Source organism: Lolium perenne, chromosome 4 (assembly GCF_019359855.2).
Source record: "Lolium perenne isolate Kyuss_39 chromosome 4, Kyuss_2.0, whole genome shotgun sequence".
In the NCBI taxonomy this organism is placed as follows: Eukaryota; Viridiplantae; Streptophyta; class Magnoliopsida; order Poales; family Poaceae; genus Lolium; species Lolium perenne.
Genome location: NC_067247.2, coordinates 32,030,290 through 32,102,378, shown reverse-complemented (window position 1 = coordinate 32,102,378; position 72,089 = coordinate 32,030,290). Strand labels below are relative to the sequence as shown.

The 72,089-nt window shown below is 45.4% G+C and overlaps 3 protein-coding genes across 4 annotated transcripts; 1 reads left to right on the top strand and 2 right to left on the bottom strand.

Moving 5' to 3' along the window:
- The first annotated feature begins 35,438 nt into the window (after positions 1 to 35,438).
- On the top strand, positions 35,439 to 37,980 carry LOC127292103 (dof zinc finger protein DOF5.1). 2 transcript variants are annotated; one of them, XM_051321460.2, is made up of 2 exons: positions 35,439 to 36,019; positions 36,316 to 37,980. In XM_051321460.2, exons 1-2 carry the CDS (start codon positions 35,957 to 35,959, stop codon positions 37,543 to 37,545), a joined length of 1,293 nt encoding a protein of 430 aa, XP_051177420.1. In that variant the 5' UTR covers positions 35,439 to 35,956; the 3' UTR covers positions 37,546 to 37,980. The 2 variants fall into 2 exon arrangements, with proteins under 2 accessions (XP_051177420.1, XP_051177419.1); XM_051321459.2 differs by having other exon boundaries at positions 35,441 to 36,019; positions 36,313 to 37,980.
- Positions 37,981 to 50,887: 12,907 nt separating this feature from the next.
- On the bottom strand, positions 50,888 to 51,820 carry LOC139830823 (uncharacterized). The gene is made up of 2 exons (XM_071819636.1): positions 51,551 to 51,820; positions 50,888 to 51,468 (listed from the first exon to the last, which is right to left on the bottom strand). The coding sequence occupies exons 1-2, from the start codon at positions 51,719 to 51,721 to the stop codon at positions 51,061 to 51,063; spliced, it is 579 nt and encodes a 192-aa protein (XP_071675737.1). The 5' UTR covers positions 51,722 to 51,820; the 3' UTR covers positions 50,888 to 51,060.
- LOC139838893 (uncharacterized) lies at positions 51,770 to 52,541 on the bottom strand. The gene is made up of 3 exons (XM_071828908.1): positions 52,396 to 52,541; positions 52,102 to 52,294; positions 51,770 to 52,009 (listed from the first exon to the last, which is right to left on the bottom strand). Exons 1-3 carry the CDS (start codon positions 52,539 to 52,541, stop codon positions 51,770 to 51,772), a joined length of 579 nt encoding a protein of 192 aa, XP_071685009.1.
- Positions 52,542 to 72,089: the final 19,548 nt, after the last annotated feature.

Sequence of the window (72,089 nt, the reverse complement as noted above, 5' to 3'; positions counted from 1 at the left end):
AAGTTAGCATAATCAACATACAAAGGACTCTCACACGAAGTTACTTTTATTGCAGCCAATTGTTCATTTGGAAAACTATCATTTACATGAATAGGATCATATGAAATATTTTCCAATCTAGACAAATTATCAGCAACATGATTTTCAACACCCTTCATATCTACAATATGTAGATCAAACTCTTGTAAAAGCAACACCCATCTAATAAGCCTAAGCTTAAAATCTTTCTTTTCCATAAGGTATCTAATAGCAGCATGATCAGTATGAATAGTAACTTTCGAATCAATAATATAAGGTCTAAACTTATCACAAGCAAAGACTACAGCTAGGAATTCTTTTTTCAGTAGTAGCGTTATTCTTTTGAGCAGCATCAAGTCTTACTAGCATAATGAATAACATTCAACTTCTTATCTACTCACTGTCCAAGAATAGCACCTACTGCAAAATCACTAGCATCACACATAATTTCAAAGGGTAAATTCCAATCAGGTGGTTGAACAATAGGATCAGTGGTTAAAGCATTCTTTAAAGTTTCAAAAGCTTCCTTAAATACAAAAGGTACATCCTTTTGGAGAAGATTAGTAAGAGGCTTTAAAATTTTAGAGAAATCCTTAATAAACCTCCTATAGAAACCAACATGACCAAGAATACTACGAATACCTTTAACATCCCTCAGGGCATTTTCTCAATTGCTTCCACTTTGGCTCTGTCGACATCAATGCCTCTTTCAGAAATTTTATGTCCAAGAACAATTCCTTCATTTACCATAAAGTGACATTTCTCTCAATTAAGAACAAGATTAGTTTCTTCACATCTCTGCAAGACTTTATCAAGATTGTGCAAACAGTTATCAAAAGAAGTCCCATAGATGGAGAAATCATCCATGAATACTTCCACATTTTCTTCACAAAACCATGAAAAATAGCATACATGCATCTTTGAAATGTAGCAGGAGCATTACACAAACCAAAAGTCATACGTCTATAAGCATAAGTTCCATAAGGACAAGTAAAAGTGGTTTTCTCTTGATCTTGCTTTTTTAAAGCAATTTGAGAAAACCCAGAATAACCATCAAGGAAACAAAAATGAGTTTTCTTAGACAACCTTTCTAACATTTGATCAATAAAAGGTAAAGGATATGTTGACTGCCAAAACCCACCGTCGGGCAGCGGCCTGTCAACACAGTGTAGAGCCGGGAAGAGCCTAGAGCTGCGGCTGGCTGAGACCCCTCCGAGCGACGGCCCGTAATGCTCTTCTGGTCACACGCGGCGATGCGAAGTGCAAGGGCGTGCCACCTGACCTATACCTGGTCAGGAAGGTGATGGGGATGCCTCGCTTAGTTCCTGCATGGCATACACGTAAACATTAAATAAGAGCCTCGATCGGCTCTCAGGTTATCCTGTGAATCGGCTCAAAGAGCCGATCCACCCATGATTCGTACGGGGTGCACGAATACTTGGTGATCCTGCTTGATCAAGATAAAGCTAATGAGATCTACGACGATTTAGGGTTTTCACCGCATAATCGGATCATCCTACTCCAGGTTGGGCCTCGCGGCCACGCACGGTGCTCGTAAGCCGATCCTAAACAAGGCCAAAAAACCAACATGGCGTTGATCCTCGGAACATCCTGTTTAGGACTTGCGAACGCCACCCTACGTGCCGCTGGATCCTCCCCCCCTTTGTAAGGCCTAACTATTGCAGATGTTAAACTAATCCTTGCAGAGCAAGGAGCAATCGTAACGGATCAGATCTACTAAATAAAGAACAAGCAGGGTGCCGCCCCCACACCTGAGATAGGTGTGAGGGCGGCTAGACATGCAAGGGTTGCACTACGTAAGCATGTTATACGGAGAACTATGCTAACCCTAACACATCTATGATAACTACGTTGCCCGCCATCAAAGACGCTTCAGTACGGGCAACGCATGAACAACGTGGAGCTTGTGCTGCCTAGATCGCAAGATGCGATCTAGGCAGCATGTCGCTTACCTGATTGAAACCCTCGAGACGAAGGAGTTGGCGATGCGCCGAGATTGGTTTGTTTTGGGGTGAACGTTGTGTTGTTGTTTATTCCATAAACCCTAGATACATATTTATAGTCCAGCGGACTTTCTAACGTGGGAATATCCCACCGTGCACGATACAAACTCTAATCTTGATCTAAAACATAATCTACTATAATTAAAGATACACGGGCAAACTAACCCAAGTTCCCCGTGCAAGGCCGCTTCAGAGATCTTCCACGTGTAGTCTTCCAAGCCCATCTCTCTTACGGCCCACCTCTGGATTTGTCCAAAATCTGGTGATAACACATGCCCCCCTGGTTTTGGAAATAATTTTTCCAAAATCATTATACTTTCCTTCGTCGGGTCATGTCGTGGCAGAGCAGAGCTGTTGCAGTATCCGTTATCATTATGCCCCGTCTTCTCAGCTTCTCTGAAAATTCGATAGCTCTGGCGTCATCTCCTTGGAAACTGTAATGACAATAAATTTCCACCAGGCTCCTCATTATTTAACTGTGCCGATCGATTAGCTTTCTTCATCCCCTTCCCCTGTTCCAGCCATCGGCAGCCAAAAAACCCTCTTCTCCCTCAGCTATGTCTTCCTCTTCCTCCTCCTTCTCAAACCTCTTCCCCCCATTCTCGCCGAAGAAGAACGAGGACAAGCCTCATTCCGAGGTGAACCCCCTCTCCTCCGATAATGAGAAGAAAGAAGGAGAAGTAGCGAAGGCCAAGACCTTCCCCTTCGCCAAGCTCCCGCCGAAGAAGCGCTCCCGCATGTGGGCGGACAGCGAGGATGAAGATGACGACGAAGAAGAAGAAGAGGAGGAGGAAGATGAATCTTCCTCTTCCGCCGGGTACCCGCCAACCAAGCGCTTCCGCTCCTGGGCGGACAGCGAGGACGATGATGATGACGAGGAGGAAGAGGCTCCAGCCACGGGCTGGGGCAGCAGCGACGAGGAGCTCCCTGGGAGCAGCGCCGACGACATCGACGGCGGTGACGACGAGGACAGCGACGACTAGTAGAATAGGACTAGTAGTAGCAGTGCGCTAGGCACTAGATCCCCCCTTTTGAGAGCCATCGGCTCTATCTTGTAAAGCCGCTCCTCTGAATTAATGAAATCGGTCTTTTGATTCACCCTTCAATTGCTCCAATTTCATTCCTTCTGCCTGTAATGTCAAGACCGATAGCAATGTATCGGATTTCTTTTCTTTTGGACGCCCATGAAGCCGGACTCTCATGTCGATTAGCTCGTAGGCCAAGAACTTCTCAATTTCAGGCTGCGATTTGGTATTCGACCATAACTTTTCGCAATCCCTTAGCCGATGACTACTCATCGGCTATTTTGAGAATCTAGTCCCTTTCCTCCTCTTGCAGCGACAGGACGGTCCAAAATCTGTAAAAGCCGATGGCCTCCTTTCCTGATTCCTCTCCATAGCTTCAGTAATCTTCTTTCACGACCAGAACTGCCTCCAGGGAGGATCACGATGCAGGATCAACCGATGCAACTCCAATCGGTTTCTTAAGAACCAAATATCCATGTAGTCCGTTGCCCCCCGAGCCTTCATCAAGGCGAGAACAGTAGTGAGCCAACCACATGTGCCACCATCGGCCTCCGAATTGTAATGCAGAATCAGCCGATTCTATCAAAATCGGCTTCCCAGAGAATTTTTAAGGCGAGCTGCCCCCCGAGCCTTAACCAAGGCAAGAATACCGGCAAGGATACACAAGTCGCTGATCAGCTTTCTTCTACTGAACGTCGATATTGATGTAAACCTTGAGCACATAGCCAGTAGGTCTTGGTCTTGTGTGACTATACTAGAGTCGATGGCTGCGCATCGGCTTCGCTTCTTGCGCAAATTTTTTTTTTTGTTTTTGTTTGGCCGATTTTTTCTCAATCGGCCCCCAAAGTTTCACTGCACACATGCTTACACATGTTTATTTGCACGTGTTCATCTAACTATATGCCCCCCGAGCCGACATCTGCCAAATGACTGTAGATATCGGCTTTCATGGTTAGACAGGGCACTGCACTTGCACGTCGGCCTCGCAAAGATTCATGCTGACTTTCATCTGCCGACGTGGCCACCGCCCAGTGGATCGTTGTTGAACACAAGCAGAATATGTGCAGAGGATAATTTTGGCCGATTGCTGGAATCGGCCTCCACATTGCTTGTTCGATGAAGGTTTTGTAATGTTCCTCCATAAACTTTTTGGGGCCGATCACAAGGATCAGCCTCGCCTGGTTTGCCCATTGGCTTAATCTTGCTACTCGGTCAGGCTGGATAAAACCAACCCAACCTCTGACTTGATGCGCCTGCTGTCGTCCACCTTGAGTGCATCGTATAATCGTGGAGCACTAAGCTCCGTCGGCAAGACGAGCACCATGTTTGTGCCAGCCGATGTTTCATCATCGGCTTTCTTTTGCTTGGGACGCCACTCCATTCTCCGTGGTCGACCCTCTTCATCCAGGGCTCGCTGAACCTTTGCGGCCAGATCAGGCCGTGCCTTCCTTAGCGTATGCAGGTATAACCTTTCGGCTTCCTCCAGGCCGCGCAACCGCTGAACCCTGCGTTTTTGTGAACGGCTGAGTCCGTCAGGGCACCACCTTGGACGGTGATACCTGTCTTCTTCTTCTGGCCCCTCGTCTTCGGAATCCTCAAGATCTGCCCAACGAGGTGACTCAGCGCGTTTGCTTGGTGGCGGGAGAGGCCCTAAGCGCTCGAACACAGACACGTTGGCTGCCTCCTTCTTCTTCTTGTTGCATTCTGGGCAATTGCCGATTGTGGGCAATCGGCTCATTCCTGAATCCCAGCAGTGTCTGAAGAAAGGGCAGTCCCAGTGTCTGGCGTTGTCATCTTGCTCCCTTGACTTGTCTGTGGCACGGCGCTCGTGCTCCTCCTCATCGCGATCCTGCCGACGATGTCTTCTGGCTTCTCTAGCCAGACGATCTCCTTCATCATCATAGTTGGACCGTCGGCGTTGGTCATACTGACTCACATATTTGTTGAGGAGGTGATCAGAGAGAGGTCGTTGATATCTTATGTTCTTCACTCCTCCCTCTGTGACGTAGCGCTTGCCGTCATGATGGAGCCGATCGCGTGGAGCGGCCTCCTCTGTGTCCTTGCTATGAGAGCAGCTGCCCTCATCTCCGTCTTTGCCAGAGTAGTTCCCAGGTCCTACCATGTTGATGCTGAACGTGGGACCTGGCTGGCAACCCTCAGGGTAGATGACTTCTACCATGTTAACGGCGGGGAAGGGCTGGGTGTCTACCTTCATGGCGTACTGGTTGAAAATTAAACGCCCCTTCTCTATCGCCGCTTGGATGTGCTGACGCCACACCTGCAGGTCGTTGGTGGCATGGGAAAGCGAGTTGTGGAATTTGCGACGGCTTTCCGTTTAGCTCTTGCGCCGTGGGGAACTTGAGACCTTCAGGAATCATCAACCGTTTCTCCTTGAGCAGGAGGTCGAAGATTTGTTCAGTCTTGGTCACGTCAAAATCAAATCCCCGGGCGGCCCCCGGTGGCTTTACCCATTTGCAGGACACGGGGGTTCCTCCCCGAGTCCACTCAGCCACTGCTACTTCTTGGTCTCCCGCAGGCACTTCACCTTCCTCTGTATCGACCATGACTACTGCACGCTTGAACTTGTCTTGGTACAGGTCTGGGTGGCGCTGTTCATATGCTGATAGTTTCTGAACCATGTGCGCCAGCGAGGGATAATCTGCTTGGGAGGCCATGTCCTTGAGCTGTGTTGCAAGGCCAGCTACTGCCAACTCGACTGCTTCCTTTTCAGTTATACGAACCGAATAACATCGGTTCCTAAGATTCCTGAAGCGCCGGATGTACTCTGTCACCGTTTCTCCGCGCTTCTGACGTAGTTGTGCTAGATCGGCAATGCTAGACTCGGAAGCTTCTGAATGGTATTGCGTATGGAATTGTTCTTCCAATTGCTTCCAAGACTGGATGGAGTTTGCTGGCAAAGAAGTGTACCATCCGAACGCCGATCCCGTGAGGGACTGTGAAAAGAGCCTCACGCGTAGCTGATCCGACACTGAAGCCGGTCCTAGTTGTGCCAAATATCGGCCGACGTGCTCGATGGAGCTGGAGCCATCTGATCCACTGAATTTGGAGAAGTCAGGGAGCCGATATTTAGGTGGCAGCGGGATCATCTCGTACTCGTCGGGGTACGGCTTGGAATAGCCGATTGCCCTTCTTTTCGGCACCATGCCGAACTGGTCTCTCAGTATGGTACTGATCTGATCCGCTGTGCTGGCTGCAGGAGATGCACTCTGAAGATTCGCCGGGGTGGCGTACTTAGCCAGCCATGTTTGCTTTTCCAGCTCTGAGCCAACTGCAGGAGCTGGGCTCGGGAGTTTCGTCGGGGTGGCGTACTTAGTTAGCCACGTCTGCTTCTCAAGCTCTGTTGTTGACGTTCCTCCTGTTTGCGCCAGAGTCCCTGACGTTGTGGCCTGGTTTGAGAGTGGCCAGTTGCCACAATCTGGCACATACGTGCACGCGTATCCTTGAGGGATCTCCTTAGGCGCCTCAGCCAAGAACTGGTAGTCACTGGGGTCACCACCGATCTTGTAGACGACGAATGCCGGTGTAGCCGGCACTTCAGCTGGTGCTGCCAACGCATATGGCAGCGGTGGACGGACCGAGTGGCAACTCTCCTTGATGCGTCCCGAGAGCTGGTCCTGCCGGCGAGTACTGGTGGCTCATGATCTCCTGGATCACGCGCAGAGCGAGACGCTCCAACACGTTGACCAAGTTTTCAGAGTGGCGGTGTAGCGAGTGAGCCACCAAGTAGTTGATCTCCTGCCGTAGGCCCCTGGTGCGTTCCTCCGACGGGGCCGAGAGATCTATCCCATCGAGTGCACCTTGTGGTGAGAATCCCTTCCATCTGATGCCATGGGTACGGGTTCTCTGAAAAGAGCCGATGAGGTCGGCTTCGAGGGTGACCTTGATCTCGTCGTATTTCTTCTTGAGCTCGGCAGGTAACTCCTCGTAGGTGACTGGCGTGCCGTCCGCCGCCATCTCAGATGTAGATGGCGATGTGGTTGATGTAGACGATAGTCCCACCGGGCGTGCCAGAATGTGTTGACTGCCAAAACCCACCGGCGGGCAGCGGCCTGTCAACACAGTGTAGAGCCGGGAAGAGCCTAGAGCTGCGGCTGGCTGAGACCCCTCCGAGCGACGGCCCGCAATGCTCTTCTGGTCACACGCGGCGATGCGAAGTGCAGGGCGTGCCACCTGACCTATACCTGGTCGGAAGGTGATGGGGATGCCTCGCTTAGTTCCTCGCATGGCATACACGTAAACATTAAATAAGAGCCTCGATCGGCTCTCAGGTTATCCTGTGAATCGGCTCAAAGAGCCGATCCACCCATGATTCGTACGGGGTGCACGAATACTTGGTGATCCTGCTTGATCAAGATAAAGCTAATGAGATCTACGACGATTTAGGGTTTTCACCGCATAATCGGATCATCCTACTCCAGGTTGGGCCTCGCGGCCACGCACGGTGCTCGTAAGCCGATCCTAAACAAGGCCAAAAAACCAACATGGCGTTGATCCTCGGAACATCCTGTTTAGGACTTGCGAACGCCACCCTACGTGCCGCTGGATCCTCCCCCCCTTTGTAAGGCCTAACTATTGCAGATGTTAAACTAATCCTTGCAGAGCAAGGAGCAATCGTAACGGATCAGATCTACTAAATAAAGAACAAGCAGGGTGCCGCCCCCACACCTGAGATAGGTGTGAGGGCGGCTAGACATGCAAGGGTTGCACTACGTAAGCATGTTATACGGAGAACTATGCTAACCCTAACACATCTATGATAACTACGTTGCCCGCCATCAAAGACGCTTCAGTACGGGCAACGCATGAACAACGTGGAGCTTGTGCTGCCTAGATCGCAAGATGCGATCTAGGCAGCATGTCGCTTACCTGATTGAAACCCTCGAGACGAAGGAGTTGGCGATGCGCCGAGATTGGTTTGTTTTGGGGTGAACGTTGTGTTGTTGTTTATTCCATAAACCCTAGATACATATTTATAGTCCAGCGGACTTTCTAACGTGGGAATATCCCACCGTGCACGATACAAACTCTAATCTTGATCTAAAACATAATCTACTATAATTAAAGATACACGGGCAAACTAACCCAAGTTCCCCGTGCAAGGCCGCTTCAGAGATCTTCCACGTGTAGTCTTCCAAGCCCATCTCTCTTACGGCCCACCTCTGGATTTGTCCAAAATCTGGTGATAACAGGATAATGATCTTTCTTAGTAACTTTATTAAATTTTCTAAAATCAATGCACATCCTATAACAAACTACTACTCTTCGAGGAATAAATTCATTTTTCTCATTAGGCACAACTGTAATTCCTCCTTTCTTTCGGACACAATGCACATGACTAACCCATCTACTATCAGCAATAGGATAAATAATACCAGCATCAAGGAGTTTCAATACCTCATTTCTTACCACATCCTTCATCTTCAGAATTAAATGGCATTGATGTTTAACAAACTGGCTTTGCATCTGGTTCCATATTAATAGCATGCTGATATATAGTAGGAGAAATCCCCTTCAAATCATCAAGAATATATCCCATAGCTCATTGGTGTTTCTTCAATACTCCCAATAATCTTCCCTCTAACTATCCTGAAAGAGTAGAACTAATAATAACAGGATATATTTTCTTATCATCAATATAAGCATATTTAAGATCATCAGGTAAAGGTTTTAAATCGAAAATAGGATCCTCCTTGGGTGGTAATGTGGTACCCAAGTCTTCCACAGGTAAATTGTGCTTAAGAATCTCCGGTTGACGAAGAAAAATCTCATCAATTTCATTTCTTTCCTCCAGAAAGACCTCACTTCCATGGTCCTCCATATAAGCTGCAAAGCATCGTTAGGAGCAAAGGCAATAGAGGCAAGTTGTTCAACTCTAAAATCTTCATTAGGAAATTTTGCTTTATAAGGAGCTTTAGCAAACTTAGAAAAATTAAACTCATAAGACTCTCCATAAAATCTAGTAAGAATTTTTTCCTTCTTACAGTCTATAATACCACCACAAGTATTCAAGGAAGGTCTACCCAAAATTATAGGACAAGTCTTACTAGCAGCTGAACCAAGTACTAGAAAATCAGCGGGATATTTAATCTTACCACATAAAACTTCCACATCTCTAACAATACCAATTGGAGAGATGGTCTCTCTATTAGCAAGCTGAATAACCACATCAATTTCTTCAAGTTCACAAGAACCAATTTCATGCATAATTTCCCTGTAAAGCTCATAAGGAACAACACTAGAACTTGCACCAATATCACATAAACCATAATAGCAATGATCACCTATTCCGACAGAAAGCACATGAACACTATTTTTCTTGGATTTACTAGGATGTGAAACAATATTAGAAGCATCTTCATAGAAAATAACATGTCCATCTTCTACATTTTCAGTAACCAGGACCTTTACTATTGCTACCGCAGGTTCAATAGTTATTTGTTCATCAGGTTCTATAGCTTTCTTTTTTTACTTTTATTAACCACACTAGTTATAATAGAATTTTCCTTTACCTTGGCAGGGAAAGGTACTTTCTCAATATAAGGTTCAGGCAAAACACGATCAACAGTACAAATTTCAATATTTCTAGCAGGAACACAATTAACAATATCTTTATAAGGTGCATGGTACTTGTTCCACTCCTTTTTGGGAACATCAAGATAAGAGGCAAAAGCCTTAAAACAATTTGCAAGAATTTGAGAATCAAGACCAGAAACAACACTAGTATTACAAAAGTCACCAGTTTGCATAAAAGATTCAATGCATTCATAATCATAATTTATACATGACTTTCTTCCTTTATCATTCTCCCATCCTTCAGTATTTTCCCTAATGCGGTCGAGAAGATCCCATTTAGCTTCTTCTTTCATACGTGTAAATGATCTGGAACAAGAAGCATCCAATAAATCCTTATCATGAAGAGAAAGCCTTGCATAGAAGTTAATAATAACAATATTACCGGGGAGCTCATGAATGGGGCATCTCAGCATTAGTGACTTCAATCTCCCCCACGCTTGGGAAATACTCTCTCCATCTTGAGGCCATAAATTATATATTTGATTCCGATCTTTATGAATCTCACTTGGAGGATAGAATTTAGAATAAAAGAGAGGTACAATCTCCTCCCATCCAATAGATCGACCATTCTTCAACATCTTATACCATTCCGCAGCTCTTCCCTCAAGTGATAAAGAGAATAACTTCCTCTTAACTTGGTCCATTGAGGTACCTGCACACTTGAACAACTCGCATAATTCATGTATAAAGAGTAAATGATCATCCTGATGGATAGTTCCATCTCCAAAATACCAGCTATTCATAACACGTTCAACAATTTTCATAGGTATTTCAAAAGGATCCAATTGAGCATGCGGTGGTTCATCTACTTCCAAATAGAGAGTCTAATGGAGACGTCTCCATAATGAAATATAGCAGTAACAAACAGAAATAAAAACAACACTTACAGTAAAAAGTTACCTTTACCAATTCCACTCTTCAATAGCGCTTCACTCCCCGGCAACGGTGCCAGAAAATAGTCTTGATGACCCACAAGTATAGGGGGTGTATCGTAGTACTTTCGATAAATAAGAGTGTCAAACCCAACGAGGAGCAGAAGGTGTTGACGAGTAGTTTCGATCAAGGATTCACTATAAACACTAGCAAACATGTTTTCGGGGGGTATTTGGTATTGCAGATAAATAAAGTACGATTAAAATAAAGATAGTAATAATAATTGCAGCAAGTGTCCCAATCCTTTTTAGAGCAAAGGACAAGCCGGTTGTTGTACTTATGATGACCAAACGTTCCTGAGGACACACGAGAATTTCATCATGCGCTTTCGCTTCACAAAGCTAAATAATCATCAATGGTTTGGTAAGTGTTGTATGGGTGAACCTACGCTAATGCACTACCCCATACTTGGACTAATGCATACTTATGATTATACCTCTTGCAAGAATCCGCAACTACAAGAAGGTAATTAAGATAAATCTAACCACAGGCTTAAATTTGAGATCCTACACTCCCTCGTGCACCGGTTTCCTAATAGGGGTTTGGGTTTCTGTCGCTCCCGCAACCCCACAATTAGTAGCAAAATACACAATGCATTCCCCTAGGCCCATAAAGGTGAAGTATCATGTAGTCGACGTTCACATGATACCACTAGAAGAACAACACCACAACTTAATTATCAAATCATTGCATATTACTCAACATAGTTCCACTACTGACAACATGACTTCTCCCATGTCCTCAAGAACTAAACGAACTACTCACAAGACATCATATGGATCATAATCAGAGGTGATATAATGATGAATAACAATCTGGACATAAACCTTAATTTAATGGTTTGACTCAATAGCATCTACAAGGAGTAATCAACACCGGGAAAGTTCCCCCTATGAACTAGACAAGTATCAAACCCAAGATGTTACAGCGGGATGGCGTGGAGACGGCAGTGATGATGGTACTGGTGGTGGAGATGATGGTGATGATGATCCTGATGAAGTCCAGCTCGATGGCGGTGACGATGGCGACGATTTCCCCCCTCCGGGAAGGAATTTCCCTAGCAGATTTCTCCCTGGCGGAGAGATTTTCTCTCTCTGGTTCTCTGCCCAGTAGCGGCAGAAAAATATTTCTCTATTCGCTCCCCCGATGTTAGGGTTCTCGGAGGGATGAAATACGCGAGGGGGCGATGCCAGAGGTGGGCCAGGGCGCCCAAACAATGCCTAGGCGCGGCCAGGGGGTGGCCCGAGCCTAGGGGTGGTTTGGGCCCCTCCTGGCCCATCTCTGCCTCCCCTTCAAGCTTCCTCCATCATCTAGCAAAATAGGAGTTTATCTATATTTTCTGGGAATTGTTGTTCTTCAGAGATATGGTGTCTTGACGGTCCTTTTTCCAGCAGAATTCTAGCTCCGGCGGTTAATTCTCTAATAATCATCAAACATGCAAAAATATATGGAATGACATAAGTATCAACTCTAAATATGAAATATATCAATGAATAATAGTAAATTATGATATAAAATAGTGATGCAAATTGGACGTATCAATCATGTTGATGTATTGAAGTTAACTTTGAGGGCTCACTTCATCTTCATCTTCAAGGCATACTTGAGATGATATTCTTCATCAATTTCTTCTTATTAAACCCTTGAAGCCAACATATGGTTCAAGCATTGCCTATGAACAACTCATACAAATATAACTCCAATGCAAATATTAGTCCATAGGGATTGCCATTAATTACCAAAACCACACATGGAGGCTCCATGCACTTTGAATGGTTAACATAAGATTTACGGCGCAAGAATCACTATACAACATTTGTTGTTAATAATATGTGAATACAAAACCAGTTGCAATGGAGCCTCCACCATTAACTCAAACCATGGTTCCATTTCCCACCACATAGTCATAGTCATAGTTGTAAAAGTAATACTTTGCTTTTGAATGCTAGAATGATACAAATACTACTTTGCAAGAAGATCTATCATTGCATGCTCACAGGTTCAAGGCAGACAAAAAAGATCAGATTCTAAAGTGGATTTCCAACCTTCACTAGTTGTACTTGTTCTTGTTCCTTTTGAACTTCTTGGCTTAGTTTTCAGTTTTTTAGGTTTTCTTTTGCTATAGCTCATAGCTCTCTTTTAGATTATCTTGTTTTGTATAAACTTTTTGTGGTGTTGCTAGCTTGGCTAGTTTTTTAATAAAGGGAGGCTGTGGGGCTTTTGCCCTACAGTAAATAGTCAAAAAATACTACTTTTTGCAAGTAATTTGATAAAAAAAAAATCAAATGGCATGGCAAGTGATGAACTCGCCTTCCTTAACTACAAGATTGTGCAATCAGAAGCTTTGAGATGATATAACTCCAAATTCGTAAATAGCATCATTGTTCGGTAAGGACAATATTGAAAGAATTGACAAAGATGCTATAATGTACAAGTATGAGATGAAATCGTTGTAATCGTGACCTAACCCCAATGATTTTGGACTAGTGAGTTGTAATGATTTCTTTAGCGTGTGTTGCACTTTTAGAGTGGTTTCACAAACCAATTTCTCATTAAGGTTTTTGTTAGCTTGATATTGCTTACGAGTTGTATAAAAAATCATAATAATATAAGAATCCAATTGATAACAATTGATAATATTAACATGTGAAGAATACTTGTTAGCTTTAGGTCCTATAAGGTATGGTTAATGATTATTTACTTCAAAAGAATAAATTTTGAAGAACTTATTTCTTAATGAATAATAAGCTTTTCCAATAAGAGCTATTTGCTTCTAGGGTTTACTATGATTTTCAATTGAGTTTCCTAAGTGGGTATTAGATGTATTGTATAAACAAGATGAGTTCATATTTATCAAGTACGTACGTGTATGGTTTAGCTAAAAATGAGCAAATAAGGTAAGTTACTACCCAAGCTAGGTTACTATTTTTTGACACAAATACAGTAAGGAAAGGCTCCCTACTGTGTCATTTTTCTATTAAATGGTGGATGGGGGTAATTCACAATGGAAAGTCACTTATTACATTCTCATAGGGTATCAATCCATTATTGCATCCCTTCCTTAAGACTAGGCTTAGCTCTATGCATAGTAAGTGTAAAAGTGGCTTTAAATTTGCCAATACATCTCTGAATATTTGGATGAATCCCATTAAAAATAGCATCATTTCTTTGATCCCAAATGCTCCAACATCCAATAATCATTATCTCCGTAAAGAAATCTAGGGACATCCTCTGTTTAGCATCATCCATCATTTGATAGAGGTCCATATCCACATTCCATTCTACACCAAGAGCCCACTAGAAGCTTTGACAGAAGGTACACTCAAAAAATAAGTGCATATTTGTTTCTGTTGCGGTCAGAAACCCACCGGCGAGCAGCGACGGGCAACACAGTAGAGCCGGGAGGCTCCCAGGACTGCGGCTGGCCCTGGTCCCTCCGAGCGACGGCCCGCAAAGACTCGGCACGCACGTCCGATGCTGGTGCAAGGGCGTGCCACCTGACCTATACCTGGTCAGGAAGGTGATGGATGTGCCTCGCTTAGTTTCCTGCATGGCATACATGTAAACATTAAATACGAGCCTCGATCGGCTCTCAGGTTGTCCTGTGAATCGGCTCGAAGAGCCGATCCACCCATGATCCGTACGGGGTGTACGAATATATGGTGGTCCTGCTTGATCAAAATAAAGCTAAAATGACCTACTACGATTTAGGGTTCTCACCACATAATCGGAACATCCTACTCGTGATTGAGCCTGGCGGCCACGCACGGTGATCGTAAACCGACCCTAGACAAGGCCTAAAAACCAACACGAGGTTGATCCCCGGAACATCCTGTCTAGGGCTAGCAGACTACACCCTGCGTGCCACTGGATCCTTCAACCCGTTTGTAAGGCCTAACTATGCAGATATTAAACTAATCCTTGAAAAACAAGGAGCAACCATAACGGATCGGATCTACTAAATAATGATCAAGCGGGGTGCCGCCCTTACACCTAAGATAGGTGTAAGGGCGGCTAGACGTCTCAGGGTTGCACGATGACAGCATATGATACGATGAACAATGCTAACCCTAACACATCTAAGATAACTACGTTGCTCGCCATCAAAAAGGCTTCAGTACGAGCAACGCATGGACAGCGAATAAACGTGTACTGCCTAGATCGCAAGATGCGATCTAGGCAGCATGATGCTTACCCGGAAGAAACCCTCGAGACAAGGGAGTTGGCGATGCGACGTGATTGTTGTTTATTTCATAAACCCTAGATACATATTTATAGTCCGTTGACTTTCTAACGTGGGAATAATCCCAACCGGGCACGAGCCAAACTCTATCTAACCGACACGTATCCTACTATATTACAGATACACGGGCAAACTAGCCCAAACTTTGCATATAAGGCCGATTCATGTATTTCTTCCATGTATATTCTTCAAGCCCATCTTGATCGCGGCCCACCTCTGACTCGGTCAAATTCTGGTGATAACACATGCCCCCCTGGTTTTGGAATTGATAATTCCAAAATCACTCCGCTCTTTCTTCGTCGGGTCATGTCGTGGCAGAACCGTCGCAGTATCCTTCATCATGACGCCTTGCCTTCTCAACTTCTCCGCGTGACTTGGCAGTTTTTTTTTTTTGGGCACCACCACCTCGGAAACTGCTGTGGCATTGAATCTCCACTATATCCCCTTTATTTAACCGCTCTGAACCGTTCGCCACTTCATCCCCTTGCTCTGTTCTGGCCATCGGCACCAAGAAAACCCCCAATCTCAGAGCAATGTCTTCCTCTTCCTCCATCTCCTCAGGCCTCTCTCTCCAATCTTCCTCCTCGAGCGAGCAGGAGTGGAACTTTGATCCCGTGCCAGATGGCCCACCCGAAGCACTCGTCGGGTCAGATGGTGACTTACCTCTGATCGATGGGGAGGACGACCTCGAGTTCCTCATCGAAGGGGAACTGAAGAGCGAGAGCGAAGATGACCTCCACTCCTGGGCGAACTCCACCTCCTCCGACGAGGGGGAGGAAGAAGAAAAAGCAGAGGAAGAAGAGGAAGAGGAGGAGGATGATTCCTCCTCCTCCGCTGGGTATCCGCCGGCGAAGCGCTTCCGCGCTTGGGCGGACAGCGAGGACGATGATGATGACGAGGAAGAAGAGGCTCCGGCCGAGGACTGGGGCAGCAGCGACGAGGAACACTCTGGAAGCAGCACCGACGGCAGCTACAATGGCGATGATGAGGACAGCGACGACCCCTAGAACAGGGGCCAATTAGTGTAGGACTAGTAGTAGCAGTGCACTAGGCATCGGATGATCCTTTTGAGAGCCATCGGCTCTTTCTTGTAAAGCCATTCCTTTGAATCAATAAGAATTGTTCTTCCAATTTGACTCTCAATTAATCCAATTTCAAGTCTTCCGTTTGCCGCACCAAGACCGATAGCAACGTATCGGACTTTTCGCCTCAGACGCCCATGAAGCCAGACTCAGATACCAACTAGACTGTCAGTCAAGCACATCTCAAATTCAGACTGTAATTTGATATCTGACCATAATACTTTGCAATCCTATAGCCGATGGCTGTTCATCGGCTGTTTTGAGAATCCAGTCTCCTTCATCTTCTTGCAGCAACAGGACGGTCCAGACCCCGGCTGTTTTGAGAATCCAGTCTCCTTCATCTTCTTGCAGCAACAGGACGGTCCAGACCCTGTAGATGATGACAGCTTCCCTTTCAGGCTCCTTTCCGCAGCTCTAGTAGTATTCTTCTGCAACAAATCACTGCTTTCGAAGAAGGTTATGATGCAGGGTCAGCCGATGACACTCCAATCGGCTTCCAAAAACAGAGTGTCTGCCAAATCAGCTGCCCCCCGAGCCTCAGTTAAGGTGAGAATAGTGGCGAGGACACTCAGTTCAGTCCAAGGGCCTTGAACTCAGGCAATTGAGACAGCCACCATGCAGAGGTCCTAGCCATTCCTACGAGCGTAGCTGAGAAGGTGGCCAACTTAGCCAGGCCGACGGTAGATACACCGGAGCCGATCACGTTTTCTTCCCTTGAAAGCCGATATTGCAGACGAAACACCAACGGCCTAATGAGCAAAAGGTTGGAGGTTGGCCTTGAGGCTGAACTGAAGACCGACTTGGTCGAAATCCATGTCTTGAACACGCAGCTGGTAGATCTTGTGTAATTGTACTAGAGTCGATGGCTGAGCATCGGCTGTATACCATGAGAAAAATTTAAATTTTTTTTTACTGGCCGATTTTTCTATCGGCCCCCAATATTTCACTGCACATGTATCGCACATGTTCATCTGATTAGGTGCCCCCCGAGCCGAATCTGTCAGGTAACTGCGGATATCGGCTCTGTAGTTAGCCAAGGCACTGTATTTGAACGTCGGCTCCGTTAGGACTAATGTTGACTCTCATCAGCCGACGTAAAACCGCTGCCCATTAGATCGACGTTGAACACAGGCAGAATGTGTGGTGAGGATAATTTTTTGGCCGATTGCTGGAATCGGCCTCCATGTTGATTGAATCGCTCAATGAAGGTTTTGCGATGTTCCTCCATAGATCTTTGGGGCCGATCCCAAGGATCGGCCTCGCCACGTTTGTCCATAGGTTTGTTCTTGCTATACGGTCAGGCCAGTGGATAAGACCAGCCTAACCCCATCCTTTGTCACGTCGATGCGCTCGCAGTCGTCCAAATTGATGCCTGAGAGTGGCTCTTGGCCTGTTGTCTCCCAAGCGTCCATGCCAGCCGTTGAAATCTCGGCTGATTCATCTGCATGGACGACCTCTACCTCATCTCCATCCCACTGTATTACGCATTGGTGCATCGTGGATGGAATGCAACAGTTGGCGTGGATCCAATCTCTTCCTAGCAGGACAGCATAGGTGCTCTTGCTATTGACAATAAAGAACGTCGTAGGGATGGTTTTCCTTCCTACACGGTCAGATCCACGTTCAGAACACCTTGTGCGTCAGACGCTTGGCCGTTGAAATCTCTCAATGTCACGTTGGTCTTGATCAGATCCGAGCTAGAGCGTCCCAACCGACGTAGCATGGAGTATGGCATAATGTTGACTGCCGCTCCGGTGTCTACCAGCATCTTGTTGACAGGCTGCCCATCGATATAACCTCGCAAGTACAGGGCCTTCAGATGTCTGTAACTTCTTTCTCGTGGCTTCTCAAAGATAACTGGCCGTGGGCCGCAGTCAAGTTGTGCCACAGGTGCTTCGTCTAATCCTGGAGCACTAAACTCCGTCGGAAGGATGAACACCATGTTTGTGCCAGCCGATGTTTCATCATCGGCTTTCTTTTGTCTGGGGCGCCACTCTTTCCTTTGTGGCCGACCTTCTTCGTCCAGGGTTCGCTGAATTTTAGCGGCCAGATCAGGCCGCGCCTTCCTCAACGTGTGCAGGTATAACCTTTCGGCTTCCTCCAAACCACGTATTCACTGAACCCTACGCTTTTGGGAACGGCTGAGTCCATCAGGGCACCACCTTGGCCGGTGGTACTTATCTTCTTCTTCTTCATCATCGTCTTCCAAATCCTCGAGATCTTCCACCCGAGGGGACTCAGCGTGCTTGTTCCGAGGCGGGAGAGGCCCTAGACGTTTGAACACGGACATGTTAGCTGCATCCTTCCTCTTCTGTCTACATTCTGGGCAGTTGCCGATTGTAGGCAATCGGCTCATTCCTGAATCCCAGCAGTGTCTGAAGAAGGGACAGTCCCAGTGCCTATCCTAATCGTCTTGCTCTCTTGACTTTTCCTTGGCATGGCGCTCATATCTCTCCCTGTCGCGATCATGCCGACGATGTCTCCTAGCGTCCCCAGCCAGACGATCTCTTTCACCATCGTCGTTGGGTCGTCGGCGTTGGTCATATTGACTCACATACTTGTTGAGGAGGTGATTAGAGAGAGGTCGCTGATATCTCACATTCCTCACTTCTCCCTCTGTGATGTAGCGCTTGCCATCGTGATGGAGCCGATCGCGTGGAACGGCTTCCTCTGTATCCTTGCTACGAGAGCAGCTGCCCTCGTCTCCGTCCTTACCAGAGTGGTGTCCAGGTCCTACCATGTTGATATTGAACGAGAATCCTGGCTGGCACCCTCCAGGGTAAGTGCACTCCACCATGTTAACGGCGGGGAAGGGGTGTGTGTCGACTTTCATGGCGTACTGGCTGAAAATTAGACGCCCTTGTTCTATCGCCATTTGGACCTGCTGCCGCCACACCCTGCAGTCGTTGGTGGCATGGGTGAACGTGTTATGCCACTTGCAGTATGGCTTTCCATTCAGCTCCTGCGCCGTGGGGATCTTGTGGCCTTCGGGTACCTTTATTCTGCTTCTCCTTAAGTAAGAGGTCGAAAATCTGCTCAGCTTTGGTAACGTCGAAGTCAAACCCTCTTGGAGGACCTTGTGGCTTAACCCACTTGCAGGACACGGGGCTTGCCCCCCGAGTCCATTCAGCCACTGCTACCTCTTGATCTCCCGCAGAGCCTTCGTCTTCATCTGCCTCAACCAGGACCACCGCACGCTTGAATTTATCCTGGTATACATCTGGGTGGCGCTGTTCATATACTGACAGCTTCTGCACCATGTGCGCCAGTGAAGGGTAGTCTGCTTGGGAGGCCACGTCCTTGATCGGTGATGCGAGACCCACCACCGCCAACTCGACTGCTTCTTTTTCAGTCACACGAGCCGAATAGCATCGGTTCCTAACGGTCCTGAAGTGCTGGACGTATTCTGACACTGTTTCTCCGCGCTTCTGACGTACTTGTGCTAAATCGGCAATGCCAGCCTCGGAAGCCTCTGAGTGATACTGCATGTGGAACTGCTCTTCCAACTGCTTCCAAGTCCGGATTGAGTCTGGTGGCAGCGATGTGTACCATCCGAAAGCCGATCCTGTGAGGGACTGTGCGAAGAACCTCACACGCAGCTCATCTGATGCTGAGATCGTGCCCAGCTGTGCCAAATATCGGCTCACATGCTCGATGGAGCTGGAACCATCTGATCCATTAAACTTGGAGAAATCAGGGAGCCGATATTTGGGTGGTAGCGGGATCAACTCGTACTCGTTGGGGTACGGCTTGGAATAGCCGATTGTCCTCCTTTTCGGCACCATGCCGAACTGGTCTCTCAGGATTGTACTGATCTGATCCGCGGTGCTGGCTGCAGGAGTCGAACTCTGAAGATTCGCCGGAGTGGCATACTTAGCCAGCCATGCTTGCTTTTCCAGCTCTGAGCCAACTGCAGGAGCTGAGCTCTGGAGGTTTGTCGGAGTGGCATACTTAGCTAGCCACGTCTGCTTCTCAAGATCTGTTCCCGAAGTTCCTCCTGTTGTTCCAGAAGTCCCTGCTGTTGCAGTCTGGTTTGTGAGTGCCCAGTTACTGCAGTCTGGCACGTATGTGCACGTGTATCCGTGAGGGATCTCCTTAGGCGCCTCATGCAAGAACTGGTAGTCACTAGGGTCACCACCGATCTTGTAGACGACGTATGCCGGTGAATTCGGCACTTCTGGTGCTGCCAACGCGAATGGCAGCGGTGGACGGGACTGGAGTGGCATCTCTCCTTGGTAAGTCCCGAGAGCTGGTCCTGACGGAGAGTACTGATGCCTCATGATTTCCTGGATCACCCGAAGAGCGACACGCTCCAAAGTGTTCACCAGGCTCTCAGAATGGCGGTGCAGCGAGTGAGCTACCATGAAGTTAATCTCCTGACGCAGGGACCTGGTGCGTTCTTCTGACGGGGCGGACAGGTCCACTCCATCGAGCGCGCCTTCAGGTGAGAACCCTTTCCACCTGATGCCATGTGAGCGGGTTCTGTGAAAAGAGCCGATGAGGTCGGCTTCGAGGATCGCTTTGACCTCGTCATACTTCTTCTTGAGCTCCTCGGTCAGATCCTCGTACGTGACTGGAGTGCCTTCCGCCATCTCAGATGTAGATGGCGATGCGGTTGATGTCGACGATTGTCCCACCGGGCGTGCCAGAATGTGTTGCGGTCAGAAACCCACCGGCGAGCAGCGACGGGCAACACAGTAGAGCCGGGAGGCTCCCAGGACTGCGGCTGGCCCTGGTCCCTCCGAGCGACGGCCCGCAAAGACTCGGCACGCACGTCCGATGCTGGTGCAAGGGCGTGCCACCTGACCTATACCTGGTCAGGAAGGTGATGGATGTGCCTCGCTTAGTTTCCTGCATGGCATACACGTAAACATTAAATACGAGCCTCGATCAGCTCTCAGGTTGTCCTGTGAATCGGCTCGAAGAGCCGATCCACCCATGATCCGTACGGGGTGTACGAATATATGGTGGTCCTGCTTGATCAAAATAAAGCTAAAACGACCTACTACGATTTAGGGTTCTCACCACATAATCGGAACATCCTACTCGTGATTGAGCCTGGCGGCCACGCACGGTGATCGTAAACCGACCCTAGACAAGGCCTAAAAACCAACACGAGGTTGATCCCCGGAACATCCTGTCTAGGGCTAGCAGACTACACCCTGCGTGCCACTGGATCCTTCAACCCGTTTGTAAGGCCTAACTATGTAGATATTAAACTAATCCTTGAAAAACAAGGAGCAACCATAACGGATCGGATCTACTAAATAATGATCAAGCGGGGTGCCGCCCTTACACCTCTAACACATCTAAGATAACTACGTTGCTCGCCATCAAAAAGGCTTCAGTACGAGCAACGCATGGACAGCGAATAAACGTGTACTGCCTAGATCGCAAGATGCGATCTAGGCAGCATGATGCTTACCCGGAAGAAACCCTCGAGACAAGGGAGTTGGCGATGCGCCTAGATTGGTTTGTGGTGAACGTGATTGTTGTTTATTTCATAAACCCTAGATACATATTTATAGTCCATAGACTTTCTAACGTGGGAATAATCCCAACCGGGCACGAGCCAAACTCTATCTAACCGACACGTATCCTACTATATTACAGATACACGGGCAAACTAGCCCAAACTTTGCATATAAGGCCGATTCATGTATTTCTTCCATGTATATTCTTCAAGCCCATCTTGATCGCGGCCCACCTCTGACTCGGTCAAATTCTGGTGATAACAGTTTCCTCCAGGCAAGTCTCACACAGGATGCAATCTGATAATTCCACATAAAAATGCTTGTGCTTCATCATCTGTTTTGTGTTGAGTCTACCATTAAGTAAGAGCCAGGCAAAGAATTTATGTCTAGGAATATTACAGGCTTTCCAAATTGTAGTGATGCAGTTTGGTGCCGGATGTTTGCCAATAAGTTCCCTGTAAACCTTCTTTGTGGAGAAGTTACTGCCCCAATTAAAGGACCATATATCATCATCTGATGTAATATATAAATCCAATAATTCTTGCTCCAAATTATGCAGTTCTTCATGAGCAACAGTGCTAAGTGGAAGATGAAATATATCATATATATTTTCACTATTCATTTCAACTGCTTTTTGGACTGTGATGTTTTGATTCTTAGCAAAAGAATGCAGATGGGGATATAGGTCTTTCGGATATCACTATTCCAACTGTCCTTCCATAAGATGGCTGATTTTCCATTGTGTATATCCACATTTGTCATCTCCTTGTACTTGTCTTGAAAAGTCAGACATTCTCTCCACCAAAAGGAGGCCTTTGTGTTGATTGTTTGTGGAGTACCTCTATTTTCATAATAACCATGCCATATTAATTTGACCCAAGGAATGTCTGCATTGTTATGGAATTTGTGCAAGTTTTTCATGAGCAGGGCTTGGTTCTGTATTCTGAGGTTTAAGATCCCTAGTCCTCCTTGATCCTTTGGTCTGCACATCAAGTCCCAACTCGCTAGACACTTTCCTTGAATTTTATTTTCTCTGTCAGACCATAGAAACTGCCTTCCACTCTTTTCAAAGTGAACAAAAATAGTTACTCGCACTTTGAATGAACACATTGCATACATGGGCAAAGACTGAATCACAGAGTTTAACAGTGTAAGATTTCTAGTGTATGACATCAGGGATGACAATCCAGAGAGTTTCTTATCAATTCTTGATACCATAGGCATAAGATTAGATACTAAGGGTCTTGTTGTTCCAAGGGGCAAACCCAAATATGCAAAAGGCAGGCTCTCAACCCTGCATCCAAAAATATTTGCTAACTCAGTGGCTTTTGCATTATCAATATTGCTAGGCACATGAGTAGTCTTGTGGTAATTCACATGAAGTCCAGTAGATGCACTGAAGGTTTGAAGGATATTCTTTAATTGAATGAGTTGATTATTATCAGCAAGCATAATCATAAGTGTATCATCTGCATATTGAACTATAGGGTATTTCTGTCCAAAATCATCTGCAAGTGGGAGATTAAGAATTCCATTCTGCCATGCATCATTAATTGTACTTTGAAGCAAATCTGCAGTGTTGACAAATAATATAGGAGACAGGGGGTCCCCTTGCCTCACTCCTCTTTTGTAAATTATTTTCTTCCCTGGTACCCCATTTAAAAGTAAAGATGTGGATGCTGAATGGAGAATGTTTGATACCAGATTGATCCATTTTTGAGCAAAGCCTCTTGTTCTCAGCATGCTAATGACTGCATTATAATCAACCTTATCAAATGCTTTCTCAAAGTCTATTTTGAGTATAATAATGGGCCTCTTGGATAAGTGACATATATGTTGATACTCAAAAGTCCATCCTAGGTTACTATTATGGTTGGTCAGAGTGGTGTTATACCGGAGAATGGTGATCGAGGTGATGATAGAAAGTAACTAGTTAGGGTTCATCTTTATTTGGTCCTACTTGATCACATGGAATATTAAAAAAAGAGACATGAAATGAACAACTCGAGATTCAACTAAGACTTGTAAACATTTAATTGACCATGAACTTGTATTTGGTTTATTTAGTAATACTTAAGATATTTGTAGAAAATGGTTATTAAGTCCTTCAATATTTTTCCCTGGGATTTTAGGTTTTATTTTTTAAGTGATTATAGAAATAGAAATAGAAATTTCTTATGTTTATATAATACTTTAAATAATAAAAAATTATCATTAGAATAAGGAAGTACATAATACAAGTTGTCCATAATTTTTTATGTTGTTTAAATAATTGTGGAAATATGCATTTTAGAATTTCAATCTAATAATTTAGGATTTAAGAAATGATATTTCTAAAAATAAAGCAAATGTATAATTTTGACTCTTTGGTTTATTAAGTATTTGCCTGATGGATATTTGTATCCATTTTTATTTTATTTTTAGAATTCTCTTATTATTAAATTAAAATGGTTTGGAGGATTTGTTTAATTCTCAAATCTTTTGACTATTCCAAAACAAATAAACACAAAAATGGTTAAATAGCCACTTAGGTTGAGCCTTGTTGGTCCATCCAGACGTGGCCCGACCGACTGGGTTGGCCTGGTCTGTTCTGGTCAATGCCTCTCCTCGACCCACTCACTCTCACATCTCTCTTATGAGACAACATGCAAAATACCACTAGTCAAAACCAAACATGCCAAAATACCATTAGTGAAAACCAACTTGCCAAAATAACACTACTCTCTCAGACTTTCAGTCCAAAATAACATTGTCATTCGATGTCAAAGAAATACCGGTTGGACCATGCCGGCGCGTCCCTTCCGCACCCCTCTCACTCTAACCTACCTCCTTCATTGCCCGTCAACCTCCGCCAAGTGTACCTAGGCCGCCTGCCGCCTTACACCGCCTGCTGGCCTCGAGCGCTCGTGGCCGGGGCTGAGCTCAGCTCTGGCACCTCTGCTCGAGCTTGCCCAATGCTACCCCCCTACAGGAGCCCTCCCCTGGTGAGCTGGCCCTACATTGTTTCTATGCTATTTTCATTGCAAGTGCAACACATTTAGAATTTGATGTGTTTGTATGTTTTAGACACGATTCAATGGGCGATTTCAAAGTAGAAATAGACGTTCAATGTTACTTGACGATTGTAGACGGCAAAAAAGAGTGGACATAAGAGGCAAAACATGGGATTTTATGGTTGGCCAAAACTTATCGGCGGCAGAGATAAAGGCCGTTGTGGAGAAGTTCAGATGGTCTATTGATGAGATGGTCTACTGATAACATCTTCGAATTGATTTCTGAATCAGAGATTGCTGAATTGTTTGATAGATGTTCGAGCACAAATATTGTATGGTTTAGTGTGAAAATTGAGAGGAAACAACAACACTATGAACCTGTTCATATCATGGCTGAAAAGGATGATAATGTGCCTCCTATCATGCTGAGAAGGATGATGATCAACTAGTTCATGCGCTATTCTTTGCTTGGCCGAATGAAGCATATGCAGGGGTGTACGAGGATGATGAGGCTGTTGGATGCAATGGATAGAGCGCTTATTTGGGCGAGGAGAATGATGATGTGAAGCCACAGAATAATGTCGAGCCCGAGGTAGTTGCGAAAAGAGTTCCATTGTGAACACTGGATGTTGACAATTGTTATGATCCACAACACGTGCAAGGAGATGATGAGTCTATACTTGCTAACAATGTGTCTCCCACTTACATTCATGATAAGAACAATCCTCTCGAATCGAAGTTGGGGCAACATTTCTTGATTCTAAAGCATTTAAAATTGCCGAGACAAGTAGCCATTAGAGAAGATTGGTTATTTTCCACAGAGTACTGTACATAGTACAGTGAGCCTTAGAGATCTAAATGCACCGATGAGGATTGTCCATGGAGGATAAATGCCTCCAAAATAAAGATTGGAAAGGGAGAACCCGTGCAAAGGATCAATTGGAAGGTACATAGAAGGAGAAATTTCAATTGTTGTGGAGCTTTAATTAGGGCTGAATTGTTTGCAACTAATCCTTGAAGTATATTTGAGATATACATAAAAACAACGAAAAACAAATAGGGTGATGTTGTGCATGTTTCCAATAGGTTGTTCATTGCCTTCAATCCATGCATTGATGCGTTTTTGGAAGGATGTAGACCATACTTGGGGGTTGATGCTACTTTTCTCAGTGGGAAATACACATGACAATTGGCAGCATCAATTGGTGTGGATGGACATACTTGGAAGTTTCCGGTAGCATTTTATATTTTTTAGAAGGAAACTAAAGAGAATTGGGTGTGGTTTATCGAACAATTGAAAGTAGCCATCGGAGAGCCACAAGGGGATGCAATCCACATAGATGCATACAAGGGGTTGGAGAGCGTCATTTCTGTGGTCTACCCTGATTGTGAACATAGAGGATGCATGATGCATCTAATTCTAAACTTTAAGAAAAAAATTCAAAGGTGACGTATTAGATAATATATGTGGCCTACAACTTGGACATATGAAGTGGAGAAGCATGCTACACTAATTGCAGAAATAGAAGCACAAAGATCTGCAACAATAGCCTATTTGCAAATGCATCACAATCGTGTGTGGACAAGAAGCAAATTTTTATCAATGACAAAGGTTGAGTATGTGAGCAATAATTTAGCAGAGGTTTTTTAATAATTGGATTAGGGAGGTAAGTCAGCTTGCACTTATTGAGCTTCTGGACAAGCTTAGGGAAATGATAATGATAATGCTACAGAAAAGGAGAGTTGTTAGAGAAACGATGCTAGGTCACATACTACCTAGTGTGATCAAGCAGGTGAATCTGAAAAGCAACGGGATGCATTACTTGGAAGAAAAATCATCGCCAAATCTAGCTGAGATTTCTGGAAATGGTTGGAGGCACACCGTTAACTGGGAGAAAAAAGAGTGCTCTTGTAGGAGATGGCAGATTTGTGGTAAGCCATGCACCCATGCTCTTAGGTTCATGTTCTCCAAACAAGCAAAGCTATAGGCATATGTTGATGAATACTTCTCGGTGTCGAGATTCAAAGCGGCATACAAGGGAGTTCTCATGCCAATTGGAGGTAGGTTGCAATGGCCGAAGGTAAATCCTGGGTTTGATATGATTCCTCCCAAACTTACTAAGAGTGATGGGCGTCCAAGAACTAGGAGGATAAAAAGTTACACCGGGGGTGAAAATGGTAAAAAAACATAAATGCAAAAGGTGTGGAGTGATAGGCCATCTTCAAAAAACATGCATGGTGTGAGAGATTGAAAGTGATGCCGACCGAGATGCTACACCTCCTCCACGCTAATTATTTCACGTGTCTGAATTTCTTCCAAATGCCTTGCATATTATTGCTAACAATGTGTATTGACTTGTAGGAAAAAATCAAAGGTTGAAGCAACCATTACAACGACTTCTTCTCCTAAGACACCAAATAAGCAAGGTACTCAACCTGCTACTCCTACAGATCCAATGACAAGGCAGAGGGCAACAACTATTGCAATTGCTTCTTCACCTCCTAATGCATCTACAAGGAGCAAAAGTATTTCTCCCTGCCCTCTTCGGCGAGTTTAGTGCATTTGGTCGTGCAAACCATGTTCTTTTTTCCTATGGTTGTGATAATCGCGAGAACCATAATCTTTTGTTTGAAGGGTAGTGTGTGATCCAATATGTGTTGATGGTATCTTTTTTTTAACCATTATGAATCATTGTTGGTGCTATCTTATTCTGTACAATATGTACCCGTGCCATTGCTGAAATGTTATCTTTACGTGTTGCTGCAATGTTATGAACTTGTGCTAAAATGATATAAACTTGTGCTGAAATGATGTCAAAATAACTGAGATTGTGGTGTACTATTGCACTAGTGCTATTTTCGCTAGAAAAAACTGAACCGAGTGTTATTTTGGCAAGTTGGTTTTCAATAGTGGTATTTTGGACGTGTTTGGTTTTGACTAGTGGTTTGGCTATTGTCTCCTCTCTTTTTCCTCTACTTCACACACACGAGCACCAGCGACGCTGCATGCCTGGAGCCGGCGAGGTGGCATTCTAGCCTGCTTCGATGGGATGTACACCCCCCAACCTGATTTGAGTATTGCCGCCTCTCGCATACGTGAACAACCTTGGAACCCTAGTGGCCGCTGATGGTTTTGGATGTCGCCCGCCTCTTCTGCTACAGCCTCCTCCTTCGTTTCCCCGCCGCCACTAAGTTTGACTCTCCGCATCGATTTCCCCATGACCCTTTCAATCTCCCGTCACCTCCTACTATTCTGGTTGATGTCGGCTCTGCCGCACACAATGTTCATCTACATAACCTCTCCACCTGATCTCTTTCATTGCTTCTCCGCCCTGCCCATACTCATTCCCCCATGGCTAACCCTAGCCCGTGTACTCGGGTTTACCTGCATGGCTGTGATTCCATCGCTTCAGCTTACTCCACGACACACACCATCTCGTCTTTGACGTCTTTGACTCCGATGTTGGCGGGATGGCTGTATCTGCAACCCCGACATCATCGCCTCTCTATTGCTACAATGATGCATTGGTGGTGCTGGTGTGAATGTGGTGATGGTACTGTTGGTGAGGTTGCTGCGGTGGTGATGGGGTGATGTGTGTGATGATGGTGTGGTGGTGCTGCTGCTGTTGCCACTGAAACATCAACCTCGACGCCGGTGGGACGATGCTGTGAACGCAACCACATTGTAGACTACATCATATACTACCCATGCTGCAATGCAAGCTATTCCTATTTCTTCTCTGTTCATGGTTCAATGTTGTGGATATCCTACTGCTGAATAGATGCTTGTTGTACTGGATATGACATATATCACTACTAGTTACCGCATATGAGTGTGATTTATGTGCTTGCGAACATACTACTAGATACTCTAATAGTCCTACATATTGATCTGAGTACTGGGCTTCCAATTAATAGAGCCTCAATTTGGATGGTTAACTATCCTAGGCATGTGCATGGTCTGCGGTTAATTAACCCTGACAAATTCAACTTTTATTTTTAGTTGAATTCAGTTTTTGAGACATTCTAAAATTCTCATATATGGATCTAAGGTTGTTGGCTTAAATTGGATTGCTGCAATGTATACTTATGTATTGTGGTATTGACCAAGATGTGGGTTTCATGTGACTTTGTTGTGCTTGTTAACTGAGTTGCTATTATGGCCACAAAGCATTTTGGTATATGATGAGGATGTATATAAGCATTGTTGTGTTTTAAGAGTTAGCTTGTAATCTTGAGCTACATGCAATTACTAAAGGACTACACTTGGTTGTTCATGGATAAACATCACTTGTTTTCTTTCTTGACTGCCAAGTGTATGAATTCCTATTGGCTGTTGTGACTACATGAATTTAACTTGATTGGCTTTCCTATTTAGGTAAGTGAATGGAATACTTTTGTCAGCGTAACTAACAATGGATGTATTAATAGATCACTTATTTTAATTGTGCCCTGTTTGATTAAGAAGTTCCCTTTAGTAATTGCCTGGGATCATAGTGGCTTATTATTATTTGGTTAGGAGGCTATTGAATTTCCCCATGTAAATAATGTTCTATTTAAACAATCTAATGGGCTCCTAATGGACACTAGCCAGATTAGAGGTACATGGTTGCCTATCTATATTTGGTCATCATGTGTTGCCTTGTCCCTCGAAGATGGATCATACAATGTTGCCCCTTGTCCCTTGTTCCTTGTTACCTTATGATCAGTGTTGCACACTCCTGATCCAGGTGTGAACCATTTGTCCCTTACAAGATCCATTTGTCTCTGAAATATCCTAAACAAGATTAAATCCCTCTAATCAAAAGTTGTCTATTAGGTCTAGATCCTATTTCACCCATAGCTAGTTTCTAATATTAAAATGCCTCCGAAAATATGGAGGCAAACATTTTAGCATAATCACAATTATTTCTCTTTGTCTTATTTTGGCTTCTCTTAAATCAGGAAAGAAGACTAAGAAGATAAGAAGATTGAGAAGATTTAGATTTAGGACTTTATTTTACTATCTTTGGAATATTATTTTATTTCTTTTGTTACTTGTACTATTTTAATAAATGTTATAAATTTCTTAAGTGGGAAAAATTACTTGTAATCTTTGGTTCTTTATTTTGTTTGACTTCTAAATAATAAATGTAACAACCATTTATTTTATTTAGCTATTGTGTATTTTATTTGTATTTTGTAATATTGTTTAGAATTCAAATTCCAATTCATATTCTTGTTTGAATTCAAGTTTTGAATTCAATTCAAAACTTCAATTTTTCCCTGCATCCAAAAAAATTCAATAAAGGTCACGTAGAATTTATTGCGCTCATGTCAATGACATAAGTCAATTCCCATCAACATAAGGAAAACCTTGATCACTTTGACAGGTAAAAAAAAGCGCAAAATTTTCCTGGATTTTTAATGCATGAATGCAGTGCACACAACTGCTGCGTAACCTCAGTTTCTGGTCTCTAAATCTGGGATGTTACACAAACCCACCCTTAGTCTTAGTGGTGTGGCTGTCATGTCAGTGGTATTTTGTACCTGTGGCGTGTCTTTGCCACGCCTATGTATTTTATGTATTTGTGGTGTGCTAGAGACACGCCTATGTATTTTGTACATGTGACTTGCCCTTGTTGTCCCACTAACTTATTTTTTGGAATTCAAAACATGTTATTGTTAAATTTCCAGTAATACTGTTTATATCACAACATCTTAATAGGAACAATATACAGAAGATAACATCGTCTAGAAGGATCCTAGTATACCAATGCCTATTCAGATGGTCCAAGAAGACATGCCTTGAGCTACAAGGGATGCACTGATCAAAACCATAAGAAAGAAACTATTAGAGAACAAATATTTTTGACATACACATATGGTTTACATTTTAGTGTACCTATGTGCATACCGTCAGGGTGTACATGTTTTTAGGAAGCTCAATGAAAATCTTGTGGTCATTGCACATCTTGTGACCACAATTAGCGCACAGATAGATAGTTGATGCATGATATGAGTTCGCAAATTAAAACAATTTTGCCCAATTTCTATATGGTGCCACACCAATTAATTTAGGTCGGAGGGTATATATACTACACAATTTCTTCACAATTCATACTACATTATATACTGGACAATTTCTTCACAATTCTACACTACTAGATAATTTCTACACAACTTTTATATGGCAATACGCCAATTAATTTGGGTCGGAGGGTGTATATACTACACAATTTCTACTACAAATTCTACACAAAAGTCTACTACAAATTATACTGGCAATTTATACTACAAATGTAGGGACGCAGAGAGAGGCGACGCGACTCACCGAGACGGTACAGATGCGGGGTGGCAACGGAGCGGGTAGAGGCGACAATGGCGGCACAGACAAAAGGAGGCGACGACACAGACTGGAGGAGGCGACAACATGGACCAGAGGAGGCAGCGGCGAGAATGATTGGAGTAAGCGACGACATCGACCAGATTTAGGAGGCAATGGCACGGACTAGAGGAGGAGGCAGCAGCAAACGGAGTGGTGGCACGACGCAAGTGGGGAGCGGAGAGCAGTGCCGAGGGGCATGGCAGTGTGGACGCGTGGGGGGGGGGGGGGGGGGATAGTAGGGGCATGGTGAGTGAAAACGAGAGTGGGACAGGGTTTTTTCGTGGCCACGTTGGTGGGCTAGACAGTCGGGCTAGGCGAGGCCGAACGTTTTTTAGTGCCCCTAGTGGCGTGGCTCCACGCCACTAGCTTCCTTGTTGGATCCTGGCCATTGTTTTTCTAAAAGTCCCTTATGATTTTTTCTATATTTTTGCAGAACAGTTAGTGGTGTGGTAAAAAAATACTCCAGGATTAGAAAAGTCCTAGGGGGCGTGTAAATAAAATGCCACACCACTACAATTTAATAATCGGGTCAGCTCGTGGTGCCTACAGTCCTATGGTGTGACACTTGTTCTACCACACTAGCGGTATGCTCATACCGCCAACGCACCCAAAGTTCCTACGCCACCGATAAATTTTCGAATTTCCGCGCCGCAGACCATATGACCCTATAAGAAGTTGCCTCCTCCGATAAAGGTTGTATTTTCCTGCTAGACGATTTTTAACCCAGGGAAGGAAGCTATCCCAAGAATTAACAATTGAATTTCAACTCGTGTCCTTTCGACCCCTTTTAAATACGAAGGTCCTATGCTTCATTAAAAAAACATGGGAGATTTAACATATAAGTGATTTTATTTCTTTATATTCTTATGTTCCAATTGTGCATACACAATTTTAAAATCTGGTTCCGTCACTGCATATCTAGATTACACTCTGTAATTTTTAATTTTCATAAATTCATTTTCAAAGTTTCAAAAAATGGAAATACAAAATTCAAGATTGAACCTATTAATTTGAAAGATCTACAAGCCAAATACAAAACTACTCCGCCACAGACGTTGTCACTGCGGCCCCACAATCCTACCAACACCGTCGGGTGCCGATTTTGGTTGACTTTGCAAGCGCACCTGAAAAATTGACATCTACCACATACTGGCCGACCATTTGCCACTTTTTTTTTTGCTAAATCCGTTGCGGTAGAGGGCCTCCAAAACGAGAAAAAATGTTTTACGATCTACCACGGAAACAACCGAAAACGCTGCAGGTGGGTTACCATCGACCATGATCGTCGCCTAATTTTGTCGCCCAAGATAAGTTTTTTTGTTGTGTTTTTAGCCACCGTAAAAGGGTGACCCGCCGGCCAAAAAGCTGTCGCATGCAATTTTCACTTGTCTCATCATGTATGAATTGCATCACAAAAACCAATGTGATAAAGCATCAATATAATAAAAATCATAGAGGATTTGAAATCATAACTTAAAACAAGAACTATAAATGTAAAGCAATAATAAAGACTAAAGAGATGACTAGATTAATAAAATTGAGAAAATCAAGTCAGATTTATTTATTTATTTATTTATTTTGAAGCTCTATTATGGAACTCAGACCTAATCATTCAAGAAGAAGTAATGGAAACGATGGAACCTATGGTTCGATAGAATTTTATTGAAAATAATCCTAATAGTTCATTGGGTGGGATGGTAGAGCAAACCAAGTAAATGTCTTATTTGGCAAGGTTTTAAATTAATCTATCGAGGAAGAAAATGGATGAGACCGATCTCTATCATTTCATTCGTGAGGGGCTGGATGAGAAGAAACTCTCATGTCCAATTTTGCAGTAGAGAAGGAACTAAGGAATAACCATCGAATATAACCCGAAAAGAACCAGATTTTGCAGACAACATTGAGGAAGAATGAAGGTAAAATCCCGCCGATGCAAGATGGCTATGGGGGTGTGGTGGGGGGGGGGGGGGGGGGGCATTTTTGTAGTGAATACTCCCTTTTTCATTTAGAAAATGGAAAGGTATTTTTATAAACTAAAAATTTGAAAACCTCTTTGGCACTATTGTTTGACATGGAAATATACACCTTTTTTTTTGTAAAATATGGGCACATTATCATGAACTGTGGCATGAAAATAGCCATGACCTTTGTTATTTGTCTTGAAAGTCATGAATGTCTGTACATGATAGGCCATTTTGTGATTTTTTTGAAAAGTCACCGAAATTCAAGTTTTTCATTTGTCTTGGCAACTAGTCCACATAAAAAGACTATGCCATTTTTTTGACATTATCTTCATATTCTTTGATCTTGTATAAATGAGATGAAAATTGCAGGCACATCTTTCAAGACCCTCTATGGATCTTCCATAGATTCGTGCTTAGGTGCCTTAAATGTTTTTTTTGGAGATTTTGGGAACAATATATCATAATACAGTTGTAGTTCAAATTTGAATTTCTTTATTTAAATTTGTACTTGCTTCACAATAATCCCTTTTGGCATTTTAAAAATGGAAAATGGTACGTTATCAAGAAGGAAATACCACATTTTTTGGTATTGAACTATCCCATTTATTATAAGATTATATAGCTAACATATAGATCCATGCTTAAAAAGGTTTGAATTTTTGACAAGTGTTAGGCATTACTTCATTTTTTCCTGATTAAGAAATTCTTGAAAAGTATAAATAACTATTTTTTGAATCAAATAAACTAAAATTCGAAAAACATCCCTTCAATCCAAATGTATATGTGCATATCTATAGCTAGATACGGATGAAATATATAGCTAAACCATATCTATATACCTTCGTATCTAGATAAACTTGAGAAGCTTTTTCATAAACAGAGGAAGTACTATTTTGTTTTACTTTTTTCTTCATCCATCCGCCACTCCTCTATCGACTACGGTTAGAATAATGGACACCTGCCCAGGAATTTTCCGTGTGTTTTAGAGTTTGCCGAGTGTCATGCCAAACAATCAATGGGGAAACTACATATATGTTAGGTGCCTTTTCCTTTGGCAAAATTTTCACCACGATGTTCGGCATACGTGCTTAGTTGCCGAGTGCACAACAAAATGCACTCGGCAAAAAGAGTTTACAACATAACCGTCAAGCTAGCCAAAGCGCCCCGGAAATAGTTTCATTTACATCCCTTTTAGCACATTCCACGGCGATTAGCCATCTAGTGCGGTCTATATATAAGCGATTTGTCATGCCTATTGTGTTGTAGTGTCAATTACATAACATTCTGCCATTTAATTTGCATACTTATATGTTACCTTGACTCAATATTAAATTGATGCATGATGCGCATGCCTTTCATATGTTTGCAGTTGCAGAAAGCAGTACTGGGTATTAGCTAGTACTATTCAAGCCTGCAATCTGGCACTCTTGTGCCTGAGATCTGTTTAATCCGAAGCATCCTTGCATATCTCCACGAATGGTTGAATGATTGAGAATGTTCGAGCTCATAGGTAGATGGGAAGGATAGACTTTGTTAGATCATGCAGCTAGGATGTCAATCAAATTTGTTATCTCTTGTCCAATCTCTCTAATCAGTCACAAACTAGCAAGAGTGGAATTTATGTTTAATTAAGCTTATTGGTAGCTAGCTTGCAAACAACTAGGAAGAATAAATTAAATATATGCAAGCGAGTGGCCCGAACCATTGTTCGAGATCAACATTTTTGAGATAAACAATATCTAGAGATAAGGAGAATACTTGAGACGAAAGATTGCACCGAATAATCTGTTTATGACATGGCATGAAAGTCAGTTGGTTTTTAAATTCGGAAGGACCAGAATATAAAAACACATCGTGATGTTGAGATCTTGCACAATTCGAGCGTGTAAAGCTTTGTGAAGGATATATTAGTATTCAGATGTCCTGTGTGTTTGCCCAGTTTACACAATGGAGATGGAGAGAAAAGGTAGCTACTATACATACATATCTAGCTCACATGATCTAGCCTATCATCCAAAGCGCTGAAGCTTCGTAGTACTCGCAGTTTGAACTACTAAATCTGCATGACAGATGTGTCCAGCTGCTACAAAATCTAGAAAGCACTTGGTGGGAATGAATAACCATGTGCACCATGCATGCATACACATACACTAGTCCATGCTTGCGAGAGAAAACAATCAATCTCATTTCCCTACCTCACTAGCACTAAAACTAGTAACAAGTATTTTATTGCCTTTTTATCCCTATGTACCTAAAGCTACCTACTCATATGCATGAGACTGTTTAGCATACTTGTTACCTTAGGTAAGGAAGATAGAGATTGGAAGGAGAGGTAGAGGGAGGAGGAGGGGAATTCTACACCACCACTACTATGCAAGACCAGTATGAGACCATGACTAGTAAGACCAACTTTACTGATTGATCTATTTCATCAATATGGACATAAAGTTGCACCATGCACACATACATGCACCTGAACACCCTCAAGACATGTTTTACTCATTTTGATAACCTCCAGCTAGCTCTCATCCACTGTTGCTGATGAACCCAGCTGCCAAGAAGTGCAAGAATTTCCAAACAGTAGAGACAGTGATCATCCATCACGCAGTCCATATCGCCACGTCCTCACGATCCTAGGGTTTCCAACTTCCCTCATGCATAAAACCACCCATGCATTTTCTCATCACCATATCTCTAGCTGAGACAAGGTAAGCTAGGCCAGCCGCACCCATTCATATCCACCTCACATTCTCTTCCTCGCTAAGCAATTCTCTCCTCTCTCTCTAGCTTCCTTCCCTCTCTCTTCCCCCATATGTTCCACATCCAATATATATAATGCAGCCACCACCACTAAGACAATATATAAATAAAGAAAGAACAAGCAGCTAGAGCCTCGCTCCTCCTTTTTATTCCTCTCACTTTCATTCCCCCTGTCCCTCTCTCCACTTCTCCCCCTTTCTTCCTCCTCCCTCGCTCCCCCAGCTCTCAGTTTCCTGTGAGAGGAGAGCTCCATTCTTGTGTGCAGAGAGATTGGTATTACTAGTGGGTGTTATTCTCCACCTTTAGCCACCTCCCTATCCATCCTTGCATGATCCCCTCCCCTAAAGCACCTATATACTCGCTTGCCACTCTCCCTCTCTCACAAAGAAGCAAGGAGGAACAAACAAACCGAAAAAAAGCTCGACACCAAGTAGGAAAAAGATCAAAAGAAACCAAATTCTATACCATACCACACCACCATGGTCTTTTCTTCGGTTCCCCTCTATCTTGATCCACCCAATTGGAACAACCAGCAGCAGCAGGTAACAATTCTTCTCTCGTTTCGCATGCCTTTTCTTTCCTATATGGCCGGCGGCTGGCACACACACATAGATAGATAGCTTCTTTGTGAAAAAAGCAAAACCAGCTGGGGAAATGGAGAGGAGATATTCCTCCGCTCTTTTGCGAATTAAATCTCCTTCTTGAATATACCACTATACCACCACACCCTTTAGTTACTTTGCTTTGTTAGTGTGTGTCTGATTACGATTAGCTTCTTAGCTTTGATTCTCTTTTCGTGTGTTTTGATTGAGAATTTTGACCATGGTGCTTCCAGCAGCAGCACCACCATCAACTGAGCCACCATGTCCAGCTGTTTCCGAGCGCCGGCGGTGCCGGAGTGGAGGTGCAACACCAGCAGCAGCAGCACCACCAGCAGCAGCAACAGCAGCAACAACATGCACACCAACAGCACCAGCTGCCGCCGCCCGGCACGTTGATGGCTCCGCGGCCTGACAGCATGGGAGGAGGCGCGGTTGCCGTGAACGGCGGAGGTGGTGGAGGCGGCAGCGGTCCGACCAGCGGAGGCACGGCGCCGCGGCCGGGATCGATGACGGACCGGGCACGGATGGCGAAGATCCCGCAGCCGGAGCCGGGGCTCAAGTGCCCTCGCTGCGAGTCCACCAATACCAAGTTCTGCTACTTCAACAACTACTCCCTCACGCAGCCCCGCCACTTCTGCAAGACCTGCCGCCGCTACTGGACCCGCGGCGGCGCGCTCCGCAGCGTCCCCGTAGGCGGCGGATGCCGCCGCAACAAGCGCAAGTCCTCAAAGTCCTCGTCTTCCGCCGCGTCGGCCTCCGGCGCCACCACCGGCGGGACCTCGTCGTCCACCTCTTCCACCACAACAGGCGGCGGAAACAGCGGCGCCGCGGCAATAATGCCGCCTCAGGCTGGGCACGCCCAGGCACAGATGCCATTCTTTGCCTCGCTGCACCCGATGGGCAGCGGCGGCGGCGATCACTACGGCACTGGAGCGTCGAGGCTAGGGTTTCCCGGGCTGAGCTCACTGGATCCAGTGGACTACCAGCTCGGCGGCGGGGGTGCCGCGGCCGCAGCTTTGGGGATGGAGCAGTGGCGGATGCCGCAGATGCAGCAGTTCCCATTCTTTGGCCGCGCCGACGGCATGCAGCAGCAGCAGCAAATGGCTGGCATTTACCCGTTCGACGCTGCCGCCGCCGCCGACGGCTTTGCCGTCACCGGACAGATGCTTGGCGGGGGCGGTTCCAAGCAGGTGCCGGGGTCGTCCGGGCTGATCACGCAGCTCGCCTCGGTGAAGATGGAGGATAACCAGCCGTCGAACCACGCCATGGCCAGCGCTGCCTCGGCCAGGGAGTTCCTGGGTCTCCCGGGCAACCTCCAGTTCTGGGGAGGTGGCAACAATGGCGCAGGAGGCAACGACAGTGAAGGAAGTCAGAACGGTGGCGCCATTGCTCCAGGCGGCGCCGGTGGTGGAAGCTGGGCCGATCTTCCCGGTTTCAACTCATCCTCGTCAGGGAACATAATGTGATCGACGCCATGGCCACGACTTGCACGCATGGTGGACTCGATCTCCCTGCAAAAGGTAGCCCTATATACAAGCCCTGAATTGAAGCTTAATTTTAGTCATGGCTTCCGATCGATCGAGGAAGAGCTAAGGAACGACGGAGCTGTGGTGGTTCAAGATCATTGCTGATCGATCAAAATTAGTTTTATTTTGCTCTCGAGTCTTATGTCTCTCCATGCATGTTGTTCTTGTACCGAGTCTTAATTAGGGTTCTTCCATGGTATTATCGTCCAAGTGCTGGATTTTCTATATTCTTCGATCTCTCCTCCGGTATCATTGTAATGCACACTAATCACTAGGTTATAATTTAGTAGCTTGGTGCAATTAATGTGTCCATGGTTGAAGATTATACACTTATATATATATCTATATGAGCTAGAATATTGGTAGACGCGCAAAGAGATCGAGTCTGGTGTGTGTATATTGGTGCAATTTTCATATTCATAAGTAACTTGCTTGAAATATCTCTATGCCCACTCATTATATGTGTTTCTGTGTATATGGATCAAAGTTTGGTAGTCCATAATGCATGCATGCTTGAATGACGTTTATACCATAGGTCCGTAGCCTTCATCATTTGATTGTATCAAATACGTTGATCCATTATGGTGAATAAATTAGGTAGTGATTGGCACTGCTAGCTTCTAATTTGCACCCGTTCGCTAGAAATTTTGCTTATGTGCCCATTTCTAAAATCTAGCCTTGATCATGGTACTCGATTTTTCTTATAGGTACATGCATAATATGTCTATACCCTTTGCTGAAACATATTAATTACTAGGGTTTGTAACCGAGCTCTCCTCTGTTAACCATATTCCTATATACTATAGTCTTGCACGTAGACACTTGTATACTTTCATACCTGGAACAAACATAGCATTGCAATGAAGCACTGAACACAAAGCCACCTAGGTTGATATGGAAAAACATGCAAGAGCGCTTTCCAGAATCTTAGAGTGGCGGCATTCACATATAGCTAGCTAGCCACACAATGATTGCAAATGCAAATGTATTCCTTTATTTTAGCTAATTAAGGCAAAAGAACGAAGCATGAGTAGGTCCATTGTCCATGGAAGCTCTAACTAGTTCCATTTCTCCTCTTTTGAGAGATCATCACACACACAGATGCATTATTCTGATATATCTAAGCAGCCGCTTGCTAGCTAGTAACAGTGATCATGATCAGTGGTAGTATTGGTGACCCACATCTCCATGCATGGTCCTGATCTCCTCTCAGAAATGGTGAAGGCTCCTAGGTTTCCAAGCACTAATCTCCATTCAAAGCCTTTCTCCTGCCAGTGTAATCATGCCATGTCCCCACCATTGGTAGCTAGCGCAGGGGTGGCTAGCAATGTCCTTAGTCGTGCTCAGAGAATCTGTTCTTATGTTTCTTTTGCCGTCTTTAACTTTGGGTAGCTTCGTCGGTTTCGAGGAAGCAACTTTACATATCAAGACGTTTGAAGCCAACCATTGACTGCCACCATGAAAGTGTGCATACCTGCTGAAACTGCATGAAGGTTTCATCTTTGGTGCACTTTTGATCTGCCTGCTCCACTCCAGTTTAGCTTGAATTTATATATACTCCACTATCTTAGATACTCCCTCTCTCACAGTTTATTAGGCGTGCGCGTACCCCTAGATCGCAAATTTGATCAAGTTAGCATTAATTATATGTTATAAAAATTATATCATCAGAAAGTTTAGATGTTCTATTTTCTAATGATATAATTTTTGCATTATATAAAGTAAATTATATAGGTTAAATTGGCAACCTAGGGATACGGGGAAGACTAGTAAACTGAGACGGAGGGAGTACTTGATTTACGCAGTAGTAGTACGACATTTATCTCTCTGGTCATCCATTTGACTTACTCCCTCACATGTACACTGTTAGCCTTTTCAACTCTAACCAAAATGAAAATTTTCTGATGCATTTTAATTTGCTCACGTCCCTCCTAATTAAACCTTCATCAATTTCAAGAAGAATTAAGTAAGTAGCATTGACATGTTACGTAGCTCACACTTATTCCTTGTGCCCAACTCTAAACACACATAACATTGACGTACTCGGTGAGAATAATGATTGTCTATTTTGATCGACAGAACCTCCCATTCTAAAATAGAAGGCACATTAATATAAACAATTGAGGAGATCCCACTTCATTGGCGATTGCATATGTTTTCCAAAATTGCGTGTCACAGATATGCACTTTAAATGAAACTATGAGATCTAGTGAATTAATGAGCTACATGCAATATAAAACACCCTAGCACCAAATGAAAGAATATACTACCTCCGTTTCAAGAAATAAGGTGTCCTCATTTTACGAGTTTTTTGTTTGACCAAGAATTTCTTCAAATAGATCAAAATTGTTTGTATGAAATTAGTACCATTAAAAAGTTCTTTTCAATACGAATCCAATGGTACTAATTACATATAATATAATCAAGATTTTGTTGCTCAATTTTTATGGTCAAAGTTTGTCTTGGAATACGCGTGCGCCTTATTCCTTGAAACGGAGGTAGTATTCAGAGAAAATTCTTGATTTTTGACTAATGTTTAGAATAGTTCAATATATGTGCATTTGATAATTTCCAAATCTAAGATATACATGACACTAAGATTTATCTAGTTTTGAATTTAAATGCTATCAAATGACCATTAAGTAACCATTTAAAACGAATGTTTTCCCCTAATGGCTGAAGAAACAATTTTGATTTTGATAAATAATGTGTTCCTTTGTATTTGTCTTGAAATTTTCACCGCACATGATTTCGAAAGTCATGATGATATTGCCGAGGATTGTCTTTATCTCACTATATTTGTTTCTTACCTTGGAGAGTTACAGTTATTTTCTTCATTATTAGACATCAAAAAATATTTCCGGCCTAGCAAAGAAACATAGCTTGCTCCGGAACTCAAATCTAAATAATCTTTACACGATTTAAAATAAAATAAAAATCATCATATCTTTTATCACTCTATTAATTTGTTAGCCGCCAAAGACAACAACTTTACCTTTAGAAGCGCCACTAGTATAGAGCGACCATGCTAAGCCCCTCTAGATTAGTTGATGACTTTTATGACTCCATGATGAATATTAAGGAAAGGAGAGCGAGGGGGAAAGGGCATCCCTTGTCTGATCATCCACAGTTAGCTCTAGGTATGGTTTAATAGTTCAGTTTTTACATACATTCTAGAGAAAGAGCAAGGATCTTGCGCAACAAGTATGCCTGAACTACAAACTACGCAAGAGAGAAAATATCATTAATTTATTATGTTTCTTCTAAGATAAAAGTAGTGTTTATCTAAAGAAAAACTTGCTTCCTAACATGATTGCCTATTGGTATAGATAGATTCTACAAATAACTTATACGCCTTTTTTTAGAAGATCACCATGCACGTGATAGAAAGGTACGTCTACATGACCCTGACTTGATCTTACCTTGGCTATTAAAAAACACTAATGGATGACCATTAGGAAAAATTGATGGCCCTTGGATGTAGTGATGCAATACTTGCATAACAAAGTGATAAATCAAAGACCACTTTTTATAAACTCATGCACCAATGGAATATGAAAATTTCAGTAGAAGTTTAGATGTAAATCAAGAACTCTTCGTAAAAATATTTTTTCTTGGGTTTTAATAATATTTTATATTCATGTATTGACTAAGAATTTCTTATCTCCCACATGAATCCCCTTATTGTTTGATCTCTTAGTGATTGTTTTCAGCACTCCACTTCTTCGGCGATTCGATAATCATTAATTGTCAGCATTCAAATACACCAATCATCTAGTGCCATTCCCGAATTTTGATGAACCAAATGCCCCTTTCCTATTTCCATAAGTTAAGACAGTTCCTTGAAGCATCACCACCGGGCGAAATAACAACGGAGAAGTGTAAAAATGGCTAAGAAGAGGACGATGAGATCACCACGATTGATGTGGATGAGGGCGGGGCCTCACAGTCACCACTAGAGCACGGTGGGTGGCGATCGACACGCATAGGAACGCGACGACGCAATTATCAGAGTGATGTAAAGATTAGATAAAGGGAAAACGATAAAAGGGAGTCATAGCCAAATCAACTTTTAAAAGCCTGGTCGTAGGTCCTAAGGAAATCAATTGAGAGCGAGGGTGCATATGTGCACATTTATAATGTGGTAATATTAGCCTTTTCTTAGCGAAGCGATTAGGATAATGGCTAAATCTTGGAAGAAAAAATGGGACACCATTTCCTTATATTTAAGAGAATCCATTCAAGTCATTTTCTCCATTGTATGAGATATCTTCTCTTAGACACACAATTTTTATTTCTGTAACAATATGAAATTATAGAGACGCATGATTATTAATTCCTAGAGGTAACACGTACAGTAGGATAGTTTGTTGTGTATATCATGCTTTCTTGTCTCCTCTAGATTGCGTAAAGAGCAGTATAAAAAAATTACCTTCTCTATAATACACATGACGTAATTAAGTATACTAGTTGAGCAGGAAATCCTAGGTACCACACATTCTATTATCAATAGTATAGATCGAACCTATTAAGGACCCTGTGGCACACGGAAAGAAGGCCTTTCCGTGTGTTGTGCGGTCGAAAGCTGACGCAACAAAACACAAATCGTGTGCTTGATCTCCAGGTAGGCTCATACGAAGGTATAAAGCACACAGAAGTTATTTCCGGGCTGTCGGGGAAAGTTCACAAACGGGCTGTTTAGAAATAAGGATGTGTATAGGGCCTTCATCGCACACGACTATGGCTAATGTTATCGTGTGTGACATTTTGCGATGAGTTTTTAAACTTGCCCGTCTCTTCTCCTCTGCGAGACTAAACGATACAATATGTAAAAGTCGTGTGTCTAACTTTCGGTCGACGCCTGGCCTATAGACCTTCCTCCGGCGTGTCACGTGTCGCCGACCAGCCCCCCCCCCCCCCGCCAGTACACACGTAGTTCACTTCATCATGGTTCGCTCCAAGAAGACCGCTCGCCTCTCGTGCGTCGCGCAGTACTCGAAGGCGCAACTTTGTTGTTTAGAACCAAGCCTCTCCGGTGGCGGAGCAGGCCCCTCAGGTGGCAAAGGAGGCGCCTCCGATGGCCGAGGAAGAGCAGTCCGTCCAACTGACTAGGAACCAAGACAACGAAGAAGACAAAATAAATTCAGAGGACATGGAAGAGCGTGCAGAGATGGGTGGCAGTGTTGCGGCTGCCAAATACGTGCACGGCGAAATATCGGAAACGGTTTGTTCAAAGAGAATCATATGCGGAGGAAAGTATCGCAAATAGTGTCAGCTATAATGTGCAAATGGATTTTGTGGATTTTGTGTACAAAATCGTTTGCGAATAATTTGGTTGTGAAATGTTCCCACAAGTTCACCGATTTCGTTCGAAATGCGAAATCAAAATCTTTGCTCCATTTACCTCCTCACCTATAAAATGCATCGCTCGCTCTTCCCTCCGGCGGCCTACCCACCTTTGCACCATGCCTCCCTGCCAATTCACTCTAGGTTTCATCGAACTTGCACCGTCAGATGCGGAGGAGGAGCATTCCTCATAGCACAGCGGTGCTAGGGGAAGCATCATTGACCTTACAAGGTCTGACTCGGAGGAGGAGCACACTCTAAAGCAGGAGGAGCACGCTGCAGAGGAGGATGTTCTGGCCGGGGTGGAGGAGGACTTGGAGGAGCAGATGGTGCTGGAGATGTCCATCGAGTTGGCGCGGCGCGGGGTGAGGAAGAAGGTGTGCATTGCGTGGTGGAGGACTCCTTCGAGACTCTCCGTGAGGACCGGTTGTGTGCATGGCTGCGCGCCAAGAATAAGAAGGCCGGCCATGCGGTGCGGCGCGGCGCGTGTTCCACAATTTCCCTCCGACGAGCTTGCTGAGTTATGGATGACCGCACTGGCAAGGCACAAGCCCCCTTCGAAGCAGAAACACCAGGCACTAGCGGCCAGTGCACCGGCAACGCCGAGGCATCAGACTCCGGAGAGAGTGTAGCCGTCGACGATGGAAATGCATCAGATACCGGCGTCATCTACGTCTCCTCTGGTGACGAGGAGGACGTTTAGTACATGACATAGTTATTACCAGCTTTATTATTCCATATATATCTATGTAATGTGAAGTTAACGTCAGTATTTTTTGTAACCGAAAGGGAAACCATATTTGATTGGTTCTCCTCCGACCGATGCCCAAATATTATTGATGGTCTCTTGTAAAAGGAAGGGAAACCATGAATTATTAATTGGTTTCTCTCTGGTCTAAACCCAAATATATTATGAACTCTTATTCAAAGATGAATTATGTGTGATCTAAACTTATGTAGGTGCAAATGTAGAGCCAATGGCTCAGTTTAAATAAATTGTGTGTGAAGCATGTGGAGGTTCAGGTGTAAAGCAATCGTGTGCGAAGAACGCATACGACTTTGCGTAACATGGCAGTGTGCGAATGTACATAGTGCACACGACTTTCCTTGCGTAAATCGTGTGCGATTAGGACATTTGAGCCCGCCAAACACAACCCTCCATCTTTTTGAGATATATAAGGACCACCTGGATCCCCATCCAGATTCACTCCACGACAACCGCCAATCCAGATTTAGGAAAACACAGGTCACCTTTCTCCCCTTGAGCACCTGGTCGGCGTGGCGGAAGTTGCTACCTAGCTTCTACAGTCATGCCTCGCGGAATAGAGATGATGTCGCCGGGGGCTTCTTCATCGATCGCGCCAGCCAAACCTCACCGTTGAACTCTGATACCACCGATCAAGTTGTCTCGTCCTCGCCAGATCCACCGTCTCGGTATAGGCTATTTCTCATGATCTTTTATTAAGTTGATCACGGATCTGATGCGTAACACAGTTAGCAAGGTCAGATCCATTAGAATATTGTGTTATGATCGGTGAGTTTTGGTTTTTTTAATCACTACCACTGTTAGCATGGCCGGTTTCATTAAAATATTGTTTAGCCTGGATGTTGTGTCATCTGATGTGCAATGCACCATATTCTATATGTTATGTTGTATGCATTGCCGGATCTACTCTTAGCTAGGGGATGCACCATGTTCCAACTGAATTAAAATACTTTGTTAAATAGTAACATTTTTCACCACTTATGTCATCGTGTATTGTTTTATTATATGTTCATATGTATAGCGTAGCTTCACCAGATTCATTGTGTAAGCACAGTTAATTTAATGTGTTAGATCTACACATTATTATTTTTTTAATCTGTTTTCTATAGTTAACTATAGCTATCATCTTAACAGGGATTGTATTTTGGTGATACTGCATAAGAAATTGATTGGCTGATTAGAGCAAATGGTGTTCCATGTTTCACTCCAAATCACTAAGACCCTAAATCATTTCTTCTTAACCAGTTTAAGTCTAACTATCATGTGTTTGATATGTTCATATACTGACTACAAAGATTTGTTTATGCAGTTTTTGGATGAGATATCGGCATCTTATCATAAGGATTTGCAAACCATCGCTATTGCAATGTTTTTGTGCATTATATAAAACTCTTTTTTAGTTAAGAGTGCCTTATGTAGTGTTAGCAGAATATTACAAACGTGATGAGAAGACCACTGAAGGTTCCTGTGAAGGTTAAACATTTGTAACAGAACAACGTAACAAGAACTATTTCTGTAGAATTCTCGTTTCTATAGCTAGAAGTTAATCTATGTCGAAATACATGTATACATCTAGTGTGTGAAATGTGCAATCAAATATAAATAAGGTCTATTTTGTGGACAGGGTGTTTCTACACCCACGTGCATATGCACCCTTTATTTGAAATTCATATTAAACATATTTACAAATGCCAAAAAATACAAATAAAAATGCCTCATGTATACCTTGACATGATACATGCTCACAAAGTTGTTTCAACGAAAATCGATATGTTTTCTGCCCTGTGTAAAAAAGACAAAAAAAATTATGCTAAAATAGTCTATTTCTCGAGGTATTATTTGCCTTTTTTACATAGGATACAAAAATTATCGGTTTTATTTGAAACTTTTACGTGCACACATAGAACATGTCTCTCTATATGCTAAATTTATTTCCTAAATTTTTTACGTTTTTTGAAATATGGTTTGTACATACCGGGTGCATATGCACCCGGGATCAGTTTTGGTTTTTGGCTATTTTGTAAATAAATTTTGTTACTTTGTTGCGAATGCAATGTTGAGTTATGGGCTATTGGGGATAGATGGGCATTGCTTGTTGCATACATGAAACGTCAGCGATGCTGGCAAAAACCAAACAGGTGGTTAAAATAAATGTGTGACATCTCCATGAAACGCATGCGCCTAAATTAATAACATCGTTGGTGATCTTCCAGTCTGCTGACGGTCGAATAGGGAGCACCGTGTGTGACGGGCCAGTCTATCGCACACGATTTTACATAATGAACCGTGTGAGACAATATTAGACCCTGTTCCAAAACCGTGTGCTTTATCTTGGTGTATCGTCAACCCTTGCCTTGTGATGGTTAAGTTTACCATGTGCGACGAATCATTTCAGCCATGTGTGAAGGCCCATCTGTACTAGTGTATGTCACAATTGAACATATCTAAATGCATGTACAAGCAGCCCCTCACGCATTGCAAATGTTCAATGGCTATGATCGACTGCAATGAAAGAGGAAACACACACTTTATCTGGAAATGTTCTATCCATGATTTGGGATAAACATGGTTCTAATTTGATTTCCTGGCGGCCAAAAATCAAGCCATACTATTGAACGTGAAATATCCATAATATACAAATCAATCGACTCGGGTATATATTTAGTGCATATGTACATATGTATCAGTTTTATTATGCATGTACTACTGGACAACCATGAACATACACACTAATTTGCCTGTACAGGAGACTTCATGCAATATATGAGAGCGAAATCTTGTGGTAACTTTACAATCTAAGGGTGTGTTCGTTCTGGAATTTGGTGGAATGGAACGGACCCAGCCTCGTTCTTGTGTTCGGTTGGAGAGAAGAAACGGAACCAAGTGATTCCTCAGAAGGGAATATACCTGTAAGATGCGGAACCGAGTCGTTCCACCGATTTGGCCGAATCTGGAGGAACGGCTGCGTACGAGCGATTTTTTTTTTTGAAAAGCTCACGCTAACCATCTCTTTCTCTCGTGCGCCTCTCTCTCACCACGCTACGGCGGCCAGCCCGCGACGGCAAGCACGCAGCGGCGGCCAGAACGCAACGACGGCCAGCCGCGGCGGCGGAAGCACGCCCGGCGGCCAGCACGCGGCGGCGGCTAGCCTGCTGGGGCCAGGCCCAGTACGCGGCGGCCAGGCAGGGCACACGCGGCGGCCAGCACACGGCGGCGGAAGCACGCCCGACGGCCAGCACGCGGGGGGCTAGGCACGCGACGGCCAGCCTGCGGCGGCCAGGCATGCGCGGCCGTGCTCCTCGATTTTGTCCCGGGTTGACTTTAATTTGCAAAAAAATGATGTTTAGGCTTATGTTAATTTTGATTTAGATATATATAAAAAATCATGTTTTAAGCCGTTCCGTTCCGCTGTGAGATTCTTGAACCGAACAGAAAACGGAACCATTCCGTTTCTCGATTTTTTCTGAACCGAACACGGAGTCGGAACCGTCCCATGACCTCGGAACGGAACCGTTCCATTCCATTCCTCCTCATTCTGGAACCGAACACATCCTAAGTAGGAGCCCGATCAAGGTTAAGCAAGACACGCCCAGTAGTAAAAAGTCAAATAATAGCTCGCATATACTGCTTGTTTAGCTAGCTAGCCAGTCACACTGCATCACACGGTAATCAACTAAGAAAATACTAGTAGTATGTAATCAGTGGCTATAGTATAATCTATGTCGTCCCATGGTGACCGGCCATATATGCAAGATCAGCCTCTCTCTTGCCTCTCTTCTTTCTCTCCTCTACCTATTGTGTTTTGTTGTTTACCTGTCGCTGTCTGAGGGAATCTGAGTTTTCGTCTGCTTTAACGAAGCCCAATGCAGTACCCTCTTGTAGAGGGAATAAAGGCACCCGATCTCACCCTTGACCTCATATGTTTATTCATCTAGGTCATCTTTTCATTAAGATGCAAAAAAACTGGGGTACTACTACAACACTGACCCAATTAAGTTAACACACAAAGTCGATGTTTAAACCAATTAGAAAAAAGTTCTTAAATTATTTGTCATTGATTACATAATAATATTTTTTAAGAATTTCCCTGAATATAGTTTTTCTAAGGATTTTTGTGGCGTATAACGGTTTCCTCCGAAGGTTCGCTATTTATATATACCAAAGCATGGATGTTCTTTTTATTGACAAAAAAAAATATTTAGTTTGACCAAAAGTACACCCAGGACATAATAGAATCCACGAGAAAACAAAACAAAAGTGTATGTGATTCTTTCTTTCTTTTTGTCACAAAAATACAAAACGAGCTAGACTTACGTACTACAACTTATGTTGGAAAGAGGAATATGTGTCAGAAATTCGCTTAGGAGCTAGGGTGTAATGGAGCTCTGTATTTTTCATAACTGAAGTACATGATTTCAAAGTCTCAAAAAAAAATCTTTAAATAAATTATAGATATAGATAATGTTGTACTCTACCAACATGCAAAATCTCAACCCGGAATACTTTATGTTCTGGGCATAACAAAATTGACAAAATCTGACTGATTCAGGACATTTAAAATTTTGCACTATTCACTACTTTACATGTCAGCTATTTTCATTTTTGCGCAGCCCAAAATTATGTGTATTTTGAGGTGAGATTTTTTCGTGTTGTTAGATTAATTACATTTCCCTACATTTATAATTTTTTCTCCGAATTTTTTGAAACTTCAAAACGCTATTTTGGATCAAAAAATGGGCTCCTTGTCGCTCGAGCTCTAAAAAACTGTACTAAATATGTGTGTTCTTCTATTTTTGATCTGATTTATTTTACTGTCAATAGAGATAGCATGCACTTTTATTAGAGAATATGTGTAATGATCCTATTCCCTCCGTTCCTTTTTGTAAGGTTTTTTTTTTCAAAAGTGCTTTTCTAATGTTGAGCAAGTTTATATAGAATAAACTATGAACATCTATATTATCAAAGCAGTATCATTAGATTTATTATCAAATAATATCGATATGGTATTGTAGATGTTGATAGTTTTTTAAAAACTTGGTAGACGGTAACAAAATTCAATGTTTCTAAAAACTAATATACTAGGTAACTCTGGGGTTTACAAGAGCGGTTTGCCAGAGCTAGTTATGCCATTTTGCAGTCTTATTACTACCTTCATTCTTGAGTTGACCATATTGTCTTGTTGGCTGTGCGTTGATTTACAAATTTTCTTGGAATATAAGAACTTTAACTTAGTTTTATGATGAATGAGAGATTAGGAAAGCAGATATAGTTGGCGAGGTGTAATGTATGTTCATCCTTTAATTTTTTCAACCTATTTTTTATTTATCTTAATTTCCATCCATTGAATCTAGATGCTTGAAATCTCAAGACCATTTTAATATTTTTACCAAGTTACAAAGATTAAGAACAAATTATGAGTGCCAGCCTGATTTTAGATACCTACAATTAATAATTTACATGATACGAGATGGTGTACCTAATTAAGAGACACCATACCTTAAATTAATTTGCTGATTATCTTCTTACTTGTACCAAACAATGTGCATATGAGTAAAACAAGCATAATTATCTTTCACACTTTATCATATTGACCTTGACGTTTTATCCTGATTACATGGCAATCTCCACTGCCGTGGTGCTTCCATGTCATCAAGTGCTTGTTGCTTCCTTGTGCAAATACTGAACTCTTACACTAATAGCTATTTCGGGTCCACAAAAAGACATTAACTTTAGCTAGGTTAAGAACTTTTGACATGATTGGTTTGGAGCAAGTTTTTTTCTCTCTTGTGAAAATAATAACGGTGGTCACCGGTTTTTAGAAATACCGGTCATAATACCGCCCGAGATTTCTCAAAAAAAATTATAAATTTGTTCATAACTTTCTTTTAATTTTTTAATAAAATTATCACTACGGGAACCAGACGAGGGGCCGACGGCCGGCGGCCGTCGGCACAGCATCACCTGCCGTCGGCCCACGTCTGTGCCGACGGCCGCCGTCGGCACACCGCCGTCGGCACAGATCGCTCGCACAGACTGGCTCGCCGTGGCCCAGCCTTTGCCGCCGGCACAGACGCCAGCCCGACGGTTAAACGACACCGCCGGGCACAGAGCCGCCGGCACAGTCAACGTGGGGCCCGCGGAGCGTCTAACGGCCGTTAGGTCAAGGGAGGTACCGTGCCGACGGCCAAGCCGTCGGCCTAGACACCGCCATCGGAGGACCAGAGGCTGCCACGCGTCCACGCTCGCTGCTGTGCCGACGGCCAAGCCGTCGGCCCAGATGCTGCCATCGGAGGACCAGAGGCTGCCACGCGTCCACGCCCCTGCTCTGTGCCGACGGCCAAGCCGTCGGCCCAGGTCCTTCGGCCCCAGACGCGCTGCCGCCGCTCCGCGCTGCCGGCTGGGCGCACCCTTCTGTGCCGACGGCACAGCCCCGCCATTTGGCACGTCCAGGGCTGTGCCGACGGCTATGCCGTCGGCACGGACCATACCATTTGGTTTCCCGCTGCATTTCTGGCCCAAGACAAAGCACGCACAGCATATATAGCAGTAATATACATTCAAATGCATCACAAATGTTGCACAGCACATAATCATCATCAAATGTAGCAACAACATCATCGTGATACAAATATGTGTCATGTAGCATACACAATCATCATACATCGTCGACACATGGCACACACGATCGACGCACACTCGCTAGACACCTAGCTAAGGGAAACTAAGATCAGGGGGTCCGACTCGTAAATTCAGGCGTCCGGCCTTTGTCGAGGTAGACCGAAGTAGAACCATGGCCTGAACCATCGCGCAGGTGAAAACCCTGAAGCACCGGGAGAATGGCGGCCGGGGTGCATCGGTGTGCCCTCGCGCGACGAACCAGGAGAGGGTCGGTTCCGCGAACTTCCCGTGCCCTACATGTTTGACAAGAGTTAGCATCTTACACATGGGAAAGGAAAGCGGTGAGAACTGGTTAGGCACAGGACTTACCGGAGTCCGTGCGTAGTATGTGGCCGCGAAAGCTTCCTCGATGGGCACACCGGAGTCGGCCCGGCCTAGGTGGCTCCTCTTCCGGAAGTGCGATCCTCTCTCCGATCTGGAAGAACGTCCCGACCGCCGCAAGATAGTTTAGATGTCAAGCGCCGCAGATATAAAAAAGGGGAGGTGGGACTTGTCATGTCTTCGAACCATAAAAGATTGGAACTTACACGACTCGTCGCCTCCTGGTACTCTTCCCAAGCCGCTCTCTTGAGGTCCCACTCTGCTACAACCGTCAAATAGTTCTCATAAGCGGCCGCGTAGGCGGCCTCAAAGTGAGCCTACAATTTCCAAGAAAAGGAGTCATGTCAATTTAGCCATTCAGGGATGAATGTTGGAAAGAAGATGGAAATGAGAAAACTTACATCCGTACGACGGTGTCGAGGAGGCGCGACCGGTGGGTCGCCGGTGGTGAGGGTAGACCTGATCTGCGTGAGGGTCCTCTGCGGCTTGATCACCCCACTAAGAAGCTTCGTGCGGCCATGCTCCGCGCCGCTCCCCGCCACCATAATCGCCGTCAAGTCGGTCTCCTGCTCAATAGGATCATCCACCTCCGGATGAAGACCCTTGAACACCGAGCAGTACTTCTCCAACTCCTCTTCGGCAAAGCCGAAGTACTCGGGCAGCGAGGGCTGAGGCTGGCTCAGATCGGGCTGCTTCAGCTTCATCTTCTGCCACCCTCCCACCTCGGTGAGAGGCTCCCCGAGTTCCGCCTCCTGCACAGCAAGATAAATGTTATGTGTATCAAGTAGTAATATGAGGGGAAATAAATGCAAGTTGTTCCATGTATATATGTACCTTGTGCTTCCTGTAGCGCTCAGTGCTGCGGCTTCCCGCACTGTGTGTTCCTCCAGTGCCCCGGTTTGCCTTGTTGCGCGCGCTCTTGGCGTTGAAGTCGGCGTCTTCGCCAACCCACCTCGCTACCAAGGCCTCAAATGCGTCTTCCTTATTCTCGCACCATAGGGGCATAACCTGAAAAACCAAAACTCATTTGAAGAACACATAATGCAATCCCAACTATGCAGCAACATAGAGTCTCATTGAATATTTACTTACCTTGAAGTAATCTTCCTTTGTCATCTGAGGATCTTCCCTGATATTGTCAGCTTTCTTGACCCTCGTGCCCTGCTCAGCCTTGAAGTGCCCGATGCAGGTATGCTTCTGATTGTACCACTGTTGCCTTGTCAACCTCTGACAAGCCCTAGTCAGTACCGCCTTCCCTAGCTCAACCATATCATCAGGCACCTTATAATGGGTCTGCAATCATGCATAAGAATAATTGTGAGAGAGACATGAGTTAGCATAGTGTGGTCATGAACTATGAAGTAAACTCAAGAAGCATGCTTTACCCAAAACTTGGTGTACACGGCGTCAGAAGCTGTCCCAAAGCCCGGGCAAGGAGCTGCCTCATAGTCCGCCCAAGTCTCGGCTAGCTTCTTCTCGCCGCCGGGGACCGGAGTGTAAAAGCCCGGCCAGTACTGCCTAATAAGAGCTCCAATCATGCTCGACGGCTGGCGAACCCCCTTGTCATATGTCCAATTGCTGCACAATAATCAAAACATTAGTATGCCAATCAGTTATGCACAATAATGAAAACATTAGTACATAGCAAAATGAATCTAAATGTTCAAAATTAAACTTACTCTTTTTCGTTCGGGATGATGAGGGCTTTCGCATCCTGGCTAGTAGGCTCCCTCCTCTCATCAGGGACTTGCGCTTCACCATGAATGCGCAACTTCTTCGGCGCCATCTCCCTCTCCGCCTCCTCGTCCTGCCCCTCCACCTCCATCTCCACCTCCATCTCCACCTCCATCTCCCCCTCAGTAGACTGTGTGTGAGCGGACTGGGAAGCCACGTCGCCAGAAGCAGAGGGTATGTCACCAAGGAAAGGTCCACCTCCACCTCGTCCTCGTCCTCCACCTCCACCTCGTCCTCGTCCTCCACCTCCGCCTCCGCCTCGTCCTCCAGCTCGTCCTCCACCTCCACCTCGTCCTCCACCTCCACCACGTCCTCCACCTCCACCTACACCTCCACCTCCAACTCCACCCATGTCATCGTCCGCGTAACGCGAGCTGGCACGCGTTGGTCTTCCACTTCTAGTGGTCCCAGTGAACTTCTGTTGGCTCATACTCTTCAAAATGGAGTTCATGGATTGCTTGCTTCCGCTCATATTGATCAATCACCTGCATTGACAAAGAGTAAACAAGTAAGCATTCATGCCTTAATAAAATGTAGACACTAAGCAAAAAATAGATACTAAGCATAAGAAGCATATTGAAAAATAGATACTAAGCATAAGAAGCATATTGAAAAATAGATACTAAGCATAAGAAGCATATTGAAAAATAGATACTAAGCATAAGAAGCATATTGAAAAATAAATACTAAGTATAAGAAGCATATGGAAAAATAGATACTAAGCATAAAGGCATAAAGGACCCTCACCTCGAATCATCACTATCATAATGAGGCATTGGGTTCTCATAACGAGGCATTGGGTTCTCATTTTCACTATCACTATCAGTATCATGTGAGTAATGAGGTTGGGTGGGAATGTCCGGTGGAGTCTCATCATTGAACCCATTGCCCTCATGTAACTTGGTGAGCATTTGTATGTCCTTTAGGTCCACCACTGTTTCACCATGAAGATGTGCCTCGTTCTCGAGGTCCTCAAGACCAATTTCTATTTCGAAATCCCCAAAGTTCTCTTGCTCTTGATAAAAATTCCCTCGTATGTTACGGGTCAATGTTGTTGTAATCCTCGTCGGAGGGCATGGGTAGCTTACCATGTGGTGATACCTTGAACACGACTTCCCAGCCTTTGAGGTACTCCTTTTGACATGGGTAGGGCAAATAATAAACTTGCTTGGCTTGGTGAGCCACAACAAAGACATCGGCTCCGCTATAGCAGGTTGAAGGCCTAACTTCCACTAACCCAATGGAAGGAGTGCTTCTCATTCAACTTGTGGGTCGAACCGGTGGCATTTGAACACAACGAGATTGAGTTGTATGTTTGTCCTATTGAATGTCAGCTCGTATACATTCTCTAACCTTCCGTAGTATTCTATGTCATCGGATCCTTTGGTGAAGACCCCGGTATTTATAGTTTTTGGGTTAGGCCGATTCTTACGGTGATACTCTGTATGGAAGCGATACCCATTCACATCGTACTTCTCATACATTGAGATTCTACGGTTGCAACCCTGGGAAACACATCTCAGCTCATCCGTCATCTCAACGTTGGGATCACCTCCCTACAAATTCAGTTCAAATTGTTTCTTTGCATTAGTTACGTGTAATAAGAGGGACAAGTCACGGATTGCAAAAGTATTGGATAAAAGGGACTTGTTAGAAATTACTTTTTCGTAGAACCAATCCAGGAATTTTTTCTTTCCGGGACGACTCTCTTTCAAAAGAATCTCCATCTCCGCATCAGAGGGATCCGTCGATCTCGTCCAATATTCATCCTTGTATTGGCTAAAAGGAAGAAAAAACGTATTAGACCAAAAAAAATCGAGTTACTAATAGCAAAGTAATTTGTTCACCATTTTACCTTATGAATTTGAGCACTTCTTGCATGTTCGTAACCACATAAAACATTATGCAATCTTTCTCTTCCTTTGTCAAGATGCCCTTTTTAGAGGCACCAGCCTTGCCACCGTGACATTTGAAGAGGAGGAGCTTGGGGTCATGCTTGGGCTCATCGATATTGTACCGAGATATCGGGTTATGCATAGTGGGAACATCATCCGCATAGTACGTTGTCGTGGCGTCTGCCATCTCCCGGAGGATAGTTGCCTCAGCTATGCATGCTTCAATCTTATTTTTGTTGCCACATTTGTTTCGAATATACTTGAACTCTCTCTCAATGCAAAACTGCCAACGATACTGCACCGGTCCACCCAAGAGTGCCTCGTTCGCAAGATGCACAATGAGATGTAACATCGGAGTAAAGAAACCTGGTGGAAAGATCATCTCTAACTTGCATAACAACTCCGGCACTTGATCATGCAACTTCGCAATCACCGACTCACATATCTCGCTTAGCACGGACCGTGCGGAAGAAATGGCTCAACTCCGCAAGCACTCGCCGGACATGCTCGGGAGATACCTCGAACCATCACCGGCATCGGTCGCTCAATCCATATATGATAGTCGTGACTCTTGAGCCCGTTTACTTTTCCTGTTGTAAGATTGACTCCCTTACTCATATTCGAACAATAGCCATCTGGGAACATAACGGCGTATTTCAGCCACATCATTGCCTCCTTCTTCTGGAGACTATCAAGCACGTAGTTGGCATGCGGCTTGACCCAATTTTTTCTATTGCCCTCAGGAGGATGCATGTGTAGTCTTTGCCTGTCACACAGATTCTCAACATCGACTCTAGCCTTGACATTATCCTTTGTCTTGTCAGGAATGTTCAGGACGGTGTTAAAAACGGACTCCCCCACATTCTTTTCGGTGTGCATCATATCGATGTTATGGGGAAGTTCGAGATCCTTGTAATACTCGAGCTGCGTTAAGCCTGGCACGTGAGTCCAGCTTGTGTGTCTCACCATATCCCACATATGTTTTGCCGGGTTCTTTACTACGCTGGAGAGCACGTAGCTCACCATCAACAGTTTCACCATTGAACTTTGGTATCGTTTCTTCTTCACGCACAACTTTGCCCTTTGTGAAGTTCTTTTTGTCTCCTCTGAACCGATGCCCTCTTTTGAGGTACTTTCGATGTTTGTCAAATGCGACATATTTGCGACCCGCATTCAGCCAAATGAACTCCAATCGGTGCTCGCACACTTTGGGCATGGAAACCTACCAGCTGTACAATGCCCGCAAAATAGAGCGTACCCAGGTAGGTCGTGCATGGAATATTGGAACCAAACTTTCATGACAAAGTTTGTCTTCGTTGCTCGGTCGTATGTCAAGGTCCCATGGTGCCAAGAGTGGTGCAAATCATCCACAAGCGGTTGCATGAATACACTCAAATTCTTCCCCGGGTAATCAGGCCCTGGAATGATCATCGACAGGAATATGGTCTTCCTTTGCATAAGGACTCCGGGAGGGAGATTGAGCGGAATAACAAACACGGGCCAACAGCTGTACGCGGATGCTGACATACCATATGGATTGAATCCATCGGTTGCTATCGCAATTCTGACATTCCGAGCATCATTTGCCTTATCAGGGTGTTTTGCATCGAAGTTCTGCCATGCTTTACCATCAGATGGGTGCCCCATGTTTAGTCGTCCCTCCGCGTCCTTGAATCTCAACCCGTTCTTATGCCACGTCATCTGTTTGGCTGACTCCTCGGACATGTAAAGCCGTTGGATTCTTTTTATGAACGGGAGATAACGAAGAATCTTCACGGCGACTTTTGTCTGCACCTTCTCACCATTAGCTCTGGTTATCTCATGATACCTAGAGGACCCACACTTGCTACAATATTTGTCATCCGCAAACTCTTTCCAAAACAAAAGACAGTTTTTGGGACAACAATCATACTTCACATAATCCATGCTGAGCGCTTTCAACATTTTCTTTGCTGCATACATGGTTTTAGGCAGACAATGGCCTTCGGGCAACATGTTACCAACAGTTACCAAATTTTTTTCAAAGCATGCACGGGTCTTTGTCGAACCGGGCCTTGTCGGCTAGTACTTGCGCGATGGCATCGAGCTGAGAAATTTTTGCACCCTCGTATAGAGGCCTCTTAGCCGCAGCCATCATATCATAGAAGGCCTTTGCGGTAGGCTCGGGTTCCTCCGGTTCGGCGGTTCCTCCGGTTCCGCGGTCCCTCGGGTTCGCGGTTCCTCCTGTTCGGTGATTACGGCATGTAGGCATCGTGGAGATCATCTAGCAAGTATCTAATCCCATCGTCCTCATTGCCATCGATTCGCTGCCTCATCACCTCACCTCTGTCACGTTAAATGCGAGCAAAGTCGACACACGTGACGTAATCGTGCATATACCCATTCAACCAAAGATGTTTAGTCATATCATCCTTTCCGTGACGATGACGCCTCTTGCAACGAGCGCAAGGGCAACTTGGACGAACGCGACTTTGAACCACGCGCTAACTCCTTCACTAATAAATTGGTCTTCCATACCCACTCTTCGTCATTTCAATCGAACTAGCACGGCCACTGTACATCCACCCATTATCAGCCATCCTCTGCTTGATTGGGAGACAAACAACAAATAGTACCATGAAATTAAATGCATCATATTTTTATTTTACCGGGCGAAACGCATGCATCAACCTACATCTCTACTAGGTGGGCTCCTAGCAGCCGCCGGATCCGTAGTTGGCTACGTTCTCCATGCTCTACCCCGGTCCAAGTCAGAATTTCGGCAGCACCTCCCCGCTGCTCTCCCGATACACGTCTCGGCAAAAAACCGAGAGGATGTGCATCCGGAGAACAATGGGGAGGCGCCGCCGAAATCCTGACTCGGACCGGAGTAGAACATGGAAAACGTAGACAACTACGCATCCGCCGACTGTCCCGTAAATGCCGCAAGCGTTACGGTTGAAAATATGCCGACCACTAATGCATATTTATCCGCGTAACGCTCGCGGACGGGAAGTGACACCTAGGTTACGCAACTTTACTTGAAAAATGAATCTAGTGATGTAAAAAATATGGAGGAGGTGGAGTTTTAGCTCACCCTCGGCGATGTCGGCGACCGTCTCGAATCGTGTCAAGCAGTAGGGACCCGGGGTCGTCACGCCATCGGCCTAGTTTAGACAACAACAAATTCAAATTGTTAAAATCATATTTCTATTTCTACTGGCATCATCTCTGAAATGATAAACACCCTCGCATATAGTTTTTGTTCATGTTGCATATTTAATCTGGACAATTCAGAGATGATGCCAATGATGCATGACAAATTCAGATTTGAAATCCTCACATTTTTCTGCTGAAAATGGATATATAATTTGCACAATTTAGATTTGTAATTTGAGAGATATGAATTATGCCATAATACTCATTTTATATCAGATTTTAATTATGTCCAAAATTTTATTTACCCAAAAACCAAAACAAAGTTCATAGATGGATAGATCATGAAATGCTGATCAAAATGGATATATAACTTGTCAAATTTGCATTTGTAGAAGTGTAGTTTTAAGTACTTTGAAAAGTATCCAGATTTCAACATTTTTTTAGAAACAAACAAAAAAAAGGTAGCATGCAGGGGGAGGGTGAGTAGGAACCGTGCTCACCCTGGAGGAGGTGGAGGAGGAGTTGCCGGCGACGGGGAGGAAGATGTGGCCGTGTAGACGTCGACGGAGGCGAGGACGGGCTCGCGGGGTTGGAGGAGGGGACGGCGGCGACGGTGAGGAGGAGGGGACGGCGGGGTTGGGGAGGGCAGTGGCGGAGCAGGGGAGGCGGCGGCGGCGGCGCGCGGGGTTTGTGGAGGCGACGGCGGGGTTGGCGCAGGCGGCGGCGGCGGCGGGGTTGGTGGAGGCGGCGGCGGCGGGCGGGTTGGTGGAGGCGGCGGCGGCGCGCGAGGTAGGCGGCGCGCGGGGTTGGCGGCGGCGCGCGAGGTAGGCGGCGGCGCGTGGGCTTCGGCAGTGGCGGGCGCGCGGGGTTGGAGCTTCGGCAGTGAGGGCGTGCGGGGTCGGTCGGCCCGACCACTTAATTACTAACCCTATCTGTGCCGACGGCTAGGCCGTCGGCACACTTTTTTTTTTCTATTTTTATTTTTCTTTCTATTTTTATTTTTCTTTTTCTTTTTTCCTTTTTATTTCTTTATTTACTTTTGCAGTGGTTGCTAGGAGCTGAGCGCGCGGGGTGGAGGAGCTGAGGGTGGCGACACATAAAATGACTCCGACACATAAAATGACGCCACACATAAAACGGGGCCGCCGGGACATGCGGTATGGCTGTACCGGGCGCGCGGTTGCACCCGTCCGCCAACGCGCGAAACGGAAAACATTTAGCACATAAAATGACGCGTCCTAGACCTAAAACCATTTTTCCCTCCATTTATTGAGCGAAGGAAAGTGTCGCCCCATTTCAAATCCGGTCAGTTTCCAGCGGATTCGGCGGGGCACCGCAGGAAGCGGGTGGGATTCCCAGATGGCTTCCGCGCGCATATGGCATGTGATAGGTGGTGCGTAGGAGGTATCCTACCACTGCGCGGAGGTCCCGCGCGATACTGAAATGCGCACCATGTAGCTGCTTCACAAAAAAGCCCTTCCGCTCTCCCGAAAATGGAAAAACCGTCGCCCGTGGTTCGGATTGGAAATCCGCGACCGGGGCCTTGCTTCCCATCCTAGGGCCCACGCACGTGCCAAATATGGCCTCGTTCCGACAAACTATGTGGTGAAACGGGCCGTTTCCTACTCATTTCCCCTAAAAGCCATAGAACTCCGGACGAGATAGCCCTGTTCGTGAAGGGTTCTCCAAGATAATTGCCGTATCCCAGTTCCGTCTTTTGCAGTGGTTACTAGGACACATAAAATGACGCCACGCGGCTCCGCTCGATTTTTTGGGTCCGTTTGCTTTGCCAACTGCGCAAAACGGGGCCGCCGGGACATGCGGTATGGCTGTACCGGGCGCGCGGTTGCACCCGTCCGCCAACGCGCGAAACGGAAAACATTTAGCACATAAAATGACGCGTCCTAGACCTAAAACCATTTTTCCCTCCATTTATTGAGCGAAGGAAAGTGTCGCCCCAGTTCAAATCCGGTCAGTTTCCAGCGGATTCGGCGGGGCACCGCAGGAAGCGGGTGGGATTCCCAGATGGCTTCCGCGCGCATATGGCATGTGATAGGTGGTGCGTAGGAGGTATCCTACCGCTGCGCGGAGGTCCCGCGAGCATCGAAATGCGCACCATGTAGCTGCTTCACAAAACAAAGCCCTTCCGGCACCCTGAAAATGGAAAAACCGTCGCCCGTGGTTCGGATTGGAAATCCGCGACCGGGGCCTTGCTTCCCATCCTAGGGCCCACGCACGTGCCAAATATGGCCTCGTTCCGACAAACTATGTGGTGAAACGGGCCGTTTCCTACTCATTTCCCCTAAAAGCCATAGAACTCCGGACGAGATAGCCCTGTTCGTGAAGGGTTCTCCAAGATAATTGCCGTATCCCGATTCCGTCTTTTGCATTGGTTACTAGGACACATAAAATGACGCCACGCGGCTCCGCTCGATTTTTGGCTCCGTTTGCTTTGCCACCCGCGCCAAACGGGGCCGCCGGGACATGCGGTATGGCCGTACCGGGCGCGCGGTTGCACCCGTCCGCCAACGCGCGAAACGGAAAACATTTAGCACATAAAATGATGCGTCCTAGACCTAAAACCATTTTCCCTCCATTTATTGAGCGAAGGAAAGTGTCGCCCCAGTTCAAATCCGGTCAGTTTCCGGCCGGATTCGGCGGGCACCGCAGAAGCGGGTGGGATTCCCAGGATGGCTTCCGCGCGCATATGGCATGTGATAGGTGGTGCGTAGGAGGCATCCTACCGCTGCGCGGAGGTCCCGCGCGATACTGAAATGCGCACCATGTAGCTGCTTCACAAAAAAGCCCTTCCGCACCCCGAAAATGGAAAAACCGTCGCCCGTGGTTCGGATTGGAAATCCGCGACCGGGGCCTTGCTTCCCATCCTAGGGCCCACGCACGTGCCAAATATGGCCTCGTTCCGACAAACTATGTGGTGAAACGGGCCGTTTCCTACTCATTTCCCCTAAAAGCCATAGAACTCCGGACGAGATAGCCCTGTTCGTGAAGGGTTCTCCAAGATAATTGCCGTATCCCAGTTCCGTCTTTTGCAGTGGTTACTAGGACACATAAAATGACGCCACGCGGCTCCGCTCGATTTTTTGGGTCCGTTTGCTTTGCCAACTGCGCAAAACGGGGCCGCCGGACATGCGGTATGGCCGTACGGCGCGCGCGGTTGCACCCGTCCCCCAACGCGCGAAACGGAAAACATTTAGCACATAAAATGACGCGTCCTAGACCTAAAACCATTTTTCCCTCCATTTATTGAGCGAAGGAAAGTGTCGCCGGTTCAAATCCGGTCGGTTTCCGGCGGATTCGGCGGGGCACCGCAGAAGCGGGTGGGATTCCCAGGATGGCTTCCGCGCGCATATGGCATGTGATAGGTGGTGCGTAGGAGGTATCCTACCGCTGCGCGGAGGTCCCGCGCGATCTTGAAATGCGCACCATGTAGCTGCTTCACAAAAAAAGCCCTTCCGGCACCCGAAAATGGAAAAACCGTCGCCCGTGGTTCGGATTGGAAATCCGCGACCGGGCCTTGCTTCCCATCCTAGGGCCCACGCACGTGCCAAATATGGCCTCGTTCCGACAAACTATGTGGTGAAACGGGCCGTTTCCTACTCATTTCCACTAAAAGCCATAGAACTCCGGACGAGATAGCCCTGTTCGTGAAGGGTTCTCCAAGATACTTGCGGTATCCAAGTTCCTTCTTTTGCGTTGGTGCCTCGTACACATAAAATGACGCCACGCGGCTCCGCTCGATTTTTTGGGTCCGTTTGCTTTGCCAATCGCGCAAAACGGGGCCGCGGACATGCGGTATGGCCGTGCACGGGCGCGCGGTTGCACCGTCCGCCAACGCGCGAAACGGAAAACATTTAGCACATAAAATGACGCGTCCTAGACCTAAAACCATTTTTCCCTCCATTTATTGAGCGAAGGAAAGTGTCGCCCAGTTCAAATCCGGTCGGTTTCCGGCGATTCGGCGGGGCACCGCAGGAAGCGGGTGGGATTCCCAGATGGCTTCCGCGCGCATATGGCATGTGATAGGTGGTGCGTAGGAGGTATCCTACCGCTGCGCGGAGGTCCCGCGCGATACTGAAGTGCGCACCATGTAGCTGCTTCACAAAAAAAGCCCTTCCGGCACCCTGAAAATGGAAAAACCGTCGCCCGTGGTTCGGATTGGAAATCCGCGACCGGGGCCTTGCTTCCCATCCTAGGGCCCACGCACGTGCCAAATATGGCCTCGTTCCGACAAACTATGTGGTGAAACGGGCCGTTTCCTACTCATTTCCCCTAAAAGCCATAGAACTCCGGACGAGATAGCCCTGTTCGTGAAGGGTTCTCCAAGATAATTGCCGTATCCCAGTTCCGTCTTTTGCAGTGGTTACTAGGACACATAAAATGACGCCACGCGGCTCCGCTCGATTTTTTGGGTCCGTTTGCTTTGCCAACTGCGCAAAACGGGCCACGGGACATGCGGTATGGCCGCACGGGCGCGCGGTTGCACCCGTCCGCCAACGCGCGAAACGGAAAACATTTAGCACATAAAATGACGCGTCCTAGACCTAAAACCATTTTTCCCTCCATTTATTGAGCGAAGGAAAGTGTCGCCCAGCTCAAATCCGGTCGCTTTCCGGCGGATTCAAGGGCACCGCAGAAGCGGGTGGGATTCCCAGATGGCTTCCGCGCGCATATGGCATGTGATAGGTGGTGCGTAGGAGGTATCCTACCGCTGCGCGGAGGTCCCGCGCGATATCGAAATGCGCACCATGTAGCCGCTTCACAAAAAAGCCCTTCCGGCACCCCGAAAATGGAAAAACCGTCGCCCGTGGTTCGGATTGGAAATCCGCGACCGGGGCCTTGCTTCCCATCCTAGGGCCCACGCACGTGCCAAATATGGCCTCGTTCCGACAAACTATGTGGTGAAACGGGCCGTTTCCTACTCATTTCCACTAAAAGCCATAGAACTCCGGACGAGATAGCCCTGTTCGTGAAGGGTTCTCCAAGATAATTGCCGTATCCCAGTTCCGTCATTTGCCGTGGTTACTAGGACACATAAAATGACGCCACGCGGCTCCGCTCGATTTTTGGGTCCGTTTGCTTTGCCAACCGCGCAAAACGGGGCCGCCGGACATGCGGTATGGCCGCATCGGCGCGCGGTTGCACCCGTCCGCCAACGCGCGAAACGGAAAACATTTAGCACATAAAATGACGCGTCCTAGACCTAAAACCATTTTTCCCTCCATTTATTGAGCGAAGGAAAGTGTCGCCCGGTTCAAATCCGGTCGGTTTCCGGCGGATTCGGCGGGCACCGCAGAAGCGGGTGGGATTCCCAGATGGCTTCCGCGCGCATATGGCATGTGATAGGTGGTGCGTAGGAGGTATCCTACCGCTGCGCGGAGGTCCCGCGCGATACTGAAATGTGCACCATGTAGCTGCTTCACAAAAAAAAGCCCTTCCGGCACCCCGAAAATGGAAAAACCGTCGCCCGTGGTTCGGATTGGAAATCCGCGACCGGGGCCTTGCTTCCCATCCTAGGGCCCACGCACGTGCCAAATATGGCCTCGTTCAGACAAACTATGTGGTGAAACGGGCCGTTTCCTACTCATTTCCCCTAAAAGCCATAGAACTCCGGACGAGATAGCCCTGTTCGTGAAGGGTTCTCCAAGATAATTGCCGTATCCCAGTTCCGTCTTTTGCAGTGGTTACTAGGACACATAAAATGATGCCACGCGGCTCCGCTCGATTTTGGCTCCGTTTGCTTTGCCAATCGCGCAAAACGGGGCCGGGACATGCGGTATGGCCGTACCGGGCGCGCGGTTGCACCCGTCCGCCAACGCGCGAAACGGAAAACATTTAGCACATAAAATGACGCGTCCTAGACCTAAAACCATTTTTCCCTCCATTTATTGAGCGAAGGAAAGTGTCGCCCCAGTTCAAATATGTACATGGGAAACCATAGGTTGGGCTTACTTTACCATAAAATAGGCTCCATTTTAGCCGTACCAGGAGTTTGCACATACAGATCCTGGATTTTCACCAAGTGCTGGCCCATGTCTGCGAAAATCGTCAACGCCGGGTACATGCAAGGTTAGCCAAACCCTACATCACACTTGTGCACATATGCTAGGGACATATGCAAGTTTTTAAGCGGTTCCGACGCTCCGCTGATCTGTATCTTCGGAAACCCTAGGGCGGGGACCCCGCAGATCTACCCCTATAGCTTTCTCCGTGTGACGGTGTAACAATGGATTTTTTTATTTGCTTTGGTTTGTTTAGGACATATGTACATGGGAAACCATAGGTTGGGCTTACTTTACCATAAAATAGGCTCCATTTTAGCCGTACCAGGAGTTTGCACATACAGATCCTGGATTTTCACCAAGTGCTGGCCCATGTCTGCGAAAATCGTCAACGCCGGGTACATGCAAGGTTAGCCAAACCCTACATCACACTTGTGCACATATGCTAGGGACATATGCAAGTTTTTAAGCGGTTCCGACGCTCCGCTGATCTGTATCTTCGGAAACCCTAGGGCGGGGACCCCGCAGATCTACCCCTATAGCTTTCTCCGTGTGACGGTGTAACAATGGATTTTTTTATTTGCTTTGGTTTGTTTAGGACATATGTACATGGGAAACCATAGGTTGGGCTTACTTTACCATAAAATAGGCTCCATTTTAGCCGTTGCACGATCTTGCACATACAGATCCTGGATTTTCACCAAGTGCTGGCCCATGTCTGCGAAAATCGTCAACGCCGGGTACATGCAAGGTTAGCCAAACCCTACATCACACTTGTGCACATATGCTAGGGACATATGCAAGTTTTTAAGCGGTTCCGACGCTCCGTTGATCTGTATCTTCGGAAACCCTAGGGCGGGGACCCCGCAGATCTACCCCTATAGCTTTCTCCGTGTGACGGTGTAACAATGGATTTTTTATTTGCTTTGGTTTGTTTAGGACATATGTACATGGGAAACCATAGGTTGGGCTTACTTTACCATAAAATAGGCTCCATTTTAGCCGTACCAGAGTTTGCACATACAGATCCTGGATTTTCACCAAGTGCTGGCCCATGTCTGCGAAAATCGTCAACGCCGGTACATGCAAGGTTAGCCAAACCCTACATCACACTTGTGCACATATGCTAGGGACATATGCAAGTTTTTAAGCGGTTCCGACGCTCCGCTGATCTGTATCTTCGACAACCCTAGGGCGTCGACCCCGCAGATCTACCCCTATAGCTTTCTCCGTGTGACGGTGTAACAATGGATTTTTTTATTTGCTTTGGTTTGTTTAGGACATATGTACATGGGAAACCATAGGTTGGGCTTACTTTACCATAAAATAGGCTCCATTTTAGCCGTACCGTGAGTTTGCACATACAGATCCCGGATTTTCACCAAGTGCTGGCCCATGTCTGCGAAAATCGTCAACGCCGGGTACATGCAAGGTTAGCCAAACCCTACATCACACTTGTGCACATATGCTAGGGACATATGCAAGTTTTTAAGCGGTTCCGACGCTCCGCTGATCTGTATCTTCGGAAACCCTAGGGCGGGGACCCCGCAGATCTACCCCTATAGCTTTCTCCGTGTGACGGTGTAACAATGGATTTTTTTATTTGCTTTGGTTTGTTTAGGACATATGTACATGGGAAACCATAGGTTGGGCTTACTTTACCATAAAATAGGCTCCATTTTAGCCGTACAGGAGTTTGCACATACAGATCCTGGATTTTCACCAAGTGCTGGCCCATGTCTGCGAAAATCGTCAACGCCGGGTACATGCAAGGTTAGCCAAACCCTACATCACACTTGTGCACATATGCTAGGGACATATGCAAGTTTTTAAGCGGTTCCGACGCTCCGTTGATCTGTATCTTCGGAAACCCTAGGGCGGGGACCCCGCAGATCTACCCCTATAGCTTTCTCCGTGTGACGGTGTAACAATGGATTTTTTTATTTGCTTTGGTTTGTTTAGGACATATGTACATGGGAAACCATAGGTTGGGCTTACTTTACCATAAAATAGGCTCCATTTTAGCCGTACCAGGAGTTTGCACATACAGATCCTGGATTTTCACCAAGTGCTGGCCCATGTCTGCGAAAATCGTCAACGCCGGGTACATGCAAGGTTAGCCAAACCCTACATCACACTTGTGCACATATGCTAGGGACATATGCAAGTTTTTAAGCGGTTCCGACGCTCCGCTGATCTCGTATCTTCGGAAACCCTAGGGCGGGGACCCCGCAGATCTACCCCTATAGCTTTCTCCGTGTGACGGTGTAACAATGGATTTTTTATTTGCTTTGGTTTGTTTAGGACATATGTACATGGGAAACCATAGGTTGGGCTTACTTTACCATAAAATAGGCTCCATTTTAGCCGTACCAGGAGTTTGCACATACAGATCCTGGATTTTCACCAAGTGCTGGCCCATGTCTGCGAAAATCGTCAACGCCGGGTACATGCAAGGTTAGCCAAACCCTACATCACACTTGTGCACATATGCTAGGGACATATGCAAGTTTTAAGCGGTTCCGACGCTCCGCTGATCTGTATCTTCGGAAACCCTAGGGCGGGGACCCCGCAGATCTACCCCTATAGCTTTCTCCGTGTGACGGTGTAACAATGGATTTTTTTATTTGCTTTGGTTTGTTTAGGACATATGTACATGGGAAACCATAGGTTGGGCTTACTTTACCATAAAATAGGCTCCATTTTAGCCGTACCAGGAGTTTGCACATACAGATCCTGGATTTTCACCAAGTGCTGGCCCATGTCTGCGAAAATCGTCAACGCCGGGTACATGCAAGGTTAGCCAAACCCTACATCACACTTGTGCACATATGCTAGGGACATATGCAAGGAAACCATAGGTTGGGCTTACCAGGAGTTTTCACATACAGATCCTGGATTTTACCCCTATAGTCTATAATCTGCCTGAGTTTTGGGACCATTCCCACCCTCCGATGCTCGATTTCTGACGACACACAATAATGATACACTTAAGAACTTGAGACCCACACACGTTACAAAGCACTTAAATAACTAGACCCACACACAAACCAAAACACTTAAAGAACTAGACCACACACAAACCAAAGCACTTAAAGAACTACACCCACACACGAAGCAAAGCACTTAAAAACTACACTACTAACACACAAACCAAAACACTTAAAAAACTAAACCCACACACGAACAAAGCACTTAACACTGGGTCGACACATGACCCGTTAGACACATGGACTCGACACACACACATACTAATCAGTTCTCGAAATCTTCGTCCTCGCTAGGGGTGTCCTCTGAAGCGGTACTTGAGAGGTACGAAAACCACCGTTCATCATTTTCCCCCCATGTCGACGCCTCTCCTTTGGCGTACTCCGCGTCATATTCGGCCCTCCTCTGCCGCTTTCCCGCCCTCCTCTCTCTCTCCTGTACGCCTGCTTCTCCTTCCAGAATGCGCGCGTGGCCGCGACGTCTCCGGGATGGTCTCTGCGCCACTGTGCCATGAACTGCTCGTCCGCCTCGGTGGTATCAATCCGCCGCTGGCCATCTCTGAACCGCTGCGCTTCACCCTCTGAGCGAAGTAGCGGCTCAGTAGAGAGACTCTCGGCTTCCGTCAGAGACCTGACCTCCGGGAAGTTCAATTCGTGGCGCGACCGGCCAAACCTCCAAGCCGCAACGTCGTATGCGCGGGCAGCAGCCTCCTTCGTGTAGAAGGTGCCGAGCCACACACGCACACCACCGGCGGAGATTTCGGACGCGAAATGGCCCGCAGCCCGCTGGCGAACGCCGATGAAGCCCGTGTTGCTACGGCGACGAGGAGCCATCTCGACGGCAGCTGAGCTCAGAGGATTCTGTGGTGTTTTTTGGATGAGAGAGTTGATGAGGAGAGAAATGTTGTTGGTGATGTTAGTGTTGAGAAGACATGGCTATATATAGGACGACGAGGGCTGAAACGGCGGGAATAATTGGCGGGAGAGAATGGGCGCGAGAAGAATGGCGGGAGGGAAGGAGGGGGAAAAATGGCGGGAACCTGTGCCGACGGCCTGGCCGTCGGCCTACATAGGAAGTGGCGCGAAAAAATGGCGCGAATAAGGGCGGGAAGAAGGAAAATTTGGCGGGCAAGCTGTGCCGACGGCCTGGCCGTCGGCCCACATCACGCCGTTTGCCACCTGCTGACGCCGTTGTCGGTGGCTGTCTGTGGCCCCACCGTATGACCATGTGCCGACGGCTAGGCTACGTGCCGTCGGCACAGACAGTGTTTGTGCCGACGGCCAAAGTGTGCCGACGGCGGCCGTCGGTCCTGGTGGTTCTGTGCCGACGGCCAGGCTGTACCGACGGCTACGTTGCTGGGCTGACGGCGAGCGAGGCTGTGCCGACGGCGGCCGTCGGCACAGATTCTGGCCGTCGGCACGTCGGCGGGTTCCCGTAGTGTATATGAATACCGGTACATTCTGGCTGGTAGAAAATTTTCTCGGTGGTAACCACAGTAAGCGGTTTTCGGCGCTATTCCAGAAATACCAGCCGAGAAAGAAAAATCCTTGGTTGGGAGGCCAATTATATGTGGCACATGATTGGGCTTTTCTAGTAGATCAAAATATGAGTTTATGGCACAAATAATCCACTTAAAATATTAATCTTGATGAAGCCTTTATTCTTGATCCGTAATTTGATAGAAAAACTAAACAAACATCCACTATGTACATCGATCTGTCAGATCTAATCTAGGGTGCTCGTTCGCTTTTCCCATGCAGCCCATGCATTTGTGTAGAGATCTGTATCCAGAGATGAAAGGATGATGGATTGGTTTGCTTCTCTATCTTTCCACCGACGTGGCGAGCACCATTGCATGTGGCCTAATACCGACATTTTCCAAGAACTTGCGAATGAGCTGGGCATGCATGCAGCAATGTCTTGCATATCTCTCTGTCCCTCTCATCCATCCATGCACGCACACGCACACGACAGTGAGGGAGAGAGATCTAGGCAGAGAGAGAAGCTAGGATTTTGGTGTGACGTTCAAATCGGAGATCGGTAGCTAGCTAAGCACAGGACACCAGGTCAGGGGTATCAGATTCCTGTGTCAGACTGTACTACGAATCGCACGCATAGAGGAGAGAGGGAGGATCAGCTGGGGAGAAAACAGCATGGCAGCTTTAGCTTTATACACTCCCACTGAGTATGAGCGCCTTTCCTCTTTTTTTTTTTTTTCTCTTCGTCGACCACGGGGTCCTACCTAGCCAACCAGCTAACCCCTCGTATGTATATAGATTTATTTTAGTTATATATACACTTGTATCTGGAAAGAATTGAGCAAGTTATTTTACGACAGAGGGGTGCGTGTATTTTACTTACTCTTTCAAATGCATATACTGAACAAGTGAACATGAATATGGGTGGCTTCTTCTGTCTTTTATGCTCTTTTGTGCCCTGTTAAATGTTCACCACAGTAAAGCACCAACGGTTGTCTGTAGTTACAATCCTGTCGTACATGGGCCTATTGTACAGGGTGTTAGATGAGAGGGAGATATTCAGTGGTTGGCGTCACGTTGCATCACATGAGCACAATTATGGACTGCATATGTGCATGGTCTAGTGCACATTTGCATCGATGCACGAGGCAGCACATATATTGCTCAATACTCCCTCTCTAACAGCTACTACTGCACTCAGTACTAGTATATGTATGCATGAGTATATACTGATTGATAGGCGCCAAGGAATGTATGCTCCATATTGTATGTTAATGAGCTTCGATCTTGCCAGGCAGAGATCCCGATGCTGCCTAGTTAGCTATGTACCACTCAACGAGAATCTGATTCCCTTTGGACGCATACATATGTACATATGCAAACAAGCTATAAAATTATACACAGCTTGGCTTAGCTAGCTCGATTTCCATTCTTTCTGAGATTCTGCTCGTGTCGTATACTCTAATTAAGTACCAAAATCTAGATTGATTCAAAGGAGAAACGGCCATGTGATGTCATGCAAGCCTGCGAGGTAATTTCACATCAACGGTAAGAGTATACAATCACGTGATTTTAATATCACGCCCACTGAACAATCTCCGACATAGATGCTCGGACCTGATCTCGTATCGTGCAGGATAATCTTCATTAACTTGTGCCAGTCAATATTTCCAGTACTTAATTGTTGCTGGCTTGTTCCTCACTTGCTTGTGTTACTTTCTCAACAAATTGCCTCTTATTCTCCATCAATAATGGTATGAAGTTACTATTCTCAGCCAACTTAGAAATGGTTACAACATTTTGCCAGTCGATGTCCACAACCAGCGGATGGAAATATATTGCTCATTATACTTGCATGAATTCGAGTAACTACTCACTCCGTCACACGAAACTTGTCTCAACTTCTTTACACATTGTTTCTGTCGGGCCTACCAACATAGTTTGAGTGGCATACTGTCATATGAATTATAGTACAAGTTAACACACACCCGACTATAGCGGTGTAGCCTACAAAGTACAAACATGCCTAGGAGTAGGCTGAATAATCAAGGCCTCACCCTTATGTCATCTGGGCATTAGACATGCTATCTAATTTATTGTTTGATGCTGCAATAAAAACCATGATTGCCACTATTATAGGGATATATTGGACTGGTAATATGTCTTGGATATCAAACAAAAGTTTTAAACGGTTTTGTATGATTTTACTACAAAATAACCATGGAATACATACATAATAGATAGGCCAACCAGAAATTTAGAAAAGCAAAAAAAAAAAAAAGGGGAACAAACATTGGTCATTAGATGTATATGTCAATTGGCTACTATGCTTGCAACCGGCGAGTGCAGCGTTTTGGCTTCAGGACTCCAGTGAGCCAGGAATGTTTGGAAATTAAAAAATGATATTTCAGAATTTCAAAAAATTGTTGATATCTATGTGAATACATAAATATATTTCTACATATAAATGTATTTTCTGCAGATAGTACATTACATTTCAGGCTATGCAACAATTTTGTTTCTCTAAAAAGGCAAAAAAAAAACTGGATACCCACATTTTTCCTTGTAGAGATCATAGACTAAAATGAAAACGAATATTTTGAATTAAAAACCGACCTCGAGGAGCTGGGATTTCTTTATCGAGTAATCCCTGTTGTGCAACATGCATGCACGCTGCTACTGTGCTACATACAATTTTCATTCATTAACGTCACAGCAGTAGTAAATTTCCTAGTGTAGTTGCACGTAGCGCCGCACCGTACCTATGTGTTGAGTCACAGACCATTGACTGTTCAAGACAAGATACGTACATGCACCAGGCCAGTGACCAGCCACAGCCGTTAAGTTGTTTATTCATACTGTGCGGGAACAGTCACATTATTTCAGAGTTGGCACGCATGCATGAAGATGACTGGTCATGTACTCGTACTTCCTTTCTCATTTCCTTCAGTTCTTTTGTAGCCTGTTCTAAAAAAAACTTATGTTTCCGTACCCATACATGCACAAAAATATAAGTTAACAGCAATTATGTCATGCTGCCCGTATTGACAAGGACAGCTGGGACGACGAGAAGACATGGACACGCAACATCGGGTCAGGTGGCCAGAAGTGCACTACGTGATGAGAAGAAACAAATGTGCATGCATGCATGCAGATGCGGCCAAAGCATAATCTGCACGTACGTGTGTGTGTGTTCCCAGGTGGATCAAGGACTCGTTTGGCCGGGCACCCCGAGCCGTTTGCTTCCATGAAAGGATTCCCTTATTCCTGTCCACCGCGTGCTCTGGGCATCTGCCTTGCATCCGTGCGATCCAGATTTCTTAAGCAATACCACTTACTCTCTCCCTTGTTTCTTGATATAAGGCCGGTGTATAGTTTTTCTGAAAAAAAAAGCTTTAAAATATAAAGTGTAGTGCGTAGAATCACTCATTCGAGCAATTTTTTACGGATTAGATTGCATTTTCTTAGCTAATGCAAACTCCTCTATTTTTTCAAAGCAATAATTCAAGGGTAATCTTGCCCAAAACTCATGTAACTTGCCCTCAATATGCGTTTCTTAATTTCCGTCAAAAAACTATACACCCTATATCTAGGAACGGAGGTCTTATTAATAGAAATTTAACTTATATAAATAAATAAACGTTACAACTAAAAGAAACTTTGTAGATATAATTTTAAAGGATAGAAAAATACAGATTCATTCTTAGGACTTTCTACACTCGCTGAAGTTAGCGGCCGCCACAAACTCTCTCTCTACTTTTGTCGGATCCAAAAAAGTATCATCGACAACAAGGGTTGTGAGCCGATGAACAAGGCTGCTACAAACAGCAAGGCACATGTTATTGTGGCACCGGGATCAACAAGGCTTAGACCAAGATCCAGTGCGTCAAATTGATAAAGTCGGGGAATAATAATAGATTTACCATCTTTGGACCAACATACCCGCTCTAGATCATGTTTAGTCCAACGCTGCTTGCGTACGTGATGATCTCCGGCCACCCATACAGACGAGTATATAAAATCATTGCCCGATACTGTACGTAGCCGCAGGACTGGAACCTGAACTGAACTCACGTCTCCCATGAATTGTACGCAGTCAGGGCCGGACCCCGGCCGATCC

Bases quoted from the DNA above. Each gene is read 5' to 3' on its own strand.
- LOC139838893 (XM_071828908.1), bottom strand. From the start codon at position 52,541: ATGGAGGTGGAGGGGCAGGACGAGGAGGCGGAGAGGGAGATGGCGCCG. The intron at 52,295-52,395 runs GTAAGTTTAATT...ATTATTGTGCAG, and splicing joins ATCATCCCGAACGAAAAAGA to CAATTGGACATATGACAAGG. The intron at 52,010-52,101 runs GTAAAGCATGCT...GCATGATTGCAG, and splicing joins CCGTGTACACCAAGTTTTGG to ACCCATTATAAGGTGCCTGA.
- LOC127292103 (XM_051321459.2), top strand. From the start codon at position 35,957: ATGGTCTTTTCTTCGGTTCCCCTCTATCTTGATCCACCCAATTGGAAC. The intron at 36,020-36,312 runs GTAACAATTCTT...TGGTGCTTCCAG, and splicing joins GGAACAACCAGCAGCAGCAG to CAGCAGCACCACCATCAACT.
- LOC139830823 (XM_071819636.1), bottom strand. From the start codon at position 51,721: ATGCCCCTATGGTGCGAGAATAAGGAAGACGCATTTGAGGCCTTGGTA. The intron at 51,469-51,550 runs GTACATATATAC...CTTGCTGTGCAG, and splicing joins AGCGCTACAGGAAGCACAAG to GAGGCGGAACTCGGGGAGCC.